Here is a 67,711-nt window from a genome sequence, read left to right on the forward strand (position 1 = left end):
GTTTTCCTTCCCACAGCTAGGGTAGTGTAAGTATTATTACCTATTTTATAGATGAAGAAACTGAGGTTCTGACTTGCCTATGATCACTCAGTTAGTGTCAGCTAGGCCTCCTCCAATTTCAGCTTTCCATCTACTATGATGGGACGCTGTTCAACCTTAGTTATGCACACTGCAGCTTTCTACTCTTAGTTTGTATATTGATTATTATTGTTATTAAATATAGTATATGTGTATGTACTATATTATATATTATATAAATATTATTATATTTGTATACTGATTATTTGAGCATGGACTGTATGCAAGTTACTCTGCTTGGACACTGAGTATGTGTGGGGTGGGGGGAAGGGGGAGGGAATAGAAAAATGTATAAGTTTCTTGCCCTTAAAGGAATTTACAATCTATGCAGGGGTGGAGAACGTTTGGCCTTGAGGCCACATGTGGTTTTCTAGGACCTGGGGTGTAGCTTTTTGACGGAGTCCAAGTTTTACAGAACAGATCTTTTTATTAAGGAGATTTGTTCTGTGAAGTTTGGATTCAGTCAAAGGGCCACACTTGAGGACCTAGGCCTCAAGGCCACAGGTTCCCCACCCCCTTTAGTAGATTGTCTTCATCCTTTGTTGCCCATTCATATTTTTATTTTGATATCTTTTTATTCTGTACGTTTGTTCCCGCTCCTTAAGACTGTCAGGTCATAGGGGGCAAAAGCTCTATGATGTGCCACCAGCCACTCTATGGTTCTGATGATAAACAGATGAAGTGAATAAAACTGACTTTGGGTGGGTGATCCTGCCCCCTTTTTTCCTCCTCTTCCATTCTGGCACACCATAGGCACTTAATAAATCTTTATTGATTGAGAAATTGATTGTTCAAGGGACTTAGTTGAGAAACTGTTGGGAGTGGGCTGGCTAGAGTCCATAATGCTTTACTGGAAACTGTAAGGCTGTTTCTTCTTTTACATTCTGTCATGTTCTTTCTGTTCCCTCCCCTCAGCAGCACCCAAGAATCAATTACATCCATTTCACTTAACTTCAATCAGCGATGGTGCCGATAAACAAACCATAGAACAATAAAATATTAGCTTGTCTATTATCTACACCTCATTTGCATCCTTAATTTAATATAAAAATTTCCCGTTTCTTTCATCCAACTATAGCCCTAGATGCCAACCTCTCCCTTTACTGCTGCACAAATGTTCATTGAGCTCTAAGTGAACCAATTTTCAAAGTGGAAATGAACTCATGCCTCTAGTGAAGGCCTGGAGCCCTCTAGTGGATGGGGGGAAAAGCATCACTAGCTGAAAAAGTTTTACCTATTCAAAAATTACCAAGTTGACAAGCATTTATTAAGCACCAACCATGTGCCACACACCGTGCTAAGTGGTGGGGATGCAGTGAAAGTCAAAAACAGTCCCTGCCCTCAAGGAGCTCATAATTTAATGACGAAAAACTGGCAATCTTGGGTCAGGAAGACTCTAGTTAGTTTAAATCCCACCTCTGACACTCGCTGAGCAAATCAGTTAAAATTTTTCAGCCTCAGTTTCAGTAAAATAAATATAATAATATCTTCAGTACCCACATTCAAATGAAATGATGCACATAAAGAAATGCAAATTTCTATTCAGAATTACAGATCTGGTTTTTGAAGGTATTGGGAGGATCCTCACACATTGTTTCACTGACTGAAGAAATATTTATTGATAAACAACTTTTTTTTTTTTTTGGTGGTTGTGAAGTCTGAACCTGTGATTTTGTCAGTGGGGGAGCTTCCCGTATGAAAACTCTCTTCAGGTAGCCCGGCAACTCCTAGGTATTTTATGGTTTTAAGGAGTTGTCTGAGATACCAGTGGAAGACTTAAGCCCAAGGCTTCCTTGACTCCAAGGTGTGCTGTCTGGCCACTATCTGTCATCTCCAACGCACTAGGCCGGGTTGCCCCTCATTGATAATAGCTGATTTTTGGGGGGTGGCTTAAGTGACTTGGCGAGGGTCACACAGCTAGTGTCTAAGGCTGGATTTGAACTCAGGTCCTCCTGACTCCAGGGCTGGTGTTCTATCCATTGCACCACCTAGCTGCCCCAAAAGTTGATATTTATATTGTGCTTTAACCAATATGGTATAGTAGGTAGAGAGCAGGCCTTCAAGCTCTGAAAACCTGAGTTTGAGTCTCATCTCTGACACATACTGGTTGTGTGACCTGTGACAAACTACTTGGCTTTTCAGTACTTTTTAGCGTGCATTGGTAGAGGAAGTTTCATCATCTGAGAGCTCCCAAAAACCAATAAAACCACCAGTGCTCTACATGCACATTTGGTCAAAAGCACCTACTGTGTGCAGAGCACTAAGCTAGGTGGAGGTGGGACATAAGAAGTTTAGACTAATTATACCATGCCCTCATGGAATGTACAATCTATGAAATTTTACAGAGCTGTAATTCTGTTCCTTGACGCCTCCCCTAAAATTACTCTGTCTTCTCTGAAAATTAGTAGATGCAATTTACATATAATGTACATATTGACATTTGATATTAAAATATGCTGAAACACTTCCAGCTCTTCTTTTTCCTAATTAACTAATCTATTCCCCTTTGTCACTTGCGCCTATTAGGCCCTGTAAAGCAGGCTGCCCCTGCAGTTATGTAGCTATAAGATACTTTGGGATCCTCATATGCAAGGCTCCCTCTGTTCATTACTCTATGTCTCAGCAGCTACCCATCATATGTAAAGCACAGTGCAAGCCTTAAAGAGATTAAGTTATAAATTCTGGTTAAGTTATAAACCACTGGTACACCAGGCAACACCCTAAAACTATAAATTACATAAGAGTAACCTGTCTGCGGGAAGAGAGTTTTCATACTGGGAGCTCCCCCACTGACACCCCTCCACTACCACTAAAAAAAACATCAAGATATATTTCTTCAGTAAATGAAGGAATGTGTGAGGATCTTACCAATACCTTAAAAAACCAGGTCTATAATGTTGAATAGAAATTTACATTTCTTTATTTGCCGAATCTCATTGGGGCCTCACAACCCTGTGAGGGGGGTACTGAAGGTATTATTAGCCAAACAAGGGAACAGCCTGAAAGAGGTTACATGAGTAGTCCATGGCCACACAGCTAGTGAGTGTCAGGGACAGTATTTAAACCCATCTTGCTTTTAATAGTACAATTAGCTTAAATACTTCCAGATCTTGTTTTTCTCTCAACTAATTAGCTTATGTGCTACTGGCCGCAATTCAGATCATATGCCTGCCCGTAAAGCGCTTTGGGATCCTCAGACTCGGGGCTCGGGCTAGTGAGTGCAGCAGCATTCGTTGATACTAAGGCTCGCTTCACTGCTGCCTCCCAGCGACGACTAATCGCACATTGTCCCCTCCCCTACCTGGCAGAGAAAGTTAGAACTGGGAATTCCTAAACTGATGCAATCTCTGCTCAGCGGGGGCGGAGGGACTAGCTGTAGAAGACCGGGCGAGGGAGGGATGGGGCACTTTTCAGGGGGCGCCTCCGGCTTCCTGTAGAGACGTCTCCGATTCCCCATGGCTTTGGGTCTCCCTGGTCAGTGTCCTGAGTTCCAGCAAAATATTTCCTCTGCCCCGACTCCTGCCTAGGTTGCTTTGGGTGACAGCCACATCCTCTGCCCACTCCAGAGGATATGGGCTTTGTGCCCATGGAGACAAGAATAGAAGGGAAGAAGAATAAATCTGTCAGGTTACCTGGGGGCGGGGGCAAAGTTGAGAGAGAGGCAGAGAGAGGATAGTGATTGACCCGTTGGGGATTAGGAGGAGGAGAATTTTTTTTTAAATAGTATTTTTTTTCCAATTACATGTAAAGATTATTTTTTACATTCATTAAAAAAAATTTTGAATTCCACATTTTTCTCCCTCCCTCCCACCTCCGTAAAACAGTAAGCAATTTGATGTAGGTTATGTATGTGTGATCATGTAAAACATTTCCATATTAGTCATGTTGTGAAAGATGAAACAGACCAAAAAAACTCCCCCCCAAAAACATAAAGTGAAAATATTATGCTTTGATCTGTATTCAGATTCCATCAATACTTTCTCTAGATGTGGATAGCATTTTCCATCATGAGTCCTTTGGGGTTGTCTTGGATCATTATGTTGCTGAGAAGAGAGCTAAGTCATTCATAGTTGATCATCGAACAATGTTACTGTTACTATGTACAATGTTCTCCTGGTTCTGCTTATTTCACTTTGCATCAGTTCACATAAGTCTGGAGATAAATTTTTTGGGGAGATAATTGGAATTAAGTGCCTTGCCTAGGGTCACACAGCTAGCAATTGAGGATAATTTTTAATGACTGAGGAATAAACAGGTCTTGACAAGGACTTGAGGGCACAAAAGCAACTTCTGTCTTCTCAGCTCACCAGTCTGTTTCCATAACTATGGCAGATCCTTAATGAGACCCATATCTCTATTCTCACAGCACTGCCCTACCCCCCTAAGCCAGCTTTTGAGCAGCTTAGCCATAATAATAAATTCAACAACCATTTATCAAGCCCTTACTAGGAGCAAGGCATCTTAGGATTTTGGAGCATCAGGGAAGGATGCTGTCCAAACCCGTTAGGGTTCTCTAGGCACTCCTACTCCTTTCCATCTCCACACTAAGAACACTAGATTCTCCCAAGGTTACTGTGTTCCAGAGAGGGCCTAGAGGCTGAAGGGAAGCTCTGCAGACAGGAGCTGGAGTTGAGAGAGAAAGGCAGAAGGTTAGGATTCCGGGTAAAGATCCTAACAAAGCACACAACTTTTGCTCTTTGGGCAATGGTCTTCACGGCAACAAGGGACTAGTCTTTTTAGACTGGGCACAGCAGAACTTGTTGGCAGATTCTAGAGGTAGGTGTTAGAGCGGGAAGGAGGGAAGGAGAGAATTAGATAGGTGACCAGGAAATGGAATATGATAGAGAAGCAAGGTCGGAGAAAATAGGGAGTCTTGATAGAGGGAGAGGAGGAGAAAACGTGAGAATACTGAGGACATATGGGATAGAGAACATTGGTGAACATGTTCCAGGGGGAGATTTGGGAGTTTTAGGACAGAGTGAAATAGATGGGCACAGGCAGATAAGAAATTATTGGAAAAAGGAGAGCTTTGAACTACATAATGGGGAGGAGCAGGAGATATCAGGTTATCAAAATCAAAATTAAAAACCAAAAACTAAGTAATAATTCAACATATCATCAAGAAACAAGATTCTGTGAACAGTCAAGCTAGTCAAATAACAGCCCATTTGAAATCCTATGGAGAGAAAATAAGGGAGAAAGAAAGGAAGAGAGTTTCAAGGGGGTCGAAAGGACAGGATAGTTTTATTTTTAGAATAAAAATCCCTGTTCCAATTCCTTGGATCCAACTGAGTTTCCACAAAAACCCTTCATGGAACCTTGAGGCCTGTGTGGCATCTTTAGGGTCCCATCTGTTCTCTGTCTCATTTTCTTTATGTGTAAATAAGGATTAGTGTCTTCCTTACCTCCTATCAGTGCCGAAGGGAAGAAAGACATCAAAGCAATTCCCTGGGAACAACCACAAAATACGTGTGAGAAAGAGCCTTGGAGTCAGGAAGAACTGTGTTCGAATCCTGCTTCTGATCCATACTGGTTGTGTGAGCATAGGCAAACCTTGAGGCTCCCAGGTAAATTTTCAATACTCAGTTACAGAAGAATCATGTATCTGATTCAGTGAAGGAGGAATCACAGTTCTAACCTCTGTGCGTATGTGTGCATGTATGTGTGTATATATGTATGTATGTGTGTATGTGTGTGTATATATATGTATGTGTGTATATATGTATATATTTGTGTGTTTATGTATGCATATATATGTATGTATATGAATATATGCATCAGCTAATATTTATATAGTGTGTACTATATGCCAAGCACTGTGCTAAGTTTTTTACAAATATCATTTGAGGCTATGAACAACCCTGGGAGGTAGGTTCTATTACTATCTCCATTTTACAGTTGAAGAAACTGAGGCAGACAGAACTCAAGTGACTTGCTCAGGTCACACATCTAGTATGTGTAAAGCTGGATTTTGACTCAAGTATTCCTGACCCCAACTCCCCTGCCAGTCGTTTCCTGCTCCACCTCCCCCATACACCACAAGCCATCTGTACCAGTCCATACTGGGTGACTCTTGTCCATATCCTGTTGTGAGTTTTGATCTAGAGGCTCCCCAACCAGGCTGGAGGTCTTCCTCATTTTCTTCTCACATGTAGAAGGTACCAGTGGAGCACTCTGGCTGTTTACTTGACATTCCTCACCCTTATGTTGCTACCTATGATGTATAAAAAGTCTGAGAGACATAGTTTCTGGGTAATTAATAATTTTATTAATCAGGCTAGTAATAATAAAAAGGGGTCACTGGCACTCTCAAATGCCAAAGACCCCTCATGGAACCCATTCAGTGCTTATATGCCCATAGAAGAGTGGGTATTCTTGAGGGTGGAAATCTGATTGGCTGGATGACAAGTAATGAGAGGAGTGAATATTATAATGAGAGGTGGGTTTATTCTAATGAGGCAATGGGGAATGTGACTCTGACTACTCAGTTTTGATCAGAGACTTATCTATACCCATATTGCCCTGACTAAGGTAATCTAGACAAAAGTGGGAATCCACTTTTACCCAAACCTGTCTGAATAAAACACAATGGACTGGAATCTATCAATTCACCTAAACTAAATTTTTTTTGCCTTTTTATCAGATCTGAGTTTTCCAGTTGAGCCATTTTCATCCAAGATTTCATCTCATTAGGAGCCCTGTACTTCAAAGGCTGCCTGAATAACCTACAGGGGCTGATTTCTAAATGAGGAAAGGAAGGGGAAAAACCTTAGTTCTAATTCAATAAATTGGCTGTTACTGTAGGAGAGAAATAATAATTTCTCTCACTGACTCACCTATTCGTCCTACTTATAACCCCCTTGACTCCTTTTTCTTCTCTTAAGCTCCTCATTTGTTCTCTGTTGCATCCTGTTCATCCCCACCATGTACCGTTCCATTGCCTATTATACAATTTTTTGATTTTGTGGAGACTGTTGTATTCTATGCAACTTCATGGCTATAGAGTAAGACTGACAGAATTTTGGCATTATAAAGATGTGCCTTTGCTTTCATGGAAAGGTCGTTAAAGCAACCTTCCATTTTCCAAAGGCAGTCCAGCTTACTCCTCCTCTTCTATTCAACTCCATTTTGTCCAATTTATTGTCCATCTGTATTGTCTGTCGCTAATAGAAAGGCTGATAAGAAAAAAAAAAGCTCTATAGCCTGTCCATCCAAATGCATGTTGTAATTTGGACAACAGACATTCTTTCATCCACTTGGTCTTTCTTGTGTAGATAGTCAGATCAAACTCTTGACTGATTACTGATCTCCTCTAGGAGGCTCTGCAATGTTATAGGGTCTGATGCAATCAGCATAATGTCTTCCATAAGTGAGTATCTGGAAGATCTCACCATTTGCAGGGAATCCTTCTTTGACTTTTACTCTGCTCTGGATCTTTTCCATCACAGTAGCAAACAACTTCAGTGAGCATATATCCCCTTGTTTTATGCCTCACCTGACATTTATGATCAGAGGGTTTTTGAACAGAGTTATTTCTGTTATTATATCTTTTGAGGAATTTTGAATGATTTTAACATATGGTTGGGAGACATTTTGTTGAAAAAGAGGCTATAAAGTGGTGTTTTACTCTGCATCAAATGGTTTTTCATAATTGGCAAATGCGAAACATGATGGGATGTTGTATTCTGTACATCTTTCAGTAAACTGTGAAATAGTAAAGATGTGGTCCATTGTTTAATATTGTTTGTGAGAGCCTTCTTGTTCCCTGCTAATAACCATATTAAGACTGCCCATGATTTGGGAATGGAGTATTCTCATAAAATGTTTTTTATACATCAGTGAGTATACCTGTAAGTTGGTAGTCATTGATGTTTTCTTGGTTGACTTTCTTTGGTAATAGTAGAGTGTGAGATATTTCCCACACTTTTAGTTTCTTCTTCAGATCCCTCATATATTGATCCCTCTACACAATAGTATCACCTCCAAGAACAGATTTCCTTAGTATACATTTAGCCCAATCTGGCTACCTTTATTCTTTTTAGCTATTTTTTTTAAGCACATTTATAAGCACATTTGGGATTGTGATGTTAGGATCCATCTAGCCTGTCTTTGATGGAGAAAACAATTTGTTGTAGTAATTTTTTCACAGCTTTGCCATTTTTCTTATTTTTTTGGGTCCTCCTGTTTTAGTTCTTAAGTGCCTTTGGGATGACTTTGCTCAGCTGGATGCCTCACCAAGCCTTCTTTAAATTGGTTTTACTTTCCATGGCTTCTCTTTGTTGTACTGTAAGATATTTTGCAAATGAGCTTGTATGCTGTCTGTGTTGTTATCAATGGAGAGATCCATCTTTTTTGTTGATAATTAAGTCAGTTGTTTGTTGACTAAGGGGCTTGCTGGGCTCTTTTGGTCTTGTGGCAATTAATTTATATTGCCTAGACTTATTTAAAAATTATTATAATCTGTGTCATTGTCATTTCTATTGTCTGTTTTCCATTTCCAGTTGTTAATTGTTTAAATAGTTCAAGATTGAATTATTTCAATGGCTCACCATGTCTTTTTTCTCATCATTTTTTTCTTCTTGAGTTTTTTTTTAACTAATTCTGATCTTAGCTCTGACAAGCTGCTGGTTTGGCTTGTACCCAGTCAACTGATTCAGGGATAACTACCACATCAATAACAAGTCTTTTCTTTTCTGTTAAAATAAAATCTATTTCATTTTTTGTTTTGTTATATGGGGATGAGATAGTGGAGGGTGTGGATCTGTGATTTCATCTGTGTGTGTGGGAATTCCCAGTGTGGAATAGCTTTCCATTGGGTAAACTGATAGATAACTGATAGTCTTAGAGCTGTCATTTTTAAAGGGTGTGTCTCTTCACTAGGTAGGCTGTGAAATTCATTCCCACATCCTGAGCGTTCCAAATTTTCCAGCCCCAACTGCAGCTTGCTGCCTGACAGTTCTCCCAGGACAGTTACAATAGCAGCTCTGTCTTCTGAATGGCAAAGTTGACTCCCCTTAGGGAGGTCGCTTAGGGGGTGGTAGAGCAGAAGGAGAAAGCATAGGAATCCCAAGGCCAAGGTAAGGCGTCTGGAGGCCCAACTACTGGGGAAACCTTTTTTGACAACTTAAAATATTCAGTGTGCCTCAATTCCTCATGGCTGTAATACATACGCTGCATTTGCTGAGCAAAAGGGAAAAACGAGTTTGAGAATCTCTATCTTTAATAACTTGCCTGTGATTCTGAGTGACTAGGTGACTCACCCATCCATGGTCATATAGCTAGTATAGTCAGAGGGAGGACTTGAACCCAGATCCTCCAGCCTCCAAGCCTTCTCTCTAGGGAGGCAGCCAGGTGTTGATGGGTCAGAAGACCTGAGTTTAAATGTGACCTCAGAGACTTAATAGCTGTGCAACGCTGGGCAAGTCCCTTAATCTCTGTCTGCTTCAGTTTTCTTAGCCGTAAAGGGGTCAGAATAATAGCACCTACGTCCCAGGGTTGTTGTGAGGATCAGATGAGACAATGCTTATATAAAGTGCTTAGTCCAATACCTGGTGCATGGTAGGCATTTAATAAGTACTTATTCCCTTCCCCCTCTATCCACAAAACATTATTTCTCACTTTCAATTAAAGCAATTCAGCACGTTTGTTAAGTGTCTACTATGTGCCCTGCAGTGTGCTGTTAGATACTAGGGATACAAAGATAAAACGCAAACAATCCATTTCTTTTTGAGAAGCTCACATTTTCCTGGGGTGGGGGTGGGGGGTGGGACCTCATGTACAAAATAAATAAATTTACCCCTTGTAAACAAAAGTTAAAAAACGATTTTATGTATGTGAATATGAGAAGAACCTAAGAACTAAAAAAGGAAAGGCTTCTTGTAATATGTGCCACTTGAGCTCAGCCTTAAAAGGAACTGGGGATTCTTCAAAGCAGAAGTGGGGGAGGGAGAGCATTCCAGGCCTGGAGGCCTAGAGACTGGAATGTTGTATACAGCTAGCTCTCTGTGGTGTGTGTGTTTGTGTGTGTGTGTGTGTGTGTGTGTGTACATATGTATATGTATATATGTCTATATAGTCTAGAAACACAGATCTATATTATATACACACATATACACAATACATATGTTTATGTATACATATACATTTATACGTATACATACATACAGTAAGGATAAGGTTGCTTCTGTTTCTCTCTAACACAGGGGTTCTTAACCTTTTTTTGGTCTGGTGAAGCCTATGGATTCCTTCTCACAATAATGTTTGTTGCCTACTTTCATAAATGAAGAAAATACTAAATTTCAGTTAGAAGTCAATGAAAACAAGTATGTAAAATTTTTTCTATCTTTTCTATCTAAGTTCAAACCCTGAAATCTATTCATGGACCAAAACAGTATCGACAATCCAGGCACAACAATATACTAGGTCTTGGAAAAGAAAGATGTATGTGCTTTTCAGAATTTTACTTGGGGCCCTTAATCATGAGGCCATCTTTGTATCATAAAAATGCACATGTAAATGTATGTGTGTGTATATGTGTAGATATGTATATGTGTATATTTATATATCTTTATATGTATACATATGCATGTATATATTTATATTGGTATATCTTTATATGAATATGTGTGTATGTATATATATGTATATGTGTGTGTATATTTGTATCTGTATATCTTTATATGCATATGTGTATATATATATGTATATGTGTGTATATATTTGTATCTACATGTCTTTATTTTCCAAGACCCCAGATATTGTTGTACCTGCTTGAGTGGCAGACACAATCTATGCTTATGCTCAAACAAGTGTTCTTAACTTGAGGTCCATGGATAGATTTCAGGGTGTGAACTTGGATAGAAAAAAAATTTACATCTTTATTTTCACTAACATCTAACTGAAATTTAATATTTTCTTCAATTATGGATGTAGGCAACAAATATTATTGTGGAAAGGAATCCATAGTCTTCACCAGACCAAAAAAAAGTTAGGAATCTTTGTGCTAGAGAGAAACAAAAGCAACCTTATCCTTACTCTATCCTTAGAAAACAAAACAAAGAAAACAAAAAACTATGCTTATACCAGGTTCACAGCCCTGGACCAAAAGTCGTTGTGTATCATGGTGAGAGACACTTTTGCAGGGCAATGATGCTTTAACTTCACCCTGAGTTTGGCTCTATTCAGGATGGAACATATACAGTCTGGGACTCCATCTTGAAGAGATACAATTTTTAAAACCAAGTTTCTTCCTCTTGATTTGGATACACTCTATAATTTCCAGTCTCTTCCTTTCTACTGGCAACTTCCCTGCAGCCTAAATGCCCAAATATCTCCTCTCTTTAAAAACTGGAATTCGCCCACCTCTCATTATGTCCTTAAGCTATCATCTTCTATCTCTCCTGGCTTTTTTTTCTATCAAGGGTCATTCCTTACCCATCCCTCTATAGACCATGCTTAGAGGTGTTCTTCCTAGTTGTGGTGGACCATGTGCATACTTTGGGGCCCTTTTCTGGCTCCCTGTGGTCCAGAAGTAAAAGAATGTTGTATTTTTACTGTGACATGGTTAAAAAACCAGCAACAACAACAAACCCCCTGAGAGGTCCTTTGGTTTTTTTCTGTTTTCTCCCCTCAATAGAAAATAATAGAAAAATAGTATTCTTAATAGAAGAATAGAAAACTTTGAGCTGGGCATCTTTAGCTGTGACTCTTCTATATGGCAAGCGGTCTACTCTGTCTGTTTTTAGATTCCAGTGAAGGGAGTGGGGAATGAGTGATATGTGTTCCTCCACCCTCCATCACTCCCTATATGGGACCCTATTAGACATGCCCCAGGCTTTCTCTTCTGGTGTGTATTTTTTTCCCTTGAGTAAGTGACTGAACATACTTCTTAAGGTAGATGTGTCCATGTTTGGAGGCCAGTTTTACTTGGGTGAGTTCTAAAGGTCTGAACTTCTGGGGACTGATGAGAGGAATTTGAGGTCTCAAGAGCAGTAGCTGACTTTGAGAGTTCAGAGGAGATTTCGATTTGGAGTGGAGTGTTAGAGCAGAGCTGAGGTGAAATGTAAAATACCTAATTAGCGGTGCCAGTCAGTCAATAAACATTTATTAAGTGCCTACAATGTGCCAGGCACTGTGCTAAGTGCTGGGGTTACAAAGAAAGGCAAAAGACAGTTCCTGCCCTTGAGGGGCTCATAAAATGTCCCAGACTGCTTCATGTATCATTCTTCTAGCACATCATAACAGTAGTTAGTTATGTTCCTGAATTCTGTCACTGTGCGCTTATGAGTATACTTGTGTTTAACATCCCTTTTGTGTGTAGAACTAATTACCTGTCTGATACCTGATTCATATTATACACTGAGTACTTTTTTTAAAAAAACTGATCCTTTTTAAGGAAACTCTAGACTTGTAAGCTATAACTTAAGCCTTAAGCAATTTTGCCCCTGGGGTCCTCCATGTGTGGCTTAATGAGCCAGTGAATGTGAGAACTGGAAGCCTTGCTCCACTCTCATTAGAGGTCAGGCTAATATTCCAAATGAGTCTATTCCAAACTGCCTGGGTACATAAGGAGAGGTTTGGTACTCCAGCCCCTAAGGGCCTAGTAGTAATTTCTCAAGGTTAGGATTCATTCCCTCCAATTTCTTTTCTCTCACTCATTAACTCCTTGCAATATAGCTTTCTAACATCACTCAACTGAAATTGTTCTCTCCAGAGGTATCCAACGATCTCTTGAATCCAACAACCTTTTTCTAAATTCTCACTCCCCTTGAACTCTTCTGTGGTGGTGAAGTTTTTGACACTCCTTGACCACCTCTTTCTCTTGGATAATTTCTCCTCACTGGGTTTTCAAGATGTCCATTTCTCCTTTATGTCTCGATGTTTCTTCTCTTACTAGGTTATCACCCGTGTACCAGCTCTTATATATAGGCATACAGATAGCCCAGGGCTCTGTCCTGGCCTTAATTCTCTTCTCTCTACCTTTTCTCTCATGGTGATCTCACATCTCTTTTCAAGCTGACTCCCAGATCCATACTCCCAGCCTTAGTCTCTCTCCTGAGCTCCAACTGTCTATTGGACATTTCCAGCTGGATGTCCTATAAGGTATCTCAAATTCAACATGTCCTATCTCTCCCCCAACCCCTGAGTCCATCATTCCTTCTTCCTAATTTTCATATTCCTGTTGATAGCACTACTTTCTTTTTTTTTAATAATTAAGATTTTTTATTTTTAGTTTACAACACTCAATTCCACATAATTTTGAGTTCCAGATTTTCTTCCCCCCTCCCCCCCTCCCTCCCCAAGACAGCATGGAATCTGTCTTCTACATATAACTTCGCATTGAACTTATTTACACAATAGTCAAGTTGTAAAGAAGAATTATGACCAATGGAATGAATCACGAGAAAGAAGAAACAAAACAAAAGAGAAAAAAAAAGAAAAAAAAATATAGAGAGCGTACAGTGTGCCTCAATCTGCATTCAAACTCCATAGTTCTTTCTTTGGATGTAGACAGCTCTCTTCATCATGAGTCCTTTGGAGTTGTCTTTGAACTTTGTATTGCTGAGAAGAGCAAAGTCTATCAGGGTTAGTCATCACAGAATCCATATATCTGGATAGCACTACTTTCTGCAGGAAATTTTTCCCTGATCCCTCCCTTGCTGGTGTCTTCCCCCAGAAATTATCTTTGATCTACTCTGTATCTTGTATATACATAGTTGTTGCCATGTTGTCTTCCCCATTAGAGTCTAAGCTTTTTGAGGGCAGGCCTTGTGCTTTGCCTGTCTTTGTACCCCCCAGTGCTTAGCTCTTCTGCCTTGTGCTTTATGAGTACAATACTTATTGCCTGACTGACTGACCTTTCTGCCAGGCATCCAAGTTTGAAGCCTTGGGAATTGTCATTAACTTTTCCCTCTCCTTTACCACCTATATCCAATTGGTTGCCAAATCTTGACATTTCTACCCCCACCACGTCTCTTTGTGTATACCCCTTTCTCTCCACTAACAGAACTTCACCCTTGTTCAGGACCTCATCACCTTTTGCCTAGACTATTGCAATAATCTTCACATTAGGCTTTCTGCCTCCAGCCTTTCCTTTGTCTTCAGCACTTGCCCTTATCAGCTGTCAAATGGATATTTGGACCTAAATCACAGGTCTGACCATGATATATCACTCAACTCCATAAGAGGCTTTCAAATGGCTCCAGAATAAAATCCTATTTCCTTGATTTGGAATATAAAGTCCTTTTTAATCTGAGTTATGTTTATTTTTCCAGGCTTATTTTTAATTTTTTTTTAAATTTTGGTATATTTTGTTTTTACATCACTTATTTCCTAAAGTTTCCCTGCTTTTGACCCAGAGAACCATTCCTTTTAACAAAGAATAAAGAAGAGGAAGAAAAAAAAAACCCAATTCAACAAAACTAACCAACACATTTACCAAATCTGATGTTATAAAAGGCAGCTAGGTGGTGCAAGAGATAGAGTGCTGGGTTTGGACTCAGAAAGGCTTGAGTTCAAATTTGACCTCTCTTACCTGCTACCTCTGTGACCCTGGGTAAGATACTTAAACTCTGACTGTCTCAATTTCCTCATTTGTAAAACAGAAAATAATAGCACCTGCCTCCCAGGGCTGTTGTGAGGATCAAATAACATTTGTAAAGTGCTTAGCACAGTGCTTTAATAAATGCTCATTCACTATATGCACACCCATAGCACCCCACCACTTTGAAGAATTCTCACGTGTCTCCCTTGGGTCCAGGCTTAGTCCTTTATAGCTTTCAGTTTTGATTGTTTTATTGTTTTTCTTTCTGCATTGTTGTAGTCATTTCATATATTGTTTTCCTGGTTCTGCTTGCTTCTCTTTGTATCAATTCATATTAGTCTTCCCAGGCTACCGTTTACTCGTCATTTACATTTTTATCATGTGCCCCTTTCCAGGCTTGCTGCACATTACTGTCTTTTACACGCTCTGCTTTCTAGCCTAGCTGGCCTATTTGTTGCTGCCCATCCTTGACAATTCATCTCCTTTATGGCTTGGTCCAGGCTGTCCTCCAAGCCCTCAATAACTCCTTCCTCACCTGTAAGGCTGATTTCAAGTGCTCCTGTAAGAGGCCTTTTCCCCTGATTTTCCCATTTGGAAGCACCCTTCCCTGAAATCACTTTAAAAAACAACCACCAAACATTTTATATTTACTTATGTTCCTATTGTTTTTCTCTCAGAAAAGGGAATAAGAGGCAGCTAGGTGGACCAGTGGATCTGGAGTCAGAATACCCGAGTTAAAATTTAACCTCAGACACTTAATAGCCCTGTGACCCTGGGCAAGTCACTTAATGTTATCTGCCTCAGTTTTTTCATGGGTAAAGTGAAGATAATAATAGCACCTACCTTCCAGGGTTATTGTCAGGATCAAATGAGGTGATATTTATAAAGTACTTAGCACAGTGCCTGGCATATTCTAGGCACTTAATAAATGCTTCCTTGATGAATGATTTGAACCTCACCTAGTGAAATTCATGAGGGTGGGAAGATCATAGGTCTCCAGGGGACCATGATGGCTCCTAGTTTATGAGATTGGTCTGGGATTTTGCATGCTTGATTGATATTCTTCCAAATGTGTTTCCTTAATCTGGGGTAGGGGTGGGGAACCTGTGGCCTCAAGGCCAAAAAAATGGTCATTGGTGCAGTCTTTTGACTGAATCCAAGTTTTACAGAACAAATCCTTTTATTAAAGAGATTTGTTCTGTGAAGTTTGGATTCAGTTGAAGGGCTGCACTTGAGGACCTAGAAGGCCACATGTGTCCTTGAGGTTGCAGGTTCTCCACCCCTGATGGGGTGTCCTATCCTGGAATCGCCTTATCCAGCCCCATGATATTATACAATTTTTCTAGGACAGATCCCCTGAGTGCCCTGATGCTTTAGCTTAGTGTATTAGCCATTTAATTACACTCTGCTCTGAACCATGAAGATTTAAGGGAGGATGAGTTGTTCAATGGGTACAGAATGGGTAAGAGGTGGAATAAAGGGCAAGCAAGATGCTAGAAGGACAGGCCAAACTCTCTGAAACCCTATGTCTTCATTAGATACACAAGAGCAAGGAAGCTGAATGGATTAGATATGAATAGAGGCAGAGCCATGGCTTGGTTGTTTCTAGTCTACCAGTGGGGAGATTGGTAGAGAGGGACCTGTGATTTCTTCAGTCTAGGGAGACTGCAGAATGAAAACTCCCTCCACCAAATCAGATTGGCCACTCATCTGTAACTTACCATCTTAGAGAGTTGCCTGGGGTTATTGAGACGTTAAGTTGCCCATGGTCACACACAACTGGTGTGTGTCAGATGACAGATTTGAACCCAAGTTTTCCCGACTGTGAAGGCAAGCTTTCTATCCAGCACATCAGATTTCCTTTCATGGATAAGTTCTGGGGGATAGAAGATGCCATTCTTGACACCTCTTGAGATACCCCGAGTCTGACTGGGCTGTGCCAGCTTCAGCCCATCCCCTGGCCCCTCCTCCCTGCCGGTCAGAGTCACACATGTGTTTTCCTGTTTTTCATTTCGATCCCCCACCACCCCCGGCTTCTCAGCTTCTTCTCACAAGTTGGCGACTGCTGAAGGTTTAGCCTTCTCTCAAACCTCCCTTTGCTGGCACCTGTACCCCTCCCCCCACCTGCTGCCCGAGGTTACTGGTGGCCCCTTCTTCCCCTGCACCTGCCCAAGTATCACAGGACAGGTAAGAGGTGAAAGAGAAAGGGAAGTGGGAGAGAGGGAAAATAGAGTAGAAAGGAAGAGCGAAACTTAAAAATAAGGGAGGATAACCCTGTCCTCAGCTCCCCTGCAGAGTCCCCCTCTCAGGGACATTAACCCCATATTAATGGGAACCCTGGGCCACAGGAGCAAACATGTTTTGTATTTCATTTTAAAAATAGACTGTCTTTGTCAGCTACAGTAAGTCTAGAAAATAAAGTAACTGTGGTGGGGGTGGAGCAGGGTTGCATGCTTAGGGGTTATGGGGGCTTTAGCCTGATGAGAAAGTGCATGTTTTCTATTTGCTTTCTGTTGTTATGGAAGGCGGTGCAAACCAGTTAGTGCCAGGAAACAGGGAGGCAGGGCACTCGGGCTTTCTCAGGAAGTGTGTCCTAACATTTACTCTATGGGCTGGGGATCTAGGACTCAGGGGTATTTTGTCCTAGTTTCCCAGAGGAAGTGTGCTGCAGGGGTTAACCCTTGAGAATTGGGCATTTGCTGCCAGCTCTACCATTCATTGTATTTTGTGAGTCAGTAGGTTTTCATTACCCAAACTTTATGGGGTCTCATTCCAATATGGAATTTCCCTCACTCCCTGTCCAAAAAAAGAAATGAGTGGTGTTTGTTTACTGCTTTGCTCAGAGCCCCCAAAATGGCTGCATTTCAGAGGTACTTGGGGAGGAGTGTATATGATCTCTTTGGGGCCCCACGGGGAAAAAGGTTATTCTGCGAAACCTCAGGTAGGCTAGAACGAAACCATCGGGCGAGGCAGGGATTTTGCTGCCTCCATCCAGCCTTCTTCAGGTGTCCAAAGCTGAGGGGGCAGCTTGAGAGACAGCCACAGTTGGTCATAGTAAGGAATGATCTAGGGGAGAATGAATGCCATACGCTGGGTGTACACTGAACTGTTCTATGCCATGTGAATGGTGGCTGAAGATAGAGAGGGGGTATTTTTTCTCTAGCTGACTGACAGTGCTCCCTGGCTGACTTGGTTTGTCCAATTTAGCACTAGAGCGAGTTGATTCAGTCTTTGCCACTTCCTCATGTGCCCGCTAGGGGATGTTGTGTGCTGTAATGGGGATACCAAGTATGGAATTATCCTGCCAAGAAGTCCTAGGAAGAAAGAACTTGTTGCTTTCCTTAGACATCAAACCATATACGTTTGTCTCCCCAAATTTCCCAATCTTTCTTTAACCTTTATATAGTTCCACTCCAATATTTGATTTAGGATGCGCCTTTGTAGAGGGTAGAGGGGAGTATCAGAAAGTATGGGCGATGAACACACCTCGTGGAAGCTCACTGTCAATCCATAGCAGGCTGAAGGACAGAAGTCTCTTGTTTAGTTCTGGAGTTCCAGGACCTGGTTTGGAATCCTGCTTCTGCTACTTCCTCCCTGTGTACGACTTTGGACAAGTTGTTCCACCTTTCAGGGCTTCAGTTTCATCAACAGTAAAATGAGGGGGTTGACAAAAGATAATACCGAAGGTGTCTTCTTTCCAGACCTAAGTTTTATGTTCCTATGAATTCCCAGAAAGTCTGCCTGAGAACTTTGAAAAATGATGGGTGAAAAGGTTTCTAATGAGGATTTTCATCACTCTAATTTCTGAGTCTGTTTGCAATGAATGAGAATTAATTAGTGTGACGAGGGACATAGAATTGAGATTTAATATAGCGCTTACTGTATGCCAGGCACTTTACAGTTATAATCTCATTTGTCCCTCAAAGCCATCCTGCAAGATAAGTGCTGGTATTATCCCCATTTTACAGATGATGAAACCGAGACAAATGGGATGAGTGACTTGTCCAGGGTCACACAGTTAGTAAAGGTCTGAGGCTGGATTTGAACTCAGGTCTTCCTGACTCCAGGCTCAGCAGTCTATCCCCTGAGCCACTTAGAGTGGGGTGAAATTTTCTATGTTAATAAGGAATCGGGCAGCTGGAGTGTTAGGGCTGGGTATAAATGTGGCATAAACTTCTGCTATTTTGGCTAAGTCCTTATGTGACCTCTTACTTTCTAATCAAATGGGATGAAATTAGTAATGGGCACTTAGTGCCTTAAGGTTTGCAAAGCACTTTTTCAAATGTTGTCTCTGATCCTCACAATAATCTTGGGAAGTGTTCATTATTATCCCCATGTTCCAGATGAAAACCGAGGGAGAGTGAAATAGTTTGCCCAGAGTTACACACACTTGTAAGTGTCTGAGGCTGTATTTGAATTCAAGTATTCTTGAGTCCATGTACAGAGCTCTATCCAATTAGATATGGTAACTTATGATAACTATGTCTGCATAAAGTGCTTTGTGAACCTTAAAGGTGCTATCTAAATGTAACTGCTTTATTATTATTATTATCTTGCACAAGTTTCTAGGGCTTTGGAGGAAAGTACCACGAAGGTAAGAGGCATAGATTTTAGAGTCGGAAGGGATCTTGGAAATCATGCCCTCCACTACCCTCATTTGACAGAAGGGGAAACTGAGTCTCAGAGAGTTGTAATGACTTGGCCAAGGTTGTATAGGTAGGAAAGAGTGTAAGTGGAGCTTGAATTTACATTCTCTCAGTTCACACAGAGTACAAGTTTCAGGAAGTGTTTTCAGCAGTGTCCTTGTTTACTTCCAATGTCTTGGTATGCTTTCTTGAGATGGAGATTAAGGAATACTTCAGGTTGAAAGGGCAGGTTGTTGGAGCGGGTGGGGCAGGATGGGATCAGGGGAACATTTCTTGAACTTGTTTGTAGTGAGATAGCTTGTGACTCAGCTTTGGGGTAATGGTCTAGACTAGAAGCAGCTTCAGTCAACCAAGGGGAAGTCCACAATGTTGTCCATCGTGATCTGAAGTATTGCAGGAGGAAGCAAGCCACTCCACTGAGCAATGTCACAGGGATCCAGTGACATCTCTGACACTTCCTCTAATATTTCAGGGCTGAAAATCTCAAAAAGAACTTATGTCACCACATAGCTTTTTCTACTTAAAAAAAAATTGTGGGGCAAGAGAAGAGTCAGGGTAGGAGAAGGTGTGCAGGGAGGACAGAGATAGACTGGAAGTCATTCTTTATTTGCGGCCCAACTTTCTCCCACCCTAGCTAACTTCCTGCAACCAGGCTAGGGGACAGCGTGCTTTTGGGGGCAAGAGGAAGTGGCATCTACTGCCTGTCCCTCCCCTTCAGTCTCCTGTCTCAGAACCGAGCTGACAAAGGAGATTCCTGAGAGGCCTCCTTATCTCAGAAATTGCTGATTGAAGAGCTCCTAGCCAGCCCCTTTTGCAGATGTGAAGGGCCTGTGAACCTTGGACCTAGACTCTTGCTTAATACCAACTTCCCCCTTCCCCCCTCCTCCTTCCCTCTTTCTCCATCTCCCCCTCCTCCTCTCCCTTCTTGAGTTAAATCCGTCCGTGTTTGCCCAGTCTTCCTCTTTACCACAGGCTGAAAACTTCAAGAGGAGATCTACAACTCTAGCTGGATCTTCAGCACTACTGCTGCTGCCAGTAGCTGCTATATCCAGGATAAAAGTGTAAGTCTTACTACCCTCTTCCCCTTCCTGATCCTCCACTTTCCTATCCTGACCGTTTTCTGGTCTTCAGGCTTTGGCTCCCTTTTCTCTCAATGCTCCCTTGCCCCAGTGATCTTTCCACCTGTCTTCCCCTCAGCTGTCTCCTGCCTTGGGTGTTCCCAGCTATGTGTTCCTCCCTTCAGCTGTCTTTATGTATGTGTCATTGCCTTCTTATTTCACTCCTCTCGCTCCCCGTTAGATTCAAATGAGTCCCTTTCTGTGAATTGGTCCTGATAGCACTGCTGTGTGGTTTGGCAGAAAGAACATTGGATTCGGATTCAGAGGACTTGTCTCTGCTACTTCTTAGCTGAGTTACCTTGGGGCAAGTCACTTAACCTCGTTTGGGACCTTACTTTCTTAACATGATTCCTATTGGTTGAGAAGCTGTGTTCCCTAGGGTTCTCTAGGTATCTGTTCATTTTTAGGTTTATCTCTCCTCTGGGATCTTTCTTCTTTTTCTCATGCCCACCTGTTCGTATTTTTTTAAGTGATGGGCTCCCCTGCTAGTGACATCAATCAATCAGTAAACATTTAAGTGTCTACTATATGCCATGCACTGTGCTAAGTGCTGGATAGTAGCATATGGGCAAGGAGTAAAGCATTCTTGGACGTCTCTTGATGACTATGGCTATTATCTCTTTTTTTTGTAGGCAAGTTACTGGTTTATTTTATTTTATTTTTAACAGTATTTTATTTTTTCCAATTACATGTAACGAAAGTTTTCAATATTCGTTTTTATAAGATTTTGAGTTCCGAACTTTTTTCTCTTGCCCTCCCTCCCCTCTCCCCTCCTTAAGAAGGCAAGCAATCTGATATGAGTTCTACATATACAATCATATTAAACATATTTCCACATTAGTCATGTTGTGAAAAAGAAAACAGAACAGAACAAAAGAGAAAAACCAAGAGAAAGAAAAATCAAAAACAAACAAAAAAAGGTGAAAATAGCCTGCTTCGCTCTGCATTCAAACTCCATAGTTCTTTCTCTGGATGTGGATCCATTATCTCTTTCAGGTGATGATTGAGCTGACCGGGGGAGATTCCAGCTTGATATGCATTCTAATTTGCAAGGAATGCTGCTTGATCCCGGAGTGGATTGTAGGGTTATGAGCGGAACTTCCATTTTATCAGGAGTGCCATGCAACCTTCTTTATTACCCCGGGTTAGATCACCAAGGCTAGGAGTCCTTCTTCCACATGGAGACAGAAGGGGCTGTGCATTAGATTGGTGTTTAATATTGTGTAACAATCCTTTCAAATGCCTTGGCAGGACTGTTAGCCTTGTATCCCAGCACTGGGTGAAGGGCTAGGGTCCTAACGGCTGTAGGGATTATTATCATTGTCTTCCTGTTTACTCATTCCTCCCCACAAGAGATTCAATGGGGGGTGGGAGGGGGTCCAGCATTCTTTCTCTCTGTTAAGTAATTTCTATGGCCTATTGTACTAGAAATTATGTGCCATAGTGTAAACAACACCGGGTTTGGCTCCAGAGGCCTTGGGTACAAGTCCTGGCTCCTGTTACGGACACTTGGGCACATAGCCCAACCTCCCTTGGGCCTTGATCTTCTTTGTCTGTTAAATGAGGGGGTTAGACCGGGTGATCTATGAGGTCCCCATCTAGCTTTAAAGCTATGATCTTTTTGATCTCGATGGTGGAAGAAGTAGCTTCTTCCCAGGAGGTGGGATGTCTTCTTCTCTTCCGTGGAATATAAGCTCTCTGAGGGCATAGCCTGTCTCCCATTTGTATCTTCTGTACTTGGGCTCATAGAAGGAGCTTGAGAAATGCTAATTGATTTGGTTCTACTGTCAAAGATTCAGTCAAGCCAACGTAGGATCCATGTGGTGAACCTTAGTTCAACCTCAGAGGGGGGTGGGAGGGGAAACTCTGGGAATGGGAAAGAAGAGTGATGGTGACAATTGTGGCTCTTGTAAGGGTTTGGTCATACAGCCTATCCCTTCAGGATCATTTTCTTTTTTCCTCAGAGGGAGATGCCAGGGAGCTGTTGAAGACTTTCTTTTTTCCCCACAATGGTTGACAGCACCAAATATGAAGTGGCAGCCCAGCACGATGAAGATGTGTCCTCCTTGGCCAAGGAGTCCGCATCAGGACCCGAACAGATAAAACTGAAGAAGGAGATCTCCCTGCTCAATGGGGTGTGCCTGATTGTGGGGAACATGATTGGCTCTGGTATCTTTGTTTCACCCAAAGGTGTCCTCATGTACAGCTCTTCCTTTGGTCTCTCTCTCGTTATCTGGGCTGTTGGGGGCCTCTTCTCTGTCTTTGGAGCCCTTTGCTATGCTGAGCTGGGGACCACCATCAAGAAGTCTGGGGCTAGCTATGCCTATATCCTTGAGGCCTTTGGGAGCTTCTTGGCCTTCATCAGACTCTGGACTTCCCTCCTTATCATTGAGCCCACCAGCCAGGCTATCATTGCCATCACTTTTGCCAACTACATGGTACAACCAATTTTCCCTAGCTGTTTTGCTCCATATGTTGCTGGACGCCTGCTTGCAGCTGCCTGTATCTGTGAGTACAGTTGGGTAAGGGGAATTTGGGATGGAAAGGAGGGGGCTGTAGCAAAGCTGAGACCTAGGACTGAGAGAACAGGGAAATGGTGAGGGAGCAAAACATAGGGTAGAACAGAATTGCTATTATACCTTCTTACTGTTCGCCTTCCATCTTTTCTTCCCATGGAGAAGCAGTATGGTGGAAGGGGTAGAATGCTGGATTTGCAGTCAGAAAGACCTGAGTTCAAATCCTGCCTTTGACACTTCATTAGCTATCACTTAACTGCTCTGAATACCAGGTGGCTGTCTAACTCACATACTAATTGATAACGGGTTCTTAACTTGGGATAGAGTTAAGCCGGGTGGGGGTGGGGTCCATGAACTTGCATGGACAAAAACAGAACAAAACCTTACATCTTTATTTCAATATAAACTGGTTTCCTTTGAAATCTTGTGTATTTTATTTTAATGAATTTAAAAACACAGTCCTGAGAAGGGGTTCATACATTCACTAGACTGTTCAAGGGATCAAAGACATACAAAACAAGATTAAGATCCCATATAATAGTTGTGATCTGCTGTAAATCCTACATCCTTGAAATTTATGTATCCCTTCCAAGTGGTACCGCTGCTATACCATTGACACTACATTGGGTGGGGGCAGAGAGGAAATTCCACTAATCTTTCTGTTCCCGATTTCGTATACCTCTGGGAAATACCATCCCAGTCTGGGACATATGAAATGCCTGGATACCTGAGGCATTTCTCCTATCCTGATCCCCTGTTGCTAGGAAGTGAAGAAATTGTGCCTTGTTTTGGACAGCTGCCATGGTTGACCTCAGAGACAGGCAAGAATGCAAGGTTCTGCAAGACCACTATTGTTTCTGTTCCTTTATCTGCTTCTCTTTTAACTTTCCTGTACTATCCTCCCTATACTTCCAAGTTCTCTCTGCTTTTGCTTCTGCCCAAAGTTTTGAGCTTTTCTGTGTTTGGGTCTTGTGATGCTATGGGTGTACCTGTCTCCATGTGTCTTTTGTCTCTGACCTGGGTATCCTCTGTATGTGGGTACAACAGCCAGAGGGTAGTTGACGGACTGAGACTGCCTCATGTATTCGGAGGAGGAGGATTTTCTAGTCTAAAGGCCTTAGATGGGATTTGGGGTTTCCTTTGTTTCTTTCAGGCTGGTTTATTGAAGGGAAGGCTCATTTGAGTATTTATTGGAATCCAGCAGGGAAGGTCACAGTTTTAAAGCTGGGAGAGAGCTTAAAGGTCATTGAATTCAATGCCTTCATTTGCAGATGAGGAATCTAAAAGCCAGGGATATAAAGTCAGTTGTCTGCTGAAGGTCACATAGGTAGTAAGGATCAGAGCGAGGTTTCAAACCCAGGCCCTCTGATTTAATGCTTTCCCCCTCGAATTTATGCATTTAACAAAGCTTCATTTCTTTGACGTTGTCAGGGAATGAACCATCTCACCTAAATTTATTTTCCATATGACAGAAACTTACCCTTTTAAGCTCCCAAACCTCTTATTTTAATTTGAATATTTCTAAAATGTGTTAGAGCCTTTTGCTTTCTGAAACGGTATACTGATCATTATGTCATTTTTTTCTTGATGATTCAGACTGTGATTGCACAAAATAGCTCCTGACTACTTGTTTCTTGAGTTCTCAGATTTTTTCTGCCTGCTTCTTCTGCTTTCATCCCTTCAGCTATGACTTTTTGTTGTAGTCAGAATGCCTGGTTCTTGCATCTACCAGCTACCTAGTAGAAATGGCTGGATCTTGTACCTACCAACTATTTAGTAGAGATAAAGACAATGTAGGGGATAGAGGACATGAAGGACAGGACTGAGGAGACATAAAGAAAGCTGGGTTTTGGGGGGTCAATTCTCCTGATGGGAAAGGATGGAATTTGAAGTTGGGAAGAATCCTTTCTCCTCCAAGTTACTGCTTTGCTTCTCTTGTCTTGAGAGTTATATAAACTGTCCCTTTTAAAGTGGTCCCTGCCAGCTTCTCAGAAGTGGCCTTGAACAGAATATTAGTAAAAACTGTCAGTTATACAGCATTGTAAGATTTGCAAAGCCACTTTTCTAGTCTGATATCATTCAATTCTCACAACAACCGTAAGAAGTATTATAGATATTATTATGTTCATTGTACAGATAAAGAAACTGAGGCTGGGACAGCTAGGTGGCACAGTGGATAGAGCACTGGCCCTGGAGTCGGAAGGACCTGAGTTCAAATACAACATCAGACACTTACTAGCTGTGTGACTTTGGGCAAGTCATCTAACCTCAATTGCTTCCAAAAAAGGAAAAAAAAAAAGAAACTGAGGCTGAGAGAAATTGTAACTTGTCCATGGTCCTACAGCTAGTAAGCTTGCAATTAAAGCTGGATGTAAGCCCAGGTCAATCTGACTCCAAGTCCAGCATCCTAGCCTCTGTAGCAAAAATGCGAAAGTCAAATAGAAACAGATCCATGCTGGTCAGCCTCATATTGACTTAGGAAACCATAAATTAATATTCTCAAACCACAAATTAACATTATCTATGTTTTATTGTATTTTTATTTATTTTGTTAAACATTTCCCAATTACATCTTTATCTGGTTCAGAACCTGAGCAGTTTGGACACTTCTGCTCTACAGCTCACTCTAGAACAAGGTTGAGAACTCCACAAGGGAGATGAGAGTCATCATCAGTGCCACCATCTATCCACCGACCCTGAATGGAGCCAGGGACTATAATGCCTGAGCAGTAATCACTATCATTGGCATGGTATAATAGCCATTGAATACTGTCAACTTCTATGTCCTCTTCTTCTGGTGGGATTCAAAGCATACCCTATATTTTTATGTAGGGTCTAATGGGAGGAAGGAAGCTAGTGAATTCTTCCTAATTTACAGAGGAAGAAACTGATGCCCTTGAGGAAAGGGAGACTACACGTTGCAGTAGAACAACTGCTAAATTTACATTCAGAGGTCCTGTGTTCAAATCCTAGTTCTTACCCTTCATTACCTGTGTGACTGTGGGCAAGTCACTTTACTTCACTGGGTCTCAGTTTCCTTAGCTATAAAATGAAGGGGTTGGACCACAAAAGTTCCTCCTGACTCAGAGTCAATGGTGTTGTGGTCTTTAACTCAGCGAGTCAGGCACGGAGGTCAAGTAGAACCCAGGTGACCAGATATCTAATTCCTCTGTCCTTTCCTCAGCCTTGACTTCATTATTCTGGGTCTCTCTTTGGGGGCAATTGGGCAACCCTGAACCCTGTTATACCTTGCCCGCACTGCTTAGTTTAAATACGTCAATCTCTCTTATCAGATTTTGCCCCTCTTCCTTGAGAGTGCCTTTTCACATGTGGCCTTGAGGCCGCAGGTTCCCCACTCCTGTTAGTGCCTTGATTCGACACCCGCACCAGTCAGCCAACTTTTATCCAGCTCCTATTGCGTGCAGAGGACTTTGCCATGGGGAGCTATGCTAGAATCTCTGTATCCTCTTGCGAAGAAATGTCTCAGGCTGGTGAACCAGCGTTCACGTGAAAGTGCTGTCCCTTCTCCTGGGGGAATCTCCTCCTCACTTCACAGCGCTCATCTCGGAGACTTTAATCTCTCTTGCTGCTCAGTTACTATTAGGATCATAGTTCTATAGCTAGTGGGGACCTCTGAGGTCATCTAGTCTTGCTTCCTTATTTTACAGATGGGGAAGCTGAGCCTCAGAGAGGTTGAGAGACTTGCCCAAGGTCACAACGGCAACCTCATCAGAGGTGTAGGATATGAATTCTGGTCTTTTGACTCCAGACCCAGGCAATATCCTTTCCTCACGGTGAAACCTTTCTTCTTTGGAGCAATGCAGCTGTATTTGGCTTAGAAAGAGGACTGCACAAGGCTGGCAGAGGACCTGAAAAGGCTATGCCTTGGCCCTTCTGACCTCTGTGCTCCAGGCAAACCTGGGCATGTGGTGTCTAGCATTTTACCTTGTACCAGAACCACTGACCTCATGGATTCAAGGCTAATGAGGCAGAACAGCTCCTCATGGGGCCCCCAGGTGGCCTCTGCCCTTTGAACTGGCCTCCGCTGAGAAGCCAGTTACCTTTTCCAGGACTGTTCTCATGAGTTTCCTCATGTATTGGGAAACTGGGTGACCAGAGGTAAATGGGGAAGGTTAAATTCTATATCCCATATTGTAACAGACCAACAATCTTGGTTAGAGATAAGCTGAACCAGGACCCCTGGGTTCTATTTAGTGGTTCATATGGACTTAGGTAAGACCCTAAAGGAAACATCCTCTAGCCACAGATCAACTTTGAACCAAAAGAGTCTTTTGGGGACTACCATTAAGTGCTTGGAGGGAGTAAAATGGTACAAGGTTTTAGGCAGATCAGATCATAGATTTAGAGCTGGAAGACACTTAGAGATCATCTAGTTTGACTACCTCCATTTTACAGATGAGGGCACCTGAGGCCCAGAAGGTCAGACAAGGTCATGCAAGTGACAGCTGCAGGATCTGAACCCCTGATCCTCTAGATTCCAAACCCGAGGCTTGTCTTATTGTACCAGTTTTCCTTGAGACTCATCTTTGAGTTCTTTTTTCTTTTTCTTCTTTTCTCTGCCCTCAGAGATTGAACTGTGCAAACATACCTTCGTTTTTCATTATCATTTGCTGTAGTGAAATGAAGAGGATTGTTTGTAGAGCTTCAGGGGAAGATTGAGAGTTGAAAGCTAGGTGGTGCAGTGGACAGAGCACTGACCCCAGAGTCAGGAGGACCCGATTTGAAATCTGGCCTCAGATACTTGACCCTCATAGGCTGTATGACTCTGGGCAAGTCATTAAACCCGATTGCCTCCGGAAAAAAAAAAATAAAGAGATTTAGGGAAGAGTTTTAGGATAAGTGGGCAGTGGGAGAATAAACAGGAACACAGCAAGGAAGGCAGCAGAGAAGACGGTGCTGTGGTCAAAAGCACGAAGAGCTACAGGGGGGACCGATTATAAAGATTCAGCCCACTCAGTAATTTTTCTGGACTTGTATGTTAGGCATTGAAGTGCCCAAGGAGGAAGGGAGCAAAAGATGGGTGCATTTCTATTCATGTAGCCATTAAATGATTAACAGATAAACTGTATTCTGACTAATAAATTAGCACTAGTTATTTTCGAGTCAACAATTTGGATGACATGGCCACATTTCTACAAAGGGAACACTGGGTTTGAGGAATGGGGGAAAATAGGATCTTCCTACTGAGTTGATTGAAGGGTACTTTGGGATCTGTGTCTCCTCAGGATAAAGCCGTCTTTGCCCTAACATTTGGGAGTTTTCTAGAATACTCTAGAAGCTATTATCCAGTTTTTCATGTCTCCCTATGTGTGAAATTTCTACATATTTATATCCTAGTACTTAATGGAAGAACTAGTCCCTAAAAGTCTCTTGCTTTTAGTTCAAAGTGAAACTCAGCTGGGGGGTGGTTTCTTTAGGTTCATGTCTAATCCAGTGATTCTATTAGCCCATCTAACTCCTCTACATGGAATACTGTTTACACATTCACAAGAAGCCCAGTTTTCATGGGATGGTTTTGTAGCAGATCTTGTTGAGTAAAGGGAGCTTAATGTCTTCCTTTAGCAACAGTTCACTTTTGGGCTCATGCTTGGGGTCACAGAGTTAAACCACTGGAAGTCTGAGAGTTCTGCTTTGGTTGAGTGGCCCTAGAAGTTGCACTTGATTCTGGAATTACTCAATCCAGAACTTTTCAGGGCCAATTCTGGAGCTTGCTCCTACTTCAGAGGTCTGTGGCAGGTAGAATCTGCTGATCCATTCTGAAGTAGGTCTGAGTATGTTGGTGCTAGAAATGACTTGACCTCCTTTGGTCAAGAAAGGCCCGAGACGAGGCTGGACCTTTAGGAGATTCTTTGGACCAGAGTGGACTCCCCAGACACCCTCTGGTCTAGACCAGCACCTCCAAGTTTGAGGAAGAATTGAAGAGGCAAATAGGAGTGAGAATGTGGGGTCAAGTTTGCTCTGGGATTACTCCAGTGTGTGTCTTCCTGTTCTCTTCTGGCTCTGTCTTCAAAGCATGAGTTCCACTTCAAGAGCAATGATCTTGGCCATAGCTCTGGGGCCACCCATCAGCTGTATCCACCCTGGGGAGGGGTAGGAAAAGAGTCCAGTCAGCACTCTTCCTACTCGCCATAATCATTTCCTGCTATGCTATGGCCATGAGGGCCCAGAGGAAGCTGAGCTTTGGAGACGGGGAAAAAGAGGGGTCAGGTGTACCACAACATGTCCTCTCTCTTTTACACCTTATTTCACAGGACTTCTTTCTCACTTTAGAGTCTTCCGTGTAGAACAAAAAGACCAAGTTATCCACCTTGTGTCAGAGTAACATGACTGAATAAATAACCTTATTTAGTGAGATACTACCAGAGGAGTTTGGGTCATAAAGCTGACACACCATCTCCCCTGAGTTCCCATTAAACTTATCAATTGTCTGAGGCTCATGAGGGACAAAGCCTACAAAATTAAGAGTTCTGAGGCCAGAGGAACAGGGGATTGGAGTAATGCTGCTGAGAGAATCAGTTTACTGATGGAGCCAGAGAATAGAGTGGAGAGCAGGGGATTGAGGAGATTGAACTGTGCAAACATACCTTCATTTTTCATTATCATTTGCTGTAGTAAAATGAAGAGGATTGTTTGTAGAGCTTGGGGGTAGATTGAGAGTTGAAAGGGACCTTAGAAGTCACGAGTCCAACTCACTTTATTTTGTAAATGAGACCCAGAGAGGTGAAGTGACGTCATTGGAGTTAGTGTCTGAGGCAGGGTTCAAACTCAGTTCTCCCTGATTCCAAGTCCAGCATTCTATCGACTCCCCCACACTTGAGCTAGTCCAACCTCCTTATTTTACAAGATAAGGAAACGGATCAGGGGAGGTTGTGACTTGCCTAGGGGCCCATATGTAGTGGTGGGATTGAACCCTAGCGTTTTGCTTCCAAAGTTAGTGCTTCTTCATTTGTACTGTAGGTAGAATGGGCTAGTCCCTTGAATCCATCCCAATTAGGATCCATTCCCCAGGTTAGCTCAGAGTCTTTTGTATAGTTTGGGGTGAATATAATCTAATGCATTAGCTCACAAGGACAGAAAAGCAACGGATGTTGGCACATTGCAGTATTTTCTGAGGGGTACCAGGGGAGAGAGGGAAAAGCAGAAGTAGGCAAAGAAGGCAAGAGCTGGTGGTGGTCAGGAGGATAGGAGGAGTGAAGAAACAGGAAAGGTGGGAGGGTGAGAATCTTCTGGGAATCTGAATGAGAGTGGCTGGGAGTGGTAAATTGGGTTATTGGGTGTTGGGAAGTCCAGGGAGCTGCAAAAAGGTGGAAGATCAGTGAGCTGAAGAAGGGTAAGATAGAGGAACCCTCTTCATTTAGTGGGGAGCTGGCTCGATCATGCACGCCTGTGCATGCCTTAATGATTAACTTGGCACTGGTGAGGCCTGGTGCTCTAATTGCATTTTGGCCTAGCCCTATGATAAGGTTTGATTGTTTATTGTAGTGTTTTTTTCCTTTCTATATGGAACAGAAATGAGCCTTGTTGGAACTGGGCAGAGATTTAGAACAGTAAAAATCAGTGGAAGGATTTGCAGGGTGGGAGAACACAGGGCTCTTCCTTTGCAGAGCTAAACTCCCCCTTTCAGATATGGGGGAGAGGAGTCGCTACTAGGTGGTGCAGTATCTATAGCTCTGGGCTTGAGTCAGTAAGACCTAAGTTCAAATCCTTCCTGGAACATTTGCTAGCTGTGTGATCCCAGGCAAGTCACGTAGCCCTTTTGGACTCAGTTTCCTCATCTATGAAAAGATACTCCAGTATCTTGTCCAAGAAAATCCCAAATGAGGTCAGGAAGAGTCATATATGACTGAACAATAGTTATTTTTTGGTCATTTTGGTCATTTGGTCATAGTGTCATAGAGCTCTGAATGCCACAGAAAAAGGGAGATGGGGAGACTGGAACATAATCGTAGGATGATAGATTTAGTGTTGGAAAGGAGCTTAGAGGCCATCTAATCCATACCTCACTTGATACATTGAAAAAACTGAAGCTTTGAACTGAGCAAGGGACAGCTATTAAAGTCTTGGAATCTTCAGCTGACCTGGTGGCCTGGAGCTGGCAAGTCTACCAGCGTGACTCAGTTTTATCACTTGCATGATAGATGGACTTTGTCTTTTCCTTGGGAGCTCGTGAGAGAATAAGACAGCTCAAGTCTGTCCCCAGAGGGGAATGTGTCTACCCTGTGTTAGAGAAGGAAAGAAGGAGAAAGAGAACCCAAGGAAGGGGAGGTTTGAGGCTGGACCAAATTCTAAGAAACATGTAGCTGGGCTTCAGATCTGCTTTTTCCACCTTTCTTTCCTCCCACATCCTGTATTACGGGAGCCAGCTTGCCTGTTGACAATGTGTGGGCTTCTCCCCTTCCTTGACTCTTTTTCATCTGAGGGGTGACCTGTGAGATTTAACAAAGCCACAGGAAATAGTGAGGAAGGCAGTATGGCGCAGTGGAAAATGCCTGGGCAGGGAGACCTGGGTCGGAGGGTGGACTCTGCCAGAGACTAAGTAAATCACTCCTTTTCTGAGCTTTCTCATCTGTAAAAATGAGGCATTGGACTTCTGTAGTGCTTACACCAGATTCCCTCATGCTAAGATTCTAAAGTTACATCTAGGGAATTGCCTGAGGAATATTTGTAGTTGTTCCCACTGAGATGATTGTTGGACCGGAGATAAAGCCCCTACCTATTCTCAGCAGCCCCTCTCAGCTCCATAAGCTATGGGGCTGGCAGGCACGGGAAGTCTGGCTTAGATTCTAATCCTCGGTCACACGTCCTGACCTGTCGGCTCAGACGGTGGATAAGTCACAACAAGACTATTCTCAGGGAAAGGATCAAGGTTAAAATAACTCAGCAGCAACATAAAAGAGTCAGAACAGGGTCCTCAGAGATGTAGCTGGGGGAGGGGAGAAGCTCTGGATCTGTGGGCTCGGTAGATCACCACTAATCTTTTTCCCCCATCTTTGGCCCTCTCCTGTGAGTGTGTGTTGAGGCATACTAAGAATTATAGCTAGCATTTACGTAGCCCTTTGAAGTCTGCAGATCGTTTTAGAAATGTCTCATTTGATCTTTGTAACAACTCTAGGAGGTGAGTACTATCATTATTTCAGTTTTATAGATGAGGAAACTGAGGCAGGCAGAGGGTAAGTGACTTGCCCAGGGTCACTTGGCTAATAAAAGTATCTGAGTCTGGATTTGAACTCAGGTCTGTCTGATTTCAGGTCGAACACTCTGTCCATTGCACTAGCCAGCTGCCTCTGCCAATAAGGCATAGTCATTCTCTCATGTAGCTGATGAGATATCTGAGTGTATCTGATATCAGTTTGTCTCCTGTCCTCAATTTAGATGGTAAGCTATGTGAGGGCAAGGACATAGTTCCTTACTGGGTAACTCCATGGTCTCTAGATCAGAGTTGTGCACACAAGCTCAGTTAATTTTGGGGGTGATAATGATCAAGACTTTCCGGCACCCAGGTCAGAGCTGAAGTCCTTAAGTTCTTCTTGGTCCTATGGACACCTCCACCCAAAGGTAACTGCTTGGAAATCAATGTCTCCACCCCTGTCCTTGATATGGTCATTAACCAGGGCTTTTTTCTTCCAGGTCTCTTAACCTTTATTAACTGTGCTTATGTCAAGTGGGGAACAATGGTACAGGACATTTTCACCTATGCAAAAGTACTGGCTCTGATTGCGGTCATCGTTGCTGGCATTGTCCAAATAGGCCAGGGTAAGAGGCACGGCTGATCTTGGCAAAGGGGCGGGTGTGGAATGGCCTTGGGTCCATGCACTTTTCAGGGGCCCGAAGCACTTTGCTACACACTGGGATTTGCTACCCTTGGGAGTACGCAAAAGGTAGAAATGTGCCTCACTGAATCTCTTCTCTGCCCATTTTCAGATGGTGCAGGTGTGTGTGGGTGTGCCCATTTAGATGCAAGATCATTCACATAGATATGGTGAACTCCTTCTCTTTCTTATCTAGAATGTATCTAGCCCTTCTGGCTGGTCCTAAAAAAAGACCACAAATGAGGCAAATTAAAGCACCTTGGTCTATATTCCTGCCTTTCTGTTCTATTGTGGCCTCCTACCCTCAGCATCCCCACTAGTTCCTTAGACCAGACGTTAAATTTGAGGCCAAGGGCTGTACGAAGCCCACAACACTCCTGAGTCCCCTCTGAACCAGATTAAAATGAACTTGGGAAATAGTTAATAAAATAAATAAAAATACAATAAAGCATAGGTAACATTAATATGTGGTTTTCTAAGTCAATATGGGGATCCTTATGTGCAGTTTGGAAGCCCCTGTTTCTGAGTGTGACTCCACTGCATTATACTAATCCTCCCCAGATCCTCCCCTATTCTTCCTTTCCTTCTGACTCAGCAGCACGTTGTAGTGAAAAGAGCATTAGATTTGGAGTTAGAGGAACTGGTTTTGAGTCTTGCCTTGCTGCTAGCTAGATGCACGGTTTTGTATACGTCATGTCACAACTCTGGGTCTTTAGGTTCCTCATCTAAAAATGAGGAGGCTGGCCTATGTCCCTTCCAACTCTAAATCTGGGATCCTAGGAGATTGTCAGTTGTCCCCTTCCTGACCTTTAGCCTGGTCGTTAAGTTTCTGAAGATCTTAGGAATTCATGTTCACCTACATTGTCTTGATTCTTTCACCTCCTGTTCTGAATCACCTTGAAGTTGGTGGACTGTCTTAATAGTCCTAACCTACAAAATTTTCTGGATTCTAGGACATACAGCCAACCTTGAGAATTCATTTGAGGGGTCTTCCTTTTCGATGGGAAATATTGCTTTGGCACTGTATTCTGCTCTTTTTTCCTACTCGGGCTGGGACACTCTTAACTATGTTACGGAAGAGATCAAGAATCCTGAAAGGTGGGTACTCTACCACGGACTTCATATTTACACTTTCTTTTACACCTCATATTTGCCTTTATATGTCTTTTCATCTACCCTTTGCCCTGATGCTTTTAAGAGATTTAGAGTGTACACAAAATCTTATAGACTTTCCATGTGTATTCCTCCTATAGGTTCCAGCATCCTTTCCTTATTTTCCAAATTCATGCCCATATTGAATTAATCTATTTGTTTGAAAATCTCGAATATTACAAAATTTAAATTTTATTTTTAAGAATGAACAAACATTAATATTCTCTTCCCTCCTTCCTATGTCTCACTGGGGAATAAAAACAAAATTACACAAAACCCTTGTAACACATATACAGTTAAGCAAAACAGATTCCCATATGGGTCATGTTAAAAAATGTATGTCTTATTCTGCATAATTAGGCTGTCAATTCTCTATCAGGAGGTGCATAACATTCTTCATTACTGATCCTCTGGAATTACAGTTAATCATTGTGTTGATCAGAATTTACAAGTCTTTCGAGATGCTTTACAATGTTATTGCATAAATACTTTACTGTATTAGTTCTTACCAGGTTTCTCTGAAACTGCCCCTTTCATCATTTCTTTTTAAAAGAAAATTTGTACATATTTTAACATATAATTCTATGTGTACATTTGTCTTCCTTTATAAAAATGTAAGTTCCTAGAGGGCCTGGACTATTTTATTTATCTTTCCCTAGGGCCTAGCATAGACCTTGGCATATGGAAGGCATTTAATAAATGCTTATTGACTGATATGTAACACTTTAAGGTTTATAAAGTACTTTAAATACATTATTTTGTTTGACCCCCAGAACAACCCCATTACCCTCATTTTACAGCACTGTAAGTTATTGTTGCTGCTGTTTTCTTTTGCTCCACTACAATATTTAGCTTGGCATTTCTGTAGCTAGGCACCTAGGCAAACAAGAGTCATCATTACTAATGGTGATAATCCCAAGGAGTAGTCAGTATCATCCTAGATTACAGGTTTCACTGTCGTGAACTGAGCATCATTTCATCATTTCTTATAGCATAGTGGTATTCCATTACATTCATATACCATAATTTGTTCATCCATTCCCCAAATGATGGGCAGCCCCTTAGTTTCTGGTTCTTTGCTACCACAAGAAAGGATACAGAGTAAGGCAAAAAACCAAATAAACAAAAAAACCCAAACCCTTCCAGCTCTTAAGAAGCTCACAGTCTAATGGAGGAGACAATACATAAACAAGTACACACAAATAAAATATATACAGGATGAACTGGAAACAAACTCAGAGGGAAGGCATCAAAATTAAGGAAGAATAGGAAAGGCTTCTTGCAGAAGGTGAAACTTGAAAAAAGTCAGGGAAGCCAGAACACGGAGGTGAGAAGGGAGAGAGGTATGAGAGTCTGCTGATGAAAATGCAGTTGTGAGATAAAATGTGTGTATCATTGAGTATACAGGGGGAATAAGGTTAAGAAGACCGGAAAGGTAAGAAGGGGACAAGTTATGAACAGTTTTAAAAATGAGAGGATTTGATCCATGAAGTAATAGGTAGCTACCAGAGTTTATAGAATGAGGTGTGTGTGGGGGAAGGGGTGACATGTTCAGATCTCAGGTTTTGGAAGATCAGTTTGACAGCTGAATGGAGGATAGACTGGAATGGGGAAGAGACCTGAGGCAGGACAACCAACCAATAGGCTGCGGCGGCAATAGTACTGGCATCAGGTGATGAGGGCCTTCAGGGTAGCGACAGTGTCAGACGATATATATATATATATATATATATATATATATATATATATATATATATGTGAGATGTTATGAAGGTAGAAGTGATAAGACTTTGCAACAGACTGGATATGCGTATGGGGTGGGGGGGGAAGGGTGAGAGTCAGGAGTTTAGGATGACACTCAGGTTTCGTGCCTGGGTAACTTGGAGGATGGTGGTACTCTTGTCAGTAATAGGAAAATTAGGAGCTGCTTTATGTATTTTTGTACCTATAAAACCTTTTCTTCTTTCTTTGATCTCTGGGAAATATGCCTAGTAACACTAGTACTGAAAACGTCCCAATTTGCCCCAAGTCTGAACAGTAGTTGCCAACATGATGAGACAGAAGCTGGAGGTACGCAGGAGGAAGGAAATAAGCAGAGGATGGACACATTTTTGTACATTTTGGAGTGGTGAATAGCATGGTTCTTATACAAAATAATATGCAAATTAGACCATATTATTTTTGAGAAGCCAACAAGGTGGCCTTTTAATGAAAGATAAGAGCCTAATTAGCGAGCAGTTAGTAGAAACAAGCTGGATTCAGGCTGGAATGATGTTTCCACCTGCTGGATAGAACTGGAATGACCAAGAATTGCCATCTGGCATTTGGGGAGTGTCCCCCCTCAATAGTCTTGTTGGTCTGGAAGGGACCTTGGAAGACCATTTAGTCAATCCCCTAGATGCTAGTTAGAATAGTGTGTAAACTGGTTAGGATGGATGGCTCTCTCTCCTATTCTTAATAGCTCTCTATGGGACATTTTAGAGCCTTCCTGTATTATCTGTACTAGGGCTTCACAATCCAGATTGTTAGGAAATGTCTTCTGTTTTGTGCCTTGGGGAAAGTATTTTTATCAGCAGATTGGACACGTTAGGCTCTGCATAAATGGCTTCTACCTTCCTGCACTGTTATCTTATAGTCTGGTTCTTTCTCTGTTAGCCACATTTTCTTTTCTTATGAGCAACTCTTCCTTCTCATTTATGTACAGCAAAGAGTTTTTCTTTCTTTTTTAGTAGTAGCACTGCCTCCTTAATTTTTTTTATCTTCAGTTCCAAACTCTCTCCCTCCCTCCACCCCTCTTCTACCCATTGAAAAGGAAAGAAATACAATATCCATTATACATATGAAGCCATGCAAAACGTATTTCTACTTTAGTTATGTTGTTGCAAAAAAAAAAAAAAAGAAAAATAGAGAAAAACTGTTTCAATCTGTACTTGAGTCCATCAATTCTCTATCTGTAGTGGTGGTTTAATGGCACCTTTCCCGAAATGCTCTTTAGTCATGAATAGATTTAGAATTATTAGAATAGAATTAGGGCCTCATGATGACATATTTATACATGGCTTTATGGTTATAAAGTGCTATATACAGAATTTCTCTCTAGGAGAATGTGAAGTCCTTGAAAGCAGGGACTGTGCTTGCTTGTATCCTTGGTGCCTAGCCCAGTGCCTGATATATGTATGTATATATATATATATATACATACATATATATATATATATATATATATATATATATATATAGCTAGATAGATATAAATGCTTGTTGAATGATTGCTCTTTTACTACCAGAGAATCTCAGGTACAAAGTAGATAGGTACAGCAAGCCATCCTACTGTTCTTGGGAAAGACTATAGTGGTAGGGGGAGGAGCCTGAGGATATTGGGAGATTACTTATCTACAGGGGCATGAGGCTAACTTCTACCTTTCTTCTCTGACTGTAGGAACTTGCCCCTGTCCATTGGCATTTCCATGCCCGTTGTCACCATAATCTACATTTTGACCAATTTGGCCTATTACACTGTGCTCAACATGAGGGACATCATGGACAGTGATGCTGTTGCTGTGGTAAAGTGTTATGGCAACCAAGAGGGCGAGAAGGTTCACCTAGGGTAGACAGGTTGCTGTCTCTTTAAGCCTTGATGGAGGACTTCACAAGTACAGTTGGGGAGTGGGTTACCTCAGATTTAGGGAGAAAGCATGAAGTTCTTGGGGTGGAGGGACAGTACCTTGATTTTCACAGTAAACATTCTCTTTTCCCACTACTTTTTTTCCCTACTCCTCACCCAATGTAGACTTTCGCTGACAGAATTTTTGGAATATTCAACTGGACAATTCCCTTGGCTGTTGCCTTATCCTGTTTTGGGGGTCTCAATGCTTCCATCGTGGCTGCTTCCAGGTGAGACTGGATGTTCTTTTGAGATACCACGGTGACTGAGGAAAACTGCAAGGGATGGATAGATGGGCACACCCAGCCTGCTACAGTACTCTTTTGGCCTCGTGATAAGCCTCTTAGCTTTTGCAACTTTGCCATCCTGATCCCACTATTCAGCTTTCAGCTAGCTCTCCTTGTACATTGATGGAATTCATGGGTTTTGATTTTTACCCCACCTCAACCCACCTCAGCCTCCTCTCTCCTACCTGAAACAGGCTCTTTTTCGTGGGCTCACGAGAAGGGCACCTCCCTGATGCTATCTGCATGATTCATGTTGAACGGTTTACTCCAGTGCCATCTCTACTCTTCAATGTAAGTGGTACCCTAAATGATGGGTTGCTAGTGGAGGGAGTATTAAATAGCACTGTCCTGGGGGAGGTTCGGTCCAGCAGCTCCAGGGTATGTGTATTGTAGGGAGCCATGGCACTCATCTACTTGTGTGTGGAGGACATCTTCCAGCTCATCAACTACTACAGCTTCAGCTACTGGTTCTTCGTGGGTCTCTCCATTGTGGGGCAGCTCTACTTACGCTGGAAGGAACCCGACAGACCCCGGCCCCTCAAGGTGATTCATTAACCCTGTTTCTATGAAACATCTAGAATGCTAACAAGAAAGCTTGGAGCCAGAGGGGCAGATTTTCCAGCATTGTTCAGGGGCAAGTGGGAACTAAGACACAAGAAACCTCATGGGAGGGAAACTAGAAGGTCCCTACAAGGACAATAAAAAAAAAGGGAAACATCGATGACCTTACTGGGTGACAGACATCACCATCTTTCTCAGGACACTAGGTTGTGAAAGGAACTTTTAAACTGTCTAATCTCAAGTTACGTTCTGCTTTGCACTTGCAGCTCAGTTTGGTCTTCCCCATCATCTTCTGCCTTTGTACCATCTTCCTGGTGGCTATCCCTCTTTACAGCGATACCATCAACTCCCTTATCGGCATTGGCATTGCCCTCTCAGGCCTGCCCTTTTACTTCTTCTTCGTCAGAATGCCAGAACACAAACGGCCATACTGCCTCCGAAGGACTGTGGGTGAGTCCTGGGGGACCACTGACCCTGATTCTGAAGTTTGTGTCTTCTTGTTTGGTAAAATGAAGATCTCACTTACTCCTGATTCTCTGGCCTTGGGGGAAGTTGCTGACTGCCCTTTGGAGGTGACCCTCCTGTCTCAAGTCTGATGCAGATCAGCTCCTCCTCCCCTAACCCCCACATCATCCCTCCTCTCTTCTATGTATTCTCTCTCCTTTGTAGCTTTGGTCACGAGGTATATCCAGCTCCTATGTATGTCAGTTGCTGCAGAGATGGATTTGGAAGACGTGGGAGAGATGCCCAAGCAACAGGATCCCAAGTCCAACTAATTAACAACCCGACTGACTTCTCCTGTAATGAGACACTGAGGGCAGGGAATTTCCTTTTCCCACTGACCAGGGCCAGCGGGATAGGATCCTTCCTTGACGACAACCTACCAAGTCCAGACCTGGCTTTGGGACAGCTTTAGGAACCTTTTGAACTTATTCTTTAAGAGAAGTGGAGAATAATTTATTGTTTTTGTTACTTGTTCCAGGTTTTTAAATGGAAGTTTGGGGGTGGGAAGAAGCATGCCTTGGGCTTGGTTTCTCTATTAGCAGGTCCTCAGAAGGAGGAAGAGCAGGGACAGGTGCCCAGAATATTCACTGACTGAATTCTGTACCACCTTCCTATCCCTCTTCCCACTGGAAGCCCCACTAGGGTTAGCAATGCTCCTGGCCTCCTACATGCATCAGGGAGGAACTACCCAAGGGGCAGAGGGATCATCTTGGATAACAATAAAAGGGATGGCAGTGGCCTCTTTATTTGCACTGTCAAGTTTACAGCCTTGGCTCTGATTTTCACAGACATGATACAGACGTAAAAAAATCTTGATGCTCTAGAAGTGTTCCCCAGGGACTCCTTTCCTTCCAACATTAAGCCCATGTTCTGTACAGTCAGATGAAATTATTGTTTCAAATGGGCCTTAAAGAGAGTTAAATTACCGAATGCTAAAATGATGATTAAAAGCTTGATGTCTACCTCCACCGAGCACAAACATGCAAAGGATATCAGGTAGTAGGGCCTACAAACCAATTAGGAAAAAAAATTACTCTCGTTAATATTTATTTAGACCCATCATCTGAAAAATACTGCATGGGGTCTTCTTAGAGTCATGCCTTGTACATACTGTAGGGAGAGCTAAGGGGAAGTGTGAGGTACTGGGCAGGCTGCTGGACCTAGAAGCAGGAGACCTTGATTCTGGTCCTAGTTCTGATACTTATACACTATGTGATCATGAGTCCATTTCCTCATCTGTAACAGGCACAAAATTGGAGTGAATTACCTTTCAGAGTTGGGGTGAAAGCTTAGCTATGTAGACAAGAGTTATTGATTTAATTAGGTACTGGTTTTCTCAACCAACTCGGGCATATACTTCTTCAAGCAAAGGTGATAATTTGGCTGGAAAGACTTTATACGAATGTAGATGGAATAAACACAAATATGGGCTGGGAAGTTTTTTTTTTTTAACCTACATAATAACAAAGGCTGGATTTGGCCTGGTTTTACTGCCTTATATGCTAGGCTCTGTCAAATAATACCCTTTACCCTGTTCACTACTGAGGAGGAATCAGGAAATAGTAAATCAACACAGAAGTTTATTACCTTCCCAGAGAAGAGAACATGGCTCAGATGCTTGCTATGCATATACCACTGAAAGCCTTCCCATATCCACCTTGTGGGTTGATCTATCAAGAGTCTGTGGCATTGAACACTTGTGAGAATGAATGTCAACATGTTCCTACTGCTTCTAGGATCAGGGTAGGACTGTCCAGATCTTGCTCTCAGGAACTGAGGCTCTTAGTAATCAAAGTTCTCTGGTATGTTGATGGTAAGTACACCAGTCATCCAAGAGTATCCCTCCAGGGCTTCTGTGACTTTGGTTTGCTGCTGGTAGTGGTGGTAGAAGGCTGTTTTCCTTCAGGCTGTAGCAGGGGATTGTGGGTGAAGGTCTGTCGTAAGGGGCCTAGGGAAGAAGAGAGAAACAGATAAGCAGGAAGAGAGAAAAGAGCAGCAGAAGCCAAGATGTGGTCTAGAGTCCCTGCAAATCCAGAAAAATGATTCACCTCGAGCTGCCAGCTGCAGGTGGTCCCGCATGCGACGCTCCCGCTCCTTTAGCTGGTGAGCTGTCTGGGCATTTTTCCAGCCTGCAGGGGAAGCAATAAGCTAAGAGTCAGCATTTAGTTCTCTCCTTTAATCACTTCCCTCCAGCAATACCCTTTCCCTAGAACACAAGCCTTACCTGTTTTGAGGCTCTTAATGAGGCCCTCCTGCGCAGGCAACTGGCTTGGCTCATGTAGGATTCGCTTTGGAATGCGCAGCCAAGTGCGTACAGCTGGCATCTTAAGGAAGGCCACTTGGGCCAGTGAGAAGAGGTTGGAAGAGAGCCAGTATGTGAACACAGCCTGGATAAAGAGTATAGACTTTTAGGAGCTCTTTCTAATGTATGAGGCGAAGAGTGTAGGGCAGGCAGACGGAGAAAGGCGCAGCAACTTCAGTTTTACATACCGTGGGGAAATGGATGGTGAAGGGCAAGACAACCAGGGGCAGCGCTCGGAAGACGGTTTTCATCATACGCAGGTTGGCATTGCTGACACCAGTCTCAGCACCAAGCTATGAATAAGGAAACAGCCAATGTAAAGGAGGGAGGCAAGGAGGACAGAAGACAGAAGAGAAGGGAAGAAGTAAAAGATAAGAAAGATGTAGGAAATCAACATGAAAAAAGCTGCATCTGTTTTCGTGCCTAACTTTACTTCTTACCATGTCATAACCACACACCACTGTAACATTAGGGAGCTGACCAGAGTAGGCTGACCATTCCTATGAAACCAACCATAACCCTAAACAGTCTGCCTGATGTCAGCTTTTCACAGAACCCAATCAAGGTATACCTGGGGATAGGCTTGTACTGAAAGGTTAATGATTCCCACTCCTCTTATCTCCAACTACTCTTAGTTTCCCAAGATAATTTTTTTAGCTTTGTAGTTTACCCTGATTTCTCAGAATTGTTTGTATTACTACGCTTGGAAAACCATTTTCCCAGGAGAATCCAAGCTTACCTCCAGGATTGCCCACATCGATGCTGTGACTAACAAGGGCAGCGCATAGATAGGGTCAGATGCTGTGAGATCCTGGAACCACCAGAGACCCCCACTCTGCATGCTGGGCACAGGGAGATAGGCCATCTCTCTCAGTGCAATGAAGAAGGAGATGAAGACAGGAGCCTAGAGCACAGGGTAGACAGATGTCAGTTGAAGGAATGACTCCTTGTTGCCTCTTGATGGGAATCCCACAATGTACTAAGTAAGGAGAAGCCAGTACACAATCTTAATCATTTCTTAGGAGAATAGGGAATGGGAAACAGATAGGAAAGGAGTCCTGGAAGCCTAGGAATACAGCTACTCACCTGGGCTAGGGGAATAATGAATCCTCTCATAGGGTTCACATCATGTTTCTTTTGGTAGAGTTGTAGTTCTGAAAAGGCCCTGGAAACTGACCAGAAGAGGTGAGGCAAGTTAACAATGGGCTGCCAGAGCAGGGAAATATCTCCCTTACTGCTTAACTCAAACATTTCCCAATCTTCATTTCAAATTCACTGGGAGGGAATGAACATCCAGGACTTGCCCTACCTCCAACAATGCTCCACAAGACCTTCAGTGACTGCTGAGGTTGCTTACGTTTCCGTAGCAAAATGCCAGATAGGGGCCAAAGATGCTTTATTCTCCCCCTTACCCCTTCATTGACTCACATTCAAATTTATCCCCTGACAACTTGGCCTCATTCATCCGAGTGGTAAATTTGTGGATCTCTGGCATGTGGTTATTGATCTTTACTGCCTCCCGTTGGCCTTTCACAATGAGGGGGAAAATGAGGCATCTTGCAACGACAGTGCCTAGGAAAAACAAACCAAAGATAGATGTGAATTAGTATGCAGCCTTAAATTGGGCTAGGATTAGGTCCCTACAGGAAGGAACCACCTCATCCTAACCCACTATAACTTGTGTGAAGGGCCCAGGACAGAGAAAGTATCTGGACTTAGTTACTTCCAAAGCTCTGTTGTTCAATCAGGAAGCCTAATATTAATTTTTGCAAGGTAGGTAGGTATCTGGGAATCTGTCTGAGTTCAGTCATTGCTAAAGTGAGAAGGGAGCATTTACTGATAGCTTACTGTTTAAATACCTTCCTGTTTCCCCGCCCACCCCGCATGACCAGTTTCTTAGCAATCTGGACCAAGGTTCTTCCCCTCTGGCCCACAGTGATCATATTAGTTGCAGGGCATTTTGTTCTAACCTTCTCCTACATTCAAATATTCCAAAGTCTTTCTCTAAGAATGCTTTTTACTATCTGACTTCTTTCCACGCTACTACCTCTCGCAGCAGTCCTTGGGCCCAAGGACCCTTTGAACTATAGATTACACACTGATTTCAAAATTCCTTTTTGACAAATGGCGCATTCAAGTCTTTGGAGCCTAAGTCACTTCTCCTGAAGCCCCACCATCTTGTTCCTCACTTGAGGTTGTGATCCCTAAGACCCTGCTTAACCAGGCTCTACCCTTCTAATCCTCTTTTGCCTACAAGGCCCGATCTCAAGTTCCTGCTTCCCTGACTTCAAAGGTCTTATTCCCCTTACATGTAACAATGGTTCCCCACCATGGCAGGCCCACATCAACATGCACAAACTCCAGAAGGTTCTGCACCAGTCCCACTGGGGTGTAGCTTCCTAGCCCCAGGTCACTGAGGCTCTGCTCTGCGGCAGCCTGGACTACATCAGCAGCTCCACCTGGAACCACCTCTGTCACTGATGTTGGGGAAGGGGTTGCAGGAAGAATGGGAGAGGTCTGCACCTGTTGGAAGAAAAGAAATTTAGCATGGTGAACAGCCTGGTGGGAAAGTAATTAGGCACCTCTCTAGGTAAGAGAGTTGGTGTACAATAGATTTGGAGCAATATATCTGTTTTGTTTTTCAGACATGGTCAGCTTGACACTGCTTTTTAGGGGCTTGTCTGGGGGGATGACAAGGAGTCATGACAAGTGATATAAAAATAATATGAATAATAATGAAATGAAATGATATAAAAAATAAAATATTTAAAAAGGAAAAACAAACAGCAAGGAGGAATCTCTAGGGCTCTCTCTTTGTGCCTTCGTATCAGGAGGTAACATCTTTATTCACTTGCTTCTCTAACTCCCCATTCTTCCAATACTGTCCATATTTGCACAGAATCTCTAGGCTAAGAGGGTGATCTTATCTGTACCTAAGTCATGTAGTAAGTAAGAATCTGTAAACTTTTTTCCCATGTTATATATAAAACCCAAATCTTTCTTGTTATAACTTCAGTTCATTTTCTTTTATGGAAAACCCAGGCCATTTCTCCACACTGAACTCCTACAATTAATTCGTCAGTAATTTATAATTTACAAAGTACTTTATTCATAATAAACTTGTGAAGAATGTGGGGCCAGTATCATCATTCCCTTTTTCCAGATGGGGAAAACTTATAGAGGTGAAATAACTTAATGACAAGCACCAAAGCCAAAATTCAAACCCTGGCATTTTTTAAAATAAACACATCTACTTCATACGCTTCTATAAAGTAAGAAGATTGAACTGTTCTCCTTTCCAGTTTTAATGTTCTTTGACACTCATACCACACTCTGCCATCCCATGTAATTGACTTCCTATTTTTAAAATATTTGATATCTTTTGTTTTGATCAAACGAGATAACATGTAAATTGCTTTGTAAATCTCAAAGTGCCATATAACATATTTTTACATCACCGACTATAAATAAGTTTTTCTTTTCCCACTCCCAGAGCGCTAAAGAATAAAAGGGAGGAAAAAGAGTTTAGGAAAACTAACCAACATATCAACCGAATTCAACATCATACGTAGTATTCGACAACCATAGTCCCCTCTCAGATCACTTCCATGTGTAGATATACTCCTATGACCTTTGCAAAAGGAGGTTAGTATATTTTTATATCTCCTCTTTGGGACCACACTTCGTATTAAAATTTGATAACACTGAGTTTTAATAGTTTTGCTGTCCTTTCCAATTCCATAATTATTGTGCATGTCACTTTCTGGTTTCTGCTCCCTTCCCTTTGCATCACTTCATATAGGTCTTCCATTTCTCCCTATTCGCTGCTTCTTTAAACATTCCCTTCCCTTCACGCACCAGAACTTCTTCCACCACTCTCCAATCAAAGGGCATCTATTCTGCTGCTGGACCTTTAGGTTCTTACCTGGCTCTCCGCAAGCAGGGCGGTGGCCGTGCTGAGGCACCGTGGGGTCGGGCCCCCGCTCCAGACCCCGGGGGACACGTTCCACCTTTGTCTGGTGGGGAGCAGGGAGGTGCCGGACGGGTGTTTCCAGCGCGGTCCGTGCAGCCAGTGCGGGTGCGGGGAGACGCTGTGGAACTGAAGCAGGGAAATGACAAAGAAGGTGACCCATCGCTGGCTGCAGCGTTGTGGGCGGGAGGGCCCTCTCCCTATGATAATAATGCTACGGATAACGTTACACTATACAGTAACACAACCGGTCCTCAAGGACCCCGCTGGGACACAAGCGCAGCGCAGTTATCACTGCCCTCACTTTACAGCGCTCGCAAGGATTAAGCGATTCGCTCAAGGTCACGCTGCAAGAGCGGCGGTGGCAGGGCTTAATTCTGGTCTCCTGGCTCTCTCCGGGAAAACCCGAACCGCCAACGAGGTGGGAGATCACGGCCGGGTCACAGCACAGACAGGGTCAGAGGTCAAGACCTCCTAACCCCTCCATGTTGAGACTAAGCGGCTAGATACCGCCCCTCCATTCAGGGGGTCCGACGTCACCGGGACTCTCAACACGGGCCGGGTTTGCCCACTTTTAGGCATGGGGGCTGAGGCAGTGTGCCGGTGTCCTGACCTAAAGGGGTTTGGGGCTGTACCTGGCGCCGAAGCCGTAAGAGGCGAAGCTCCCCCCGGGTCCCACACAGCCGTCGCACCGCCATGTTCCCGGGCAGAGGAAGCGATGTTGCGCTTGCGCACTGACGGCACTCTTCACGCGAGAGGCCGCCCTTTTGGTTGTGGTCAGGAAGTTAGAGGAGTCTCCACAGACTGAATCACCATACAGAACAGAGGGGAGCGGCCATCTTTGATACTGGTAAGAAGACCCGACGGACGGGGATATGTCAAGTGGCGGTTGTCTTGGTTACGGACTAGCAGCGTGGGTCTCCTTTTTGTCTGGCGTCTTTGGCAACGGGCGATGTCTGTGGCCATCTTCAGTAGGGGCGTGGGGCTTTGCCGTCCTCTCCGCGTTGAAGCCGCTGCCCGGCCATATTGGAATTTCTGGAAGAGGGTCCTGTGGGAGCCTCTTGATTTAACCTCGGGAGTAGTGGTGGTGGTGATGGTGGTGTTATCTAAGGATCCGCCTGACCCGTGTGTCCCCCGTGTTTGGAGGCTCACGTGTTTGAAAAGCTGTCCACAACCCCGGGGTGGACGATTGGCTAGGTGTGCTCTTCTCCCAGCCTTTCTTTTCGGTCCTCAAACTTTTTGGACCTAGGACCCTTCCCCCTAAAAGTTTTTGTTTATGTGGTCTATATCTATCAGTTTATTGAATTAGATATTAAAACATAATTTAAAACTATTTCATTAAAATACTAATAAAACCATTAAACATGTTAACAAATAATTTTAAAAAATAAATATTTTCCAAAACAAAATTAGTGAGAAGAGTGGCATTTTTGCAAATCTTTTTAATGTCTGGCTTAGAAGCCAGCTGGTTTGATTGTCATATCTGCTTCCGAATTCACTCTCTTACTAGGTGCTATTTTGCTTGAAGTATATAAAGAAAATCTGGCCTCACACAGATAGGTAGTTGGAAAATAGAGGAGTATTTTAAGAGGCAAATAACGTCACAGAATTGTTATGTGCATAGTTTTGACCTTTTGGAAACCCAGAAAGGGTCTGGGGAACCGGCATCTGTGGAGCACACTTTAAGAATTAGTGGCCCAACTCAATCTCACAGCCTTGGGGTAAATAGAACACCACAATGCAGTACAGTACTACCACGAACCTCAGAAATGATGCTCATGGCATTAATGAAATTCTAGAAGATAACAATAGCTAGCATTTTATGTGCTTTAAGGTTTGCAAGGACCTTTAAAAACATTTCATTCTCAATGACCTAGAAAGAAGGTGCTATTTTTATCCCAATTTTATAGATGAGAACACTGAGGCAGACTCAGTTAAGTGACTTGCCCAAGGTCACACACCTAATAAATGTCTGAGGCAAAATTTGAACTCAGGTTTTTCTGACTCCACGTTCCAACCACTGCATTACCTAGCTTTCTTGGATTTTCCAAGTCATTAAGGAAAAACCAGTGGTATAAAACAAATTCTGGGCACTGTGTATCCTACACATTATTTGTGTTTTTTTTTTAAATCTGTACCTTTTGTTTTTATGTCACAGATTTCCCCCTATATATTTCCTCCTTTCTCCCAGAGTTCTGTTATAATCCTTATAACAAAACTTTAAAAGAAAAAGAAGTAAAAGAGGAAAAAGAAAAACCAGTAAAATTGATCATCATATCAAAAAGGTCTGACCTTATGTGTAATGTTCCTTACCCAAAGGACCCAACCTCTGCAAAAGGGGGGAAGTGGCTTCCCATATCTCTTCTTTAAGACATTGGGCATTATAAGGAAGGATCAACTGAATGAACCAGAGAATCTCAGAGTTGGAGGAAAGTTTAGAGACCATTTAATCCAATCCACCCCTCAACAAGAATCCCTTCTTTTTAATAATCTCTGACCAGTAGTCATCCATGCAGCTTTTGCTTGAAAGATTCTTCTCTTGTAGCCCATTACACTTTTGGATAGTTCTAATTGTTAGGATGTTTTTCTTTATTTTAAGCTTAAGATAATGGATCATGGATTCAGAGTTGGAAGAAGACATCTAGTCTAAACCCCTCATTTTAGAGATGAAGAAACTGGGGTTAAGGGAGGTTAAGTTATTTGCCCAAGGTCACATAGATAATAAGCATCAAAGGTGGGTTTTGAACCCCCAGCCCTCTGACTCCTAACCAGTGATTTTCCTACTCTTTCAAAAGCATTTTAAAATTTCCTGCTCTTTAAAAAAAAACAACCTGGCTGTAAACTTCAAATAACTCCTTTCCTTTCTTTCCTCCCTGCGCGCTGCCCCCCCCCCCCCATCTTTCCTTGTAACAAATAAATAGTTAAGCAAAATAAATCAGCAGATTGATTGGGTTGTTGATAAGGAATGCCTCATTCTACACCCATATTCCACTGCTTTTTTTTCAGTCCAGAGAAGTAAAAGGCTTTTATTTTCACTGCCCCCACATCAGTCAATGTACTGAGAAAGCCAGCTGAAGCCCTCACTGTAGCCCTGCCTCCTGATCACGCTGCACATGAACACCTCCATGGGAACGGCGTTCAGCTCCCTCAGGGGCACGTTTCCCTTTCCTGTGGTCTGTCTCATAAAGCCCAAATATCTCACGGAGTCTCTCCTCACTGATTGCATCTGATCTGTCAATTTTATTGCCCAAAATAAGGATTGGCACATTGGATAGTGTTTCATCTGTCATTAGTGCATTGAGTTCCACATAGGATTCCAGGAGGCGAGGTTGATCTGCACCATCCACCAGGAAGACAATCCCATTAATTGCTGGTAAATAGTTTTTCAAACCCGCAGGGCTTGCTTGTGTCCACTAAGATCAAAAGTTGTAAAAGTCATGCCAGCAATCGTCAGCTCTTCGGATGTTGGTTGTAGTGTTGGAACATGCTGGCCCAACCTGTCATCTTTGAGCGTGTGCAAAAAGGTTGTTTTGCCTGCATTGTCCAAATCCAAGAACACAAGTTTTCCAGATTTCTTATAGTCCTAAAAACTGCAGGACACTGCCGAAGCCATTATAGATCCACTCAAAGATGCCTGGGGCTCCTGGGGCGGCTCGGAGCCTCCCTCTCCCTTTTCCGGGCCAACACAACAGCCATTCCACTGATTCTTGATGACAAGTGAGATATATGTTTTATCATCAGACGCTTCATTGATTAGATCTCTGAAGTCTTTCAATTTTGTTTTCTAGAGGTTAATCTTCCAATAAATTGTCAAGGTTTCAAGGAGCTTCCCAAGTTTCTCAACTCGCAATCTCTTTTGCTCTCCTATACAAATGAATGTGAGGGGGAAATCTTCAGAAACAACACTAAATCCAAGGTTTTCCCTGTATTCTCTCTAACTACATTCCTTGCATTTTTATACCTATGTAAGGCCAGCTTTGAATCTGCCTAATCAATCCCAAAATATGCCCATCTGTTATTATTGAGTCCCTCCATCTTGTCCACAAGGATACTGTGAAAGCCCTTTAAAATTGGTCTGCTGAAATCCAATATAAACATATACATATATGTGTGTATATACAGGGTGTCCCTAAAGTCTGGACACATAGGAAAAAATGCATATTTTGAAATATTTGGAATATTAACATCCCTTAGCTCCCTTGACTTCTTTTTCTGGGGTGTGCTAAAGGAGAAAGTGTACTCAATGAAAATCACAGACGCAACACACTTGATTGAACGCATAAAGAGTGAATGTGCAAAAATTGATGGCAATGTGGAGTTATTGCATTGAGTTCATGTGAATCTAACAAAGTGCATCAATTTTTGCATCACAAATGATCAAAACCATATTGAGGATGTTATTTGTTAATATTCCAATTAAATAAAATGCTGTTGAAAATTTCATTCATTTCATTTCTTGAAAATATGCACTTCTGTCTATGTATCTAGACTTTAGGAACACCCTGCATATATATACATACCTACATATATATATGTATATCTATAAAGAGAGAGTGTGTCTTCTCCTTATCTTTTAGTCTGTAATCCTTAATATCGAGAAAGTGTGGTTAGTCTAGTATGACTTATTTGAAAACATCTTATTTTTATTGATATCTTTTGTTTTTCCATCACTTTCTTTAGTGAATGTTTCTTCCCTCCATCCATCCCCAGTCTTTTGTAACTAATATTAAAAAGGAGAAAAAATATTAGATCAGCAAAACCAACAAACACATTAACGTATTTGACTGACAGTATACTATACGCAATATTATATACCCAGAGTCCCCCACTTTTGTAAAGAGGGAAGCGAAGTACATTTTCTCAAATCTTATTTGGGGCCAAGCTCACTTTTTACATTTACAGTGTTCAGTTTCTTTCTTTTTTTGTCCTTTTCATTGATATTGTGGTTATTATGTTGATTATTTTCCTGGTTCTGCTTACTTTATCAGTCTTTATGTCTTCTTGTGCTTCTTTGAATTCTACATATTACTTGTTTCTCATGTTGTGGAAGTATGCCATTACAGTCATAGTTTGTTTTGGATTTCACCAATTGATGGGGATTCACTTTGTTTTCAGTCCTTTGCTCCACAAAAAGTGATTCTATGAATCTTTGGTGATCAGTAGTTTGAGGACTCTATTTGTGCAAAGTCGGCTACTGGGACAGTCAATCTGAGTAACCCCTGTGTTTTAACCTTGCTCAATCTTTGGATAAGGCGCTCATACAGCCTGCAGGAGAGGGCGTTCCCTTAAAGGTTAATCCCGTTTCCTGAGGGAGGGCTAGCTACTTCCCTCTCCTGAGAGTATTCCCCTCTGTTGTTCAGTCCTGTCCAACTTGGCAAAGATTTAGAATGGTTTGCCATTTCCTTTTCCAAATCATTTTACTTAACAGGGTGAAATGACTTTCCCTGGGTCACACAACTAGTCTGCGGCCAGGTTTGAACTCAAGAAGATGAGTCTTCTGACTTCAGGGCTGGTACTCTATCCACTTTGCAACCCTACCTGCCTCTCCTTAGCACTAATCCCATCTCCCAGTGATGCTGTAATGGGGAGGAGCTGAGGTGACACTAATTCCACCTCCTCATTGAGGTCTACCCATCAGCATTGTCTTACCCTAATATATAAATTGTTTTACTCCTGTCTATAAAAGCAGCTTGCAGTTGGAATTTAGAGGGGCTGGTTCCACTTCAACTGCTTGATATCTTGGTGTTCCTGTAAACTCCTTTTGTCTCATTTTCTGAATTTGCCTTTAATTGACCAGGGGGAGGTCCCAACCAGGATTTTTTTTTTTTTTAAACAATTTTGGTGACCATGAAAGGATCCTTCCCTTGCATGGCTATCACTGGGTGGACCCACCTTCCAACACTGCAGCTGGCTCTTATGTCTGATCACAGGGCAGGTTGGAGTAGACTCTCTCAGTCGTTAGTTGTGAAGTGGGTAGAGAATTAAACTTCCCAAGCTCAGGAAGATTAAGGAGATGTAGGTCCCCAAATAAAAATTTCAATTCTTTCCTATTTATGCATGAAGAAAAGAAGAGGCGCATATGGAAGAGACAAGGGTGAGTAATGGTCTTGGTTGGCATGAGAATGTTGCCAAAAGACAAGGGGGTACTAGTATGCATATGGAATTGGGAAGGAGCCGGCCTCCTGCTGACTCCCACCTAGGCAAGCTATTAAAGCTTGGAACAAGAAAAACCTGCCAAATTATGCCCACATTTCAAGCAGTAGAGCTTAGTTTGGATAATTGTGGAAACAAATTTGGCCAGATAAATATGGACCTTTGATTATTTCCAGCTGTGTATGTTAAACCTAGACTTGAAGAACTAGAGCCCAGGAGAGAGAGAGACAGAGACAGAGAGATACCATGGCATTCTTAAGAAACCACTTTTATAAGGGAATAATTAGAGAAGAAGGAAGTAAAGATTTAGTGGGCCCTAGGAAATGGATGATGACAGTGAGGTGGGCTTGATGGTGCTTTAGCTATCTAGTGTGCACAAACTCTTTTACCTTGGAGGACTTTGGAGGAGAATATCTCATCACCCATAAAAAACTGCTGTGAGGCAGCACAGAAAGGGAATTTAGAAGGGTGGAGTCTAAAAACAGCTCTCCCAGCTGTTAGTAACGTTAAGCAGGGACTCTCATTGACCTTTGCTTAGGCTTCCAGTTCTCTCTGCCTTCACAACTGTGGCCAGATTGGACGTCGCAGAGCTAAAGACAGACTAAAAAAAGAAGGAAATCTTTTTCCTGGTTTGTAGAAATTTATGGCATTACAAACTAATTAAAGACTAAAATTGTGACTGAAATATGATATCTTCACTATAAATTTCTAAATTATGGTAATTGCTAAAATACCTTAGTGGATTTTGGCGGTTTGCAGCTAGGATGAAGATTAAGGGCAAACAGCACCTTACCCCTCACTCCTTCCTGGAGTTAGATAGATGTGTTGTTCTAGTAGAAGCTGATTTCACCCATTTAGAGGACAAGCAGAACTGAAGCTAGTGTGAAATGATACAATATAATTCAGTTGTATAGGTAAATGACTAGCAAAGTCACCTAAATTGAAATAGACTATGCAGTGAAATGTTAGACTAGAAAATAATGTAGGTAAAGAGAAGTGAGGAATCAGAGTGTAAAATGAAAGGTTAGTGGGGGCAGCTAGGTGGCTTAGTGAGTAGAGCACTGGCCTTAGACACTTGACACACTTACTAGCTGTATGACCTTGGGCAAGTCACTTAACCCCAATTGCCTGTCCTTTCTACCTGCAAAAAAAAAAATGAAAGTTTCAAAATTGATAAGCTTTAATTAAAGTCTGCTGCAGGGATATAAAAGGAAAAGGAAGAGAGTTTAAGAAGAGGTTTGAGAATCATTTGATTTCATTGAGATAAGAAAGATTGGAGATACTTTTAGAGAAATTGCCTGTTAGAATTTTCAGGTAGACAGTACTATGTTCTTGAAAGACCATTCCAAGGGTGTATCCCAATCCTTAGAACTGTGAGCTCCAGAAGTGGGAGATGGGAATGTGAGCCTGCCACCCAAAACACTTCCCTATCCTTCACCTTGCACTTCTTAGGGTTAAAGTAGGTGTCTGGAGAAAGGTGAAGTGTGCACTTTATCCACTCTCTTAAAGTATCCAGGTGGGGTTAAGTTAGGACAAAAAGGAACTGATTTGGCTCATTGGGCGATTTTAAAGGAACCAAAAAAAGGTTATGAGGAAGTTAAAGTGCTACCAGATTTTTTTTTTTGTCTTTGAATGTGAGCTAACTGAAAACGGTGGGCCCAGAAATTTAAGGTGTTGGCAGCAAATAGCCTTTGGGAAAATTGAGATTTTGAATGTTGCCATTAGTGATTATAAATTCAAATTTTATTTGATTGAAGTTTGTCCTGACACTAAATCATAATGTGGTCTCTTTTAAAGTGAGATCTGTTCTCCTATCAGGATAATGATAGTAAGTTAGAACTTAATGCAAAATACATTTGCTATCTGGCATTCGGACAATAAGCTGAGAAAATGCATGGATCTGGAAAACTTGCGTTCGGATATGGTCTCAGAAATTTATTAGGTATGTGACCTTAAACAAGTTACTTCAGTTCTGTTTTACTGATTTCCTAAACTATAAAGGAGATAATAATAACACCCACCTCCCAAGGTTATTATGAGGATGAAGCGACATAATTGTTTTTTTAAATTAAATTAATTTTTTTTAATAATTAAGATTTTTTATTTCTAGTTTACAACACTCAGCTCCACATGATTTTGAGTTCCAGATTTTCTTCCCCCCCACCCTGAGACGGCATGGAATCTGATATATCCTCTACATATAACTTCAAATTGAACTCATTTACACAATAGTCAAGTTGTAAAGGAGAATCATGACCAATGGAATGAATAACGAGAAAGAAGAAACAAAACCAAAAGGGAAAAAGAAAAAAAACCAAAGGGGAAAAAAAAAGGAGAGCAAACAGTGTGCCTCAATCTGCATTCAGACTCCACAGTTCTTTCTCTGGATGTAGACAGCTCTCTCCATCATGAGTCCCCTGGAGTTGTCTTTGAACCTTGTATTGCTGAGAAGAGCGAAGTCCATCAGGGTTAGTCATCACAGAATCTATATATCTGTGGTTGTATATAATGTTCTCCTAGTTCTGCTCTGCTCACTCAGCATTACATTGTGTAGGTTTTTCCAGGTGATTATGAAGTCTGTGTCTTCCCCATTTCTTATAGCGTAATAGTATTCTGTTATATTCATATACCACAGCTTGTTCAGCCATTCTCCAATTGATGGGTATCGCCTTGATTTCCAATTCTTTGCTACTACAAAAAGAGATGCTATAAATATTTTTGTACATATGGGTCCTTTTCCCACTTGTGTGATCTCTTTGGGATACAACCTAGAAGTGGTATTGCTGGGTCAAAGGGTATGAACATTTTATAGCCCTTTGGGCATAGTTCCAAATTGCTCTCCAAAGTGGCTGGATCAGTTCACAACTCTACCATCAATGTAGCAGTGTTCCAAGAAGTGATATAATTGTGAAGTGTTTTTAGTATAGTGCCTGGCACATAGTAAGCACTATATACATGTTAATACAGTAAGTACTAAGAATACAGCAAGTACTCTATATTGGTCTTGAATGAAATTGGTATAGAATGCCAAAGGTGATAAGATGAATGATTTTCTATGTAAGAAAATTTGGAAATTCATTTGACTGAATTGACATCATCTGACTGGTAATAAGTTTTGTTTTATGTTTTAAATACATGTAATGTATGTTATTAGTATTAGTATTACATATATTATATACATATGATGTATATGTATATAATAGATAATACATAATATATTATGATATATTATATATTATATAGCACACACATATGTATAGGTATATATATTACATTTATATTAATATTACATAGAAACAAATACTATGTTTCTAAAAATTTTCTTATATTGTGAAATTTGGGAAGCTATTCTATCAGAAATGCTGTTAGAAAAGTAACTTCTCTTTTAATCTGGATGCTGTTAGATTATGAATTCAGCTATTAAAAGAATGTGGTCAAAATGTTTGAAAATTGTTAAATAATGGGGTAAATTTTGTTCTAAAATGGATAAGTACTTGTATATCACTTATGTCCTTTGGGACAGAGTTAGTCCAAGTGACCCCCATGTTTTAACCTTTGGGTACAATGTTCAGCTAGCGGGCAGGAGAGGGTGCTGCCCCATAGGACTAATCATATCTGCTGAGGGCTACTACCTTCTCTTTAGCTCTAATTCCATTTTGCAATGATGCTGTAGGAGGAGCTAAGATGACACTGATCCTACTTCCTCACTGAGAGGTCTACCAGTCAGGGTTGTCTTACCATAATATGTAAATTGTTTTGCTCCTGTCCATAAAAGCAACTCACAGTTGAAATTGGGAGTGGGGATAATGGGGTGGGTGGGTGGGTGGGTCGGTCTGGACCCACTCCAATTGCTTGATGCCTTGGTGTGCCAATAAATTCCTTTTGCCTTATTTCCTGAGTTTGCCTTTAATTGACCAGGGTGAAGATATGATTCTCTGTTAACACTTTCTTTCCTTTATTGAAAATCAGAATAACATTTGCCTTTTCATGTCCTGTGGCACTTCCATTTTCTATATCTCCCCCACCACCAGGGATCACTGTCTTGCTCAGCAATAATGTTGGCCAATTTGTTTAGTACCCTGGAATGTAGTTCATTCAGGACTAATTTCTTAAACTCCTTAAGGACAGCTAAAGGCTCTTGCCATCTTTTCCCTTTTTCCAAGTCACTTCTTACCATCTCTTCATTTGATTCAACACAGGTTTCAATTCTCTGTTAACCACTTTAATTCCATACTTCCAGTCCAAAGAGTTTTACCCCAACAGAGAAAACAGAAGTAGAATAAGAGTTGTCTAGCTTTGTATACTCCCTGTCCTTGATTATAATTGGCCTATACATTCAGTGGCCATAGCCTTTCTTTGATTTTCTTCCTGGTTCAGCCAAAAAGCCCTTTTTGTTGTACTTAGAATTAGTTGCCAGCTTCAATAAGTAGGCTTTTATTCTATTCAGGCTTCTTAACTGAGAATTTAGCTCAGAGCTGAGTGTTCATTTTGCCCCTGACAAAAAGAAGAGTTTAACAAAAAACTCTAATGTTTCATAATATTTTGTACCATGTAAATTGAACACATCGTTCTTTCCCAATAACAATGACCAAAAAAAAAATCACATTTTTATAGCATTTTAATGGTTACAAAGCTTTCAAAACAACAGCTCTGGGAAGTAGGTGGTACAAATTTTATCTTCCTTTTACATATGAGGAAACAGAGGCTCATGAAAGTAAAATTGTCCAGGGTGACACATCCAGTAAGTATGAGATCAGGGTTCAAATCTAGATCTTCTGAATCTGGGTCTAGTAGTTTTTCCATGACAATAGTGGTTCTCCTACAGTGGAGTGCAGGCTTTGAGGGAATAACTTAAATCTCATGCTCATCTGTAACAGTGGTGCCATTATCCCTTTAGGCATTTATCTGAATGGCATTTTTCCCTCAAGAGGTCTGGTACTAAATCTATTTTTAGCTGCCATACAGTTGGTATCTCAAACAAGTTAGTTTATTTGAAATAGTAGAATTCTGAGAAAAAGTAGCTCATGTTATCCTGAATATCTCTTCAAGGTGAAAATTAAAAGCACATAATTTGTTAAGCATGGCTCTATGTTATAATCTTTCCAGGGACTTTGGATTATTTTTCAGATGATTTAGTTTTTGAATATATTACAAGTACTGGATTTTAAATTAAGTGACATTTAGTAAATTGTAGCAACTTCCATGGAGACTTTGAGGCCCTGTTAAAATCTGCAAATTATTCTGATCTCTTAGTTGCCCATCTTCCAAATACTCCAGAGATGGTAGATCATAAATTTTTATAACTGGAAGGGACCATTGAGATTATCTATTCCAGTATTCCATTTTGGCCTTTGGTCCAGAGAATTCCTGCTCAGGTATAGCTTGAATTGACTAGATGACCTCTGATGCCCACCCACCTCAGGGATTCTATTATTCTGTGATAATAGTTCTCAGTGTCCTATGTTATGAAGTAATTTGCCTTATTGTTTAAACCAGGGTTGGGGAACCTGCGGCCTCGAGGCCACATGTGACCTTCTAAGTCCTCAACTGTGGCCCTTTGGCTGAATCTAAACTTCACAGAACAAATCCCCTTAATGAAAGCATTTGTTCTATAAAACTTGGACTCAGTCAAAAGGCTGCATTCAAGGACCTAAAAGGCCACATGTGGCTTCCAGGCTTCATGGAACTCTTCCTCTATCCCTCCCTTCCACTTAACCTTGTCTTTTTTTCCTGTGGAGGAGTACCTCTCAGCTTTGCTCTATAACTTATAAATTATGGAGGCCATATTTTTTCTAAGCCAAAAATTGGGGGACAAAGGATTTTTTCACAGTCTTCCTGACTTCATTACTGAAGCCAGTCAACCTTGAAATGAGACTTGTGTTGAAAAAATCCCAGGTCACCTTACATATGGTGGCCCTTCATGGTTAGCTCCATCAGGTTGAGCTAGCCTAGCATGGAAAAACTCCAGGTTGAGGTTTTGATGGGTGAACTTATTGGTGTTGTAAAAAGAACACTAGAAGGGCAACTAGGTGGCGAAGTGAGTAAAGCACCAGCCTGGAGTCAGGAGGACCTGAGTTCAAATCCGGCCTCAGACACTTGACACACTTAGTAGCTGTGGGACCTTGGACAAGTCACTTAACCCCAATTGCCCTGCCTTCCCCCCTAAAAAAAAAAAAAAGAACACAAGACATGGAATCAACAGAAAACTGGATTTGAATCCTGCTTCTAACAGTTGTGTTATCATGGACTTAATCTATTTTAGTTCTCTCATTTGTAAAATCAGAAATTGTAAGATTATAGCTTTACAGCTGGAAGACATCTTTTTTTGTTGTTCAGTCACGTCATATCTTTCATTATCTCATTTTACAGATGAGGCAACTGAGGCAAATAGGGTTAAGTGACTTGCCCAGGATCACACAGCTAATAAGTATCTGAGACCAGATTTGAGCTCAGGAAGAGGAGTCTTCCTAACTCCAAGCCTGGTACTCCATCCACTGTACCACCTACGTGCCCCAAAGAGATTCTAGAAAGGCAAATAAATATCCAATGCCCTAGGACCCAAGGTAATTACCAGGGTGAATTGGTGGGGTACAACCACAAGGTGGTAGCAGAGGACTGGGTAATGGTCCAATTCTTTTGTGGGTGTGTTTGGGGTCCCCATATATATGCATACTAGAGATATCCTCATAGTCTTCTGCCCCAATCTCCTTATAGCCCTAAACTTATTCAGTAATAATTTATAACATATGGTTGGCTTTCTCACCTTTCTGGATGGAGATTTCCGATGATCTCTTGGAGTCCAGGGCCCGCTGAATGAGACTCTTCAACCTCACAGCTTGGGTACCTTTGTAGATTTGGCTTTTAAAAAATTTATTTGGGAGGCCTAAGACAAAGGAGAAGGATTTGTGCCTGTGATGATGAACATTGCATTTTCCATCAAGAATTGGGGACCCACACACCAGTCATAGTTCCACAGTAGGGATTTTTGTCCAGGGTTCACATAGTATAAAATTATTTTCATCTAACAAAGAATTCAATCATCAGCTTCATTTTCCCTTGTGTGGGCATACAAGTTCAGAAGATGAGAGAAAGCTAATTACTCCCATGGGTTAGAACATTTGTGACCTTATAGTCATAGATGAGAACATTGAGGAGGAGAACTTTGGGACAGGAGCAGAAGTTGACAGACAAGAACTTAGATTGTAATTGTAGGAGTCTTGTGATGGTGGCTGCTTTCTACAGGTTCCAAAGACTATAGTTGTCTCTAAGGTACTGCTCTACATCAGGAAAGATTTCTGTTATTCTTGACACAGGTGAAGATAAACAAAGGGAACTGGCAGAGGACAAAACTGTGAAGTCAAGAGTTTGTTGTAGTCTCCAGGCTCTCCTTTTTAGGACCTTTTTACTGCTTGATAGCATCCCTTCCTCCTCCTTCATCTATTTAATTTGTACCCTCTTTTTTTTCCAATCTCATCCCCTCAGTCAGAACATTAAAGGATCTGATGCCATTTACACTTTCATTGAAGTTCACATCAATATTCATATCAACATGTAAATTCTCACAGGTGTTTGCTTTTTAAAAAGCCTTTTATTTCTAATTGTGGGATGAAAAGCTTTGGCTTTTGTTAAAGGAATTTCAAGCAAGCTGTGAGGAAGTTTGTTTTTTTTTTGTAGTGATAAAGGGGTACTGTCTTTTTTACCTTGAAATAATAATAAGCCTAAAAGTAAGCTTGATTTAGTGGATTTATAGTACCTGAAGAAGGGTACCTACAGTAGGCTCCCTGCTTTTTTTTCTCCTATTCTTTAAGAGTAGCCCCTTCACTCTTATTCCTCTGCTCCAAGACAAAACAGTACTGCCTAGGGCTTACTTCAATAGTTTCATAATTTTATCTGTGTATTAGGTTCTCCTTCAATCAACGCAAAGGATAAATCTTCCATGCTTTTGCATGTAGTCCTCATGATTTGTTATGGCTAAATCCAAAAGTTATCTAGTCAAGGGTCTCATTGAGACTAGTCCTTGAATGATAGATGTGTGGTCCATAACTATCCTGTGCTTACCTCCTTTCTTGCTTGGTTGTACCTATTGGAGTATTCATTTCATTGGCATGGCTTTTGAGAATCTAGGGTTTCCTCTATACTTTGATGAGGCATCAGAGTAGGAGGTTAAGGAAAGTTTCCCAAGGAAGATTTGAAAATTATGCTCTGTATATGCGACCGTCTACCAGACATCATAGGGTGTTACGGGCTGAGTTAGAGCCAAGCCCTGTCCTCCTCGGACCTCCAGGCCCAGGGGCCTGCTGAGATAGACTCAGGGCTTTGGGATGTGGGTGGAGCCAGGAGGAGGGGTCTCGCCTTTGTTGCCTCCCTGGCAATTCCAGGTCGGACCTGCCTGACCAGGTGGAACTTCCGGCTCTCTGGCAGAGCATATGGAACTTCCGGCTGCCTGACCACGTGGAGTTTCCGGTCTTTGCCTGGACTGCCTGCCCGCAGGGAGCTTTGGGTAGTGCGGGAAGAGAAGGGGAGGAGAGTAGGCGGAGTCAGGGCGGTCCTAGGACCCAGGTGTATTAGCTTTACCTGTCTTTCACCCACGTAACCAAAGAATGTACCTACGTCACTAAAGGTATAAATGTGCTGCTTGCTGAAATAATAAACGGAGTCATTCACCATCTTGTTTGGCTCCCGCCCCGTACATTGTCCGCGAGATCAGGCCTTTTGCTTAGGCAGAGGCCTGGGGCTTGGGGGGAACCCCGAGCGTAGTCAGGAGGCTTCGGAAGCTCGTGACAATAGGGTTTAGAGTTGAAAGGGTCCTTACAGATCATTGCCTTCAACCATGTCGCTTAAAGGTTAAGTGATTTGCCCAAAGTCATACAAGTTTTGAGCCTTTACTGTAACAGTAATGACTTCACATCACAAAATAGATACCAAGTGCCATGGAGAACAGAATTTTTTGACTAGCATTTTTGATGTCCCATTATGGTGTTGAAAAGATTCTTTCCGACTTAAGACTTCCCATGCTAACCTCGGACTATGCTAGTTTTTTGGGGTAGGTACCATGGGTCAGCAGCCTTGTGCTCCTAAATGAGAAATGATGGCTTCCTCTCAGAACATTGACCAAGCTAAATATATTGGAGTTAGCCTACCCAGGTATGGTGCTCTACCCCCTATTGCTATGGAGTCACTTGGACGTCTCTTCCTTCCTTTACTTGAGGGAAAAACAAAGAAATAAAAAATAGGTATAGTGTTCTCATCATCAGAAAAAGATCAGAATTCAATCATACAACTATCCGATCTAAAATTCACAAAATTAACTGATTGATAACTATGTATTGAAGAGCCTACTTAATTCCTGGCATTGTGCTAATAGAAATTGTACAAATAGAAAAAGTTATGACAGTCTCTGCTCTGTACAATCTGTACAGTCTACAAGGAGATTCAACATGTTCACAGAGAAGTAAGTATAAGATGCGTAGATGTAACCCTTCACCTGCCTTCATCCCCACCAAGGACTGTGGGCTCATAAGGTTGAATTTTCAGGTTTTGATTCACAAGAGAATTAGTTTCTTTCTATGGCTCATTGCCTCCACCTGGAATTAATTCAGATAAGTCTCCAACATAAAGTTTAAGCTTGGCTCATGAGTCACGAGGCCCCCGTCTTTCATAAAGCACTCAGTGTTCAGTATTGGAGATTCAGTATATTCAGTATTCAGTAAATTGGGTATGAGACCCAATATCTGAGCACATGATGCTCAGAACTCATGGTAGCCCAAGAACAAATGCAGAATAAGCCATACAACTTCCTTTGGAAGAGTACTTAATTTGGAGATGCTCTTATGGTAACCTTTTGTCATTCAGGTGAGTCCCTCTTTTACACACTTTCCCATGACTTGGAGTAATACCTTCTGGTTAATACTACATCAGGGCAGTCAAAAATACTCTGGGGGCTGTTGAACAGTATTCCTTCTTCCATGGAACCTGTACTGTCCAAGTTACTCACTGATTTTCGTCTTCAAGTAGAAAGTGGCCCAGGAACTCTTTCTCAAAGAAGCATACTTCATCAGGTTAAACAAATAAACAAAAAAGAGAAATACAATCTCTTTTCATTAATTATAGCTGTGTTAGTTTATATTTGTTTTGTATATTCTTTATGTGTTCTCATGATGAGTATTTTTCCTGACATTTTTGTCCTGTTTTCTTTATAGTATTTTAAACTTCCTGACATCAGAGACCATAACTTCTATTTCTTTTTTAAGTTCATTTCCATTCATCTGTTTTCCCCCAACTAATGCATTAAGTGAGCCATACCTGTTTGGTTGACAGGTTGACAATCAGTTGACAGACTGATTAAAGGGATTTTCACTGCACAGAGTGGGCCCAAATTCTACTTATTGGGCCATTAATTAAATATGCCACTACTCTGATAGCTGCATCAGTAGCAGCAATAAATGAAAAACCGTTCTGAGCAAGCCTTCTTTGCCCCAAAGGTTTGAAAGTGTTAAAGGAGGGCAACAACTAGGAACAGCAGACTTTAATGCTGATCTTGCTTTTTTCCTTTCTTTTCCAATGAATGCTCCTAAAAAGAGGGCTTGGCAAGATAGCCAGTGTGAATATTGGTGTCTGGCTCCAGCTCCTTATCTGTGACCTAGATTTGGTTGAATTGAAACTTCCTGAGTGAAGCCTGTGTGGATGACCTGGGTACGCAAGTACTGTTAAAAAAAAAACCTCAAAACCCCACAAAACATTTAGTTGAAGTTAATCAGAGTAACCTGCAATGTTCAGGCTTGCCATGTGGTATAGGAAGACTTCTGTTTCTGTCAGACTTTACAGCTTTTCATGTGTCATAGTCATGACAAAACCTATGGGGGAACAGGGTATTGAGTATTTATGTGACAGGCCTTTTTAGTCCTGTTTATATATTCACACAAATTGGAAATCATTGAGAATGATCAAGTCTTTGATTCCTGAAACTAGTGACTAAATAGAAAACTAAATAGAAGAATTACTTTGGGCTTTATTTATCCATGCAAAAGAAAAACGGACAAATATCCAGATAATTGAAGCCCCCAAATTCCCTTTGCCTTAAATATCAATGCAGCAAAAAATAAGCATTTATTAAGCACCAACTCCTAGGCACTATGCTCAGCCCTGGGTATGCAAAGACGAAAATGAAATAGTTCCTGTCCTCAAGGAGAATACATTTTATAAGGGGAGATAATGTAGATAACAGGATGCTCTGACCTCTCATACAGCCAGGCTGCTACATTTGCATATCAGGGTCCTAGGGTACCCTAAGCAATTTGTGGAATGTCTTTTCTCCGTTTTCATTTGCATGAGCCAGCACTGGCTGTGCATGGTGGTAGAGGCTGTTACTGAGAGAGAAGTGCAGACTTGGAAAAAAAAAATCACCCTATCCACACCAGTAGTGGATTTCTGCTTGCATTGTGCAAAGTTGTAGTTGTCAGCTTGAAATTCCTATTCTTTTCATGGTCCCAATTACTTCAGTCAACAGAAGAGATGATTGAATGGTGTGAATGGATAATATTCAGTTACTGGGATTATGTGTTCACAAGGGGATCTATTCAAGAAAGTGTTTTGTTCTGAAACTCCTAGGGAAAGAATCCTTAGCAAAAAGGATTTTGGGGCTATTTTCCTGGAAATTTTAACTGCATTTTATGCTGTCATTTTGAACAGAATCTGAGTGTTTCTTAGTGGAACCTTGTGATAAATGGGGCATATCTGCAAAGAGAGGGCTTGTCTGGTGATAACTTTGCCATCCCCTGATGACCAAAAGAAGGGAAAAGTTCTCCATAGTTAATAAGTGGCAGAGCTTGTCTACAAATTATATTGTTTTATCCTACAAGACTGTAGTAGCAAATGAGACAATGTAAGTGAAATATTATGTAATCCTCAAATCCTTATATAAATTTCAGCTATTATTATTATTTCTAGTCAACCTTGTCTTCACATCCAAGGCTAGGTTATATTCAAAGCAATTCAACAAGCATTGAGTCTGCAGATCTCTAGAAAAGTGCCAAACTGTTTTCCCGTCTGGGCCTCACGTCTATTTCCCTTCGACTTTAGATTTGAGATTGTTGTGGCAATTTTATGCTTGAACTAGCTCAGCTGGAGTCCCTCTGGACTCTGTGGAGAAGAAACTTCTGACTAGGCTTCTCTTGTTTATGGGCATTTAACCTTATTCTTTTTTTTTTTTTCTAGCTCGTGAGTCTATGCCTATTAGCGCATTTTGGATCAGGGTGTAGTGGAAATAGTAACTGACAAGGAGTCAAGAGCCTTGGACTTTTGGCTTGGCTTTGATACTAACTATGTGACCTTGGACAATTTACTTTGCTTTTTGAGCCAAAATTCTCTTTTTTGGAAAATGAAGGGGTTGGACTAGATGCTCTTTAAGGTAACTTTTATGACTCTTCCTCTCTTCTAGTTTTCTCTTTTTATTTCCTGTTGTCCTTACACTTAAGAAAAATTTTGGAAAGTTGTTCTTATAGACTTTGAACCAACAACCTATATTCTTATTAGTTCTTCTTTGACTATAATTTTATTTTAAAAATCCCCTCATTGCACCATAGCTCCAACATCCCTTCCTTCCCCCAAGTATTAGTCTACAATCCAGCTCAGAGGCTCCCTCCAGCATTTAATGAGATAACATATCTCTCTTCCCAGAGATTTTCATAACTTAGTTACACATCAGTATGTGAAAAAAAAATCTCATTCTGGGAAGTTCCTCCTTATCTTTCCTTAAGAAATTTTAAATACTAAAGATCTCACATTTATCACATCTCCCATATTCTACTTTGTGGGAGTTCCAGTCAATTTCATTATCTGTAGTTCTGGTCTTTATAGCTTTTACATTGGTCTTTTCACACAAATGCACGCGCGTGCGCGCGCACACACACACGATTCTTTAGGTCACATGGTTTAGATTTGAGGAGGAGAACCTATACAGGGTTGGGGAGGTTCCCAGTGTGATTTCTGAGGAGACAGTGTTTTTCTTCAAGAGTTTAGGGTGCCTATAAGTGGTATGTTTCCCTATGTCTCCAATCTCTGGGTCATAGAATCCTAGAATTTCAGAGCTGGAAAGGACATGGGAGGACTAATCCAAACAGGTTGGATTAAAGATGCCCATTTAGAATATCTCTGACAATTGGTCATCTCTTCTCTTCTTGACGACCCCCAGTGATGAGGAACTCACTGCCTCTTTAGGCAGCCCGTCAACTTCAAATTCCACTCAGTGCTCCCAGTTCTGCACTTTGGGACGAAGCAAAACAAGCCAAATCCTAATGCCTCTTCCCACATAACAACAGCTCAGGCAGCTCCATGTGGTACCAAACCCTCAGAGAAGAAAGGGGTCTTTAGAAATTTGAAGAGCCTTAAATGGCTGATCATTTCCCTTGCATTCTACATTTTTAGTAGATGACCTTCTCTGTGCCTGGCATTTTAATCCTTTGGCGATATGTTTTTCCCCTCTTTTCCCAATTCTATTTCCTTGTGTTTCCCAAGGTGCACAGTCAAAACTACCTATTAGCTATTTCCTGTATGTGATATACTGTTGCCTTTCTTAGGGCCTTTTCGGACTAGCTCTCCCTAATCTCTGGATATGTTCTCTTTTTCTCACTTTCAAAGAGCAGTTCAGCTGCTACTGACTATCTGAGGGTCTTCCTGTTAGTGTGCTCTCCTGGACATTAAAATTCTAGAAATTTGTATGTGTCTTGTTCTCTCAGTTAGCTACTTGAAGGCACAGAGAGGAAAAAAAAGGCAAGGTGAGGTAAGGCAACAAGCATTTTTTAAGCACTTTGTATGTGCCTGACACTGTACTAAGCAATGGTGACAAATACAAGCAAAAGGAAAGATGATCTCTGAACTCAAGGAGCTTACGTTCTAATGACAGATGACGAAAGAACTAAAAAGGGTGATGTGTTGGTGGGAAATGAAGATGATTATGCTGGGGTGTGGTTCTGATTTCTGGGAAGTCAGGAGCAGAGCCAGAGAGGACTGAAGCTTGGCCAGCAAAAACAAACACTGCTTGCATGTTTATTGGTTTGTTTTAAACCTCAGTATATGTGTATAGGGAATTACTGACAAAGAAACTCCTCCATCCCTGCAAATTACCGCAAGATATGACCTTAAAAGTCCTAGAGAGTTGCCCGGGGCATGGAGAGGTAAAGGGACTCGTCCAGGGTCACACAGCCAGTAGGTTCCAGAGGTGTGGGACTTGAACTCAGATCTTGATTCTGAGGAGGCTTTTCATCCCTGTGCTGCTGCTCTACCTTGAACACAATAGGGACTTAAACGTTTGTTGAATGGAATTTAGAATCCTACTCTTCCCGGTTGTCTCTCTCATAAAATCAGAAAGAACAATAATATAGATAGGTAAGCATGAAATTCCTGAGATGACCCTTTAAGTGTAAATAATAGACTCCCATCTGAGAGACAGTCAAACTGAAGCCATCTAATGGAGCAGTTAGGGAGCTTAGGGGAGCTCTGTTTCAAGCTATTAATCAGAAGGCTATGGGGATGAACACCTGAATTAGGGCTTAATTAAATAAGCTCTGCTTAATTAAAAGGCTCCCAAATGCACAGCGGGCTTAGCTGTCCTCACAGACAAGCTTTCACTCCCCGCACAGGGCAGTTTGGGGAATGCAGCTTTAATCTGTGGGAGGTTTGGGGTTTGGCTGATGCTTCTACAGGTCTCTGAGATTAGGTCTGTATTGCAGACGTGATATCAGGGATGGAAGTAATGAAGACGAGCCTTTCAGGAGTTTAGCGTTAGTTATCCACTTGGGTTCAGTCATGCAGTTACAGCTTTAGTCTGCATGGAGTTCCAGGTTTTATTACAATGCTAACCATATTGCTCTCCTCAAAGACCATTGCTGTAGCCTTCATACCCAAAGTACGTAAATTTATAGCATGTCTTGAAGCCAGGTTATAGTGTGGCATAGGAGAAAGACACTTTTCTGTAATTCAGATTTGTGTTCCAGTCTCAGCTCCACTTGCTGGCTGTGTGGCCTTAGGTAAGTCATCTGATTTCTCTGGGTGTCAGTTTTATCATCTCCAGGGCCCTTTCCAGCTTGGAAATTCAATGATTCATGCAGTCCTTTTGTAGTTGTAAACCTTTAACTTAATCTGTGGGTATAATAAAATTTTCAATCTTTCTGGTAGTAGGCAGTATTTCTTTTGACAATGGATAAAGATGATTTTGGTTCTGCTGATCACAGGACACAGTTTACTTCCTCATTTTAATAAGTCCCAGGATCTGAAATAATATGTTGTATACTGCAGTTGTTCAAATACTTAGATACTTTGATGGTATTCATTCTAAACTTTAAAAAATTTGCTTTTGTGTTCTTATTTAATAGATAATCCCCAAGACATTTGAAACTGATATTGTTAAATTTCAAGGCGGTAGATAGAGTGCTGGGCCTGTAGTCAGGCAGATTCGAGTTCAAATCCAGTCTCAGACACTTAGCAGCTGTGTGACCCTGGGCAAGGCACTTAACCTCTGTTTGCTCAGTTTCCTCACGTATAAAATGAGGATGATAGCACCTACCTTCCAGGGTTATTTTGAGTATTGCTCAGCACAGTGCCTGGTATGTAGTAAGCATTATATAAATGTTAACTGTTATTGTTATTTTGAAGACTTTTCATACTGTATATATGTTTATCAAACTTGACCTCCTACTTATAAACAAGAGATTGAAGATTAGCAAATTCACTAATTAGGGCCATACCTCTTTTCTTTTTGGTCACCTCCAGGGTTCAAACTGAGGTTTCCTTAATTTGTTAACCTAACTGCATGTCATTAAGAAAGAATATATTTGAATTTCTACAACTCAGTGTCAATTGCATGGGTTTTATATTTCCTTTCCTTAGGGAGCCTTAGTAAAGATTTTCACAGATTGTTGGTTCTCTTTAATACTTAGTATGTTAGTCATGCTCACTGGATACAACATAAACAAAATAAGATTCCAATTAATGAATTTGCTAATAGCTTTTCCATTATTTGGACATTAACCTGAGTGTCTGCTTTGGTCCTAACAGATAGACTCATTAGTGTGTCATTTGCTTTGGTAGGTATTTAAGTGAAAATGTGCAGAATTCTTCCCTGCTCCTAATCTTTCTGTTCATTCTTCAGTCCTTAATGGGTCTGGTTGGGCTGGCCCGGTCTGGAAAAATAATTGATTATATTCTGCCTGCCTTCGGTTATTTTCATTTCTTTTATAACTGAAACCCCATTGTCTTATCTGGGAAATCTAATGCTCCTTTTTTTGACTTCAAGACTGTTCGTTCCCTCCCCTGATCCGTCCCTCTGCTTATAACTTTTCTCTATTTTTGCATGCCTCCTCTGTTTCTTTTTATTCTAGAGACATTCTCCTACA

At 41.7% G+C, this 67,711-nt stretch overlaps 2 protein-coding genes and 1 pseudogene across 4 annotated transcripts; 1 reads left to right on the forward strand and 2 right to left on the reverse strand.

Moving 5' to 3' along the window:
• The first annotated feature begins 16,612 nt into the window (after positions 1–16,612).
• SLC7A7 (solute carrier family 7 member 7) lies at positions 16,613–40,173 on the forward strand. Of its 3 annotated transcripts, XM_036735279.1 has the most exons (11): positions 16,613–16,807; positions 20,239–20,327; positions 22,349–22,892; positions 32,549–32,674; positions 33,684–33,828; positions 37,322–37,445; positions 37,673–37,776; positions 38,028–38,124; positions 38,227–38,376; positions 38,661–38,844; positions 39,064–40,173. In XM_036735279.1, the coding sequence occupies exons 3-11, from the start codon at positions 22,394–22,396 to the stop codon at positions 39,168–39,170; spliced, it is 1,536 nt and encodes a 511-aa protein (XP_036591174.1). In that variant the 5' UTR covers positions 16,613–16,807; positions 20,239–20,327; positions 22,349–22,393; the 3' UTR covers positions 39,171–40,173. The 3 variants fall into 3 exon arrangements, with proteins under 3 accessions (XP_036591174.1, XP_036591176.1, XP_036591173.1); XM_036735281.1 differs by lacking the exon at positions 20,239–20,327 and having other exon boundaries at positions 16,665–16,807; XM_036735278.1 differs by lacking the exon at positions 16,613–16,807 and having other exon boundaries at positions 20,138–20,327.
• A 284-nt stretch (positions 40,174–40,457) lies between these two features.
• OXA1L (OXA1L mitochondrial inner membrane protein) lies at positions 40,458–45,895 on the reverse strand. The gene is made up of 10 exons (XM_036735282.1): positions 45,806–45,895; positions 45,126–45,299; positions 43,510–43,723; positions 42,629–42,772; positions 42,287–42,372; positions 41,940–42,104; positions 41,389–41,493; positions 41,123–41,285; positions 40,947–41,027; positions 40,458–40,846 (listed from the first exon to the last, which is right to left on the reverse strand). Exons 1-10 carry the CDS (start codon positions 45,866–45,868, stop codon positions 40,725–40,727), a joined length of 1,317 nt encoding a protein of 438 aa, XP_036591177.1. The 5' UTR covers positions 45,869–45,895; the 3' UTR covers positions 40,458–40,724.
• Positions 45,896–48,165: 2,270 nt separating this feature from the next.
• Positions 48,166–60,155, reverse strand: LOC118829681 (annotated as a pseudogene).
• Positions 60,156–67,711: the final 7,556 nt, after the last annotated feature.

This window comes from Trichosurus vulpecula, chromosome 8, assembly GCF_011100635.1.
Source record: "Trichosurus vulpecula isolate mTriVul1 chromosome 8, mTriVul1.pri, whole genome shotgun sequence".
Taxonomy (NCBI): Eukaryota; Metazoa; Chordata; class Mammalia; order Diprotodontia; family Phalangeridae; genus Trichosurus; species Trichosurus vulpecula.

Excerpts from the sequence above, each read along its gene's own strand:
- SLC7A7 (XM_036735279.1), top strand. The coding sequence starts at position 22,394 with ATGGTTGACAGCACCAAATATGAAGTGGCAGCCCAGCACGATGAAGAT. Across the intron at positions 38,125-38,226 it reads TGCCATCTCTACTCTTCAAT|GGAGCCATGGCACTCATCTA; the intron begins GTAAGTGGTACC and ends TGTGTATTGTAG. Across the intron at positions 38,377-38,660 it reads ACAGACCCCGGCCCCTCAAG|CTCAGTTTGGTCTTCCCCAT; the intron begins GTGATTCATTAA and ends TTGCACTTGCAG.
- OXA1L (XM_036735282.1), bottom strand. The coding sequence starts at position 45,868 with ATGGCGGTGCGACGGCTGTGTGGGACCCGGGGGGAGCTTCGCCTCTTA. Across the intron at positions 43,724-45,125 it reads CCCTGCTTGCGGAGAGCCAG|GTGCAGACCTCTCCCATTCT; the intron begins GTAAGAACCTAA and ends TTCTTCCAACAG. Across the intron at positions 42,105-42,286 it reads TCATTATTCCCCTAGCCCAG|GCTCCTGTCTTCATCTCCTT; the intron begins GTGAGTAGCTGT and ends CCTGTGCTCTAG.